Here is a 72,089-nt window from a genome sequence, read left to right on the forward strand (position 1 = left end):
AACATCTCTAGTAGGATAAGCCAACTTCATGATATCACACGGACGGCTCCGCTGCAGGTTCTGCCTCTCTGGACTAAAATACTGATGACCCATCTGCAAAATACTTAACAGTATCAGATCTGTGGCACGCGCTGACCAGTCACCCCGCTGATCAGCTCTGAAGAGGCCGAGGTGCCCGGGTGGCTGCTGCCATCACATTTATCACATGGTCTATGTGAAGCGCAGTCCTATTCAAGCATGGAGCTGCTATACCAGACACAGCAACTACGTAGTGAACAGCATTGTGCTAGCAGGCAGTGAGGCGGTCGCACCGTTTCATATGGTAGACCCCCTAACTGATCCGATATCGGTGATCTATCCTAAGGCTGCATCATCAAAATCCTAGTTCCGCAAAGTCATAAATCCGCCGCGGTGACCTGAATATCCATTGTTTACCTTGTTGGCTGCATTTGGAGAAGTAAAGAGCAATGTACAAAAGGGAAGGAAGTTTTTGCTACAAACTTTTTCCATTACATAGTAACTTTATTAAAAAACAAAAACAAAAGTTCCTCTAATCTTCTCGCTATACAACTCCACCCCACGATGAATGGCTAGTGTCTTGTAGAGGTCAGGCACACGGTGGAACAATTCCCCAAAACATTTGTAAATTGGCATGTGAGATTTAAAAGGAGGCGGCGACTGGAGCACGCACCTACTAGCCTGCAGGTAATGGTGATACATAGAATAAATTACCATCTTTACATCACAGTACATAGAACGTCAAGCTCGCCACCAAGTGCTAGAAGATACCAGAGCTGGCTGTAGGGCACCTCGCACTTTCTTGTAAGCTGCCATTTAGGCTCAGTGGCTCCAAAACAACCTCAAGCGCCGTCATCCGGTTGTCTTATGGCCATGTCGGAATTCATGTGATCATTGCAACTTGCCAAGAACTGTAAACACTGAGCCTGCTATTTGCAATCACATCCCCGCTGCGTCCTGGCCATAACGTTACAGAAACCTATCAGACCCCATTGGTCTCTTAGAGCTTCATATCACTAAAAGGACACCTAGGAGAAAGCCACCAACCAACCGCTTGTGCTTCCTCCACACGCAGAGGCGATGTGCTGCCATGCTCTGCAGCGAGTGCACTGACACCTGGTTATATACACAGGACCGGGCCGATATATTACAGGTCGTCCAACGTATGTCCACTGGTACGATAAAAACACTTTATACAGCTTCAGAGTTTTTACAGGCTATGTACAAAGCAGACGGGCCGGGGAAGAGGAGCAGGTGCTTTATTTCCCATCTGACGGAGCCTTGATGTCCTTCACGTTGTAGTCGTTTGCAACAGACATGGCGTTTTCTAGGGCGTGGATACTTGCAAGCAATTTCACTATCTGTCGGATTTGGTCTCTGGGAAGCAAAAAGACGAAAATCAATTTTTTTTAAAGAGGAGAACAGGACACTAGAAAATGTAGGACGTGAGATTAAATGGTTTCCCGATTGTAAATTATAGTTTGCCTCTCCTCAGGATAAGTCATCAATAGATTGGTGGGGCCTGTTGCCTGGGACCCCCACAGATCAGCTATTTGCCAGGCCAGTGTGGTTTTGCACTGAGTTGATTTTTGCAGGAAGCGGACAGCTCCATTCCCACTACAGTGGCCAGGCATGGTATTGTAGGCAAATTCCCCATTCATTTCAATAGGAACTTGGTCTGCAATACCAAGCCTGGCCAATACAGTTAGAACGGAGCTGTCTGCTTCCTGCAGAATTCAGCTGAGTACATGAGTGCACCAACCCGGTGAACATCTAATCGGCAGGGATCCCAGGCAATGGACCACCACCAACCTACTATTAATGACCTATCCCTTAGGATAGGCAAACATTTTACAACTTAAACCCTTTAAAAGGGGTTTCCCAGCACTAAACTATTGGTGCTCTATCCTCAGGATCAGCATGGTCCACCACTTGGGATCCCTGCTGATTAGGTGTTTTTCTCTGAATGCCCTCAGTATTGTTTGTGGTATTCAAAGGCGTTGAAGAACAAAAACTGTAATTTCCTAGAATCTCTGTTAAAGGGGTGGTCTCGCGAAACCAAGTGGGGTTATACACTTCCGTATGGCCATATTAATGCACTTTGTAATGTACATCGTGCATTAAATATGAGCCATACAGAAGTTATTCCACTTACCTGCTCCGTTGCTAGCGTCCTCGTCTCCATGGTTCCGTCTAAAATCGCTGGCGGCTTGCTTTTTTAGACGCGCTTGCGCAGTCCGGTCTTCTGCTCAGCACGAGCCGCTTCAGTGTGTTAGCCGCTACAGCTCTTCTGCGCATGCGCAGAAGAGCTGTAACCTCTCGGGAGCGCGCTGGAGCGGCCATTCTGCTACCATCCTGTTAGAGGAAGGTGCAGAGCCGCCCAGCCGAGAAGCCCAGCCCAGCCGAGCGGAGCCGAGAAGCCCAGCCGCCCAGCGCCGAGAAGCCCAGCCGCGCGGAGCCGAGAAGCACAGCCGCCCAGCCGAGAAGCCCTGCCTAGAAGCCGCCCATGTAAGTGAGGGGTCGGGGGTGATGTGTTAGCCTACCGCCCTGCCTCCGAGCCTGCCGCCCTGCCCCCCAGCCTGCCGCCGTGCGCCCGAGCCTGCCGCCGTGCGCCCGAGCCTGCCGCCATGCCCCCGAGCCTGCCGCCGTGCGCCCGATGCTGCCGCCGCGCTGCCCCCCGAGCCTGCCGCCGCGCTGCCCCCCGAGCCTGCCGCCGCGCTGCCCCCCCAGCCTGCCGCCGCGCTGCCCCCCCGAGCCTGCCGCCGCGCTGCCCCCCCGAGCCTGCCGCCGCGCTGCCCCCCCGAGCCTGCCGCCGCGCTGCCCCCCCAGCCTGCCGCCGCGCTGCCCCCCCGAGCCTGCCGCCGCGCTGCCCCCCCGAGCCTGCCGCCGCGCTGCCCCCCCGAGCCTGCCGCCGCGCTGCCCCCCGAGCCTGCCGCCGCCATGCCCCCGAGCCTGCCGCAGTGCCCCCGCCGCGCTGCCCCCCGAGCCTGCCGCCGCGCTGCCCCCCGAGCCTGCCGCCGCCATGCCCCCGAGCCTGCCGCAGTGCCCCCGCCGCCGTGCCCCCGGAGCCTGCCGCCGGGGCCTGCACACACACATACATGCATACACACACACACACACACACACACATGCATACACACACACACACACGCATACACACACACACACACACATGCATACACACACACACACATGCATACACACACACACACACATGCATACACACACACACACACATGCATACACACACACACACACATGCATACACACACACACACACATGCATACACACACACACACACATGCATACACACACACACACACACATGCATACACACACACACACATGCATACACACACACACATGCATACATACACACACGCATACATACACACACACATGCATACACACACACACACATGCATACACACACACACATACATACATACACACACACATACATACACACACACATACATACACACACACATACATACACACATGCATACATACACACACGCATACATACACACGCATACATACACACATGCATACATACACACATGCATACATACACACATATATATATATATATATATACACACACACACATATTATATATATATATATATATATATATATATATACACACACACACACACACACATATATACACACACATATATACAAACACGTGTGGGTGGGTGTATATATATATATATATATATATATAATGTGTGTGTATATATACACTCACGAATACGCGTATACTCATACACACGTATACTGTATATATATATATATCTATATATATATATAGATATATATATAAAATGTGTACACGCATATATACACACACATATATTTAGGTGAAAAAACTATTTCATCTAAAACAGTGGAAAGTGAATTGCAGGGAGGCATTACAGTACCTTCTGCTGAGAATTCAGCACTGGACAGCTCCCTGCTATAATGAAGCCTGGGTTACTTGTGCAGGGGGAAAGGATCAGCACTGGACAGCTCCCTGCTAATACGAAGCGTGACCGGCGTCTCGGGAGCGAGCACGTCGGGCTGAAGCAAGCGCAGGGAGAAGAAGCGGCGGCCATCTTTGGGAAACTTTTTATAAGTTCATGAAACGCCAGAACTGTAAGTAGGAACCGGCTTTAAAAGCCATTTACATTGGTACTTAGTAATGTATGCTGAAGAAGGGGGACTGGGCAAAAAAAATATTTCACTGCTGCCTCGAGACATCTCCTTTAAAGCAGAGCTGCAACTGAATGTTACAGTCACTGCCCTGCCCATCATCGTACGGGCACACCAGCAATGCCCACACATCATAATGTGGCATCTGTTTGCCCCTCAGTATCTGAAACACCAACGGGACTGAACTACAGTGTGAGGCAGTGCCACTTATGTGGATGCGCCGCTATGCCAGTCCAAGCACGCTACACATTGGTGGGTGCTCGGAGCCGATCTGAAATATTGAGAGGGATACATGGAAGACCGCCCCATCAACAGCTTAACCCTTTCCAATCCATTTATTTTTTCTCACCCACCCATTCTCCCCAGCTCCAAATAAATTGCAGCTGGGGAGAATGGGTGAGAAAAAATACATTTCCCTGCACCCTCCTGAACTGACAGAGTTCAGGAGGGTGCAGGTGCTCACTGCACCGTGGGGGATCTTGCTTACCTGTCCGGCGTTTTCCACATTCTCCTTCTGCCTCCCGGCTCGGCGATCATGTGACCGCTGGGGTCAGGTGGCATCCAGCGGTCACATGATCGCCGAGCCGGGAGACAGAAGGGAGAATGCGGAAGACACCGGACAGGTAAGCAGGTTTCCCCACGGTGCAGGCTCCCGGTTCGGCGTTCATGTGACCGCTGGGGGTCAGGTAACACCGGCGGTCACATGATCGCCGGCCGGAATCTCTATGCATTGCATAGCGCTAATTGAGCGCTATGTAATGTGTAAAGGAGAAGGCAGAAAGGGTTAAAAACCCTTTCTGCCTTCTCCTCAGGGGTCCTCGATGAGGACCAGTGCAGAAGTGTATCTGTACCTGATGTGTCTGACGATCGGGTGCAGATCCACTCCTGCACTGCAGTGTCGGGCCTGCCCCGACATCGGAGCTGTGGAGGGAAATTATGATGTCGGGGCAGGCCCGACATTGGATTGGAAAGGGTTAAAGGGGTTGTCCAAGTTATAGCTCATCTGTAGGCACCAAAGTAAGCCATGATGTGCTCGCTTCTCCCCACGCTGGAGCTGGGTCCTCTGTGCCTGGTTCACGGGCCATCACAGACTCAGTGATCGATTGCCGAGCTGTTTTTGGTTGTAGCGTCCTATAACCAGGCTGTTAACGTGATGTCACAAGGCAGATGCGGGGAAGTGCCGCGGGAAGAAGTGAGTAGATCACCGTTTGTTATTTTACTGTGTAGGAAAGGAGTTTTGCAGTTAAATTATAAGTTGGACGACCCCTATAATCGCTCCCCCAATACAGATGGTCTTCGACAGACAACTAACACTGGCATTTTTTAACAGAAGCTCAGCTTGATTCCCCTATAGGGGAGGTTCACATGACGGAATCGGTGCTGGATTTTTCTGCATGGATTCACCTCTCAAACCACAGCAGGAAATTGTGGATTTCCCCATTTAAATTAAAGGGATGCATATTTTAGGCTGATTTTGGATCCCTTTACAGACAGCTTACTGACATTTATGTCATATTAAACTCACCTTGCATTTCGCTTCTCCACGTCTGAGCAGCCTGTATGCTGCCTGTAGATGAGGCCGGCCAGATGGCTGAGATACCGGGCAAAGTTTTCTAGTTGTGGAATGGTTTTACCTCCTTTCAGGCCCAAGAACCACTGCTTCGGAAAGCATGCGAGAACCTGAAAAGGCAAACAAAAGAAATGAGATTAAGAGAAAGTGACAAGATATTAAGGCAGAGAAGAAAGGGTCCTGGAACAAGTGTTAAAGGGATTCTCCAAAACGTTTACTATATATCCTCAAGACAGATCATCCTAGTAGATCGGGGGATTTCAACCACTCAGGATGGCCGATGATCAGCCGTTCGCCAGGCCTGCTGTCAGTGTGGATAGTCCTAAGAGCAGATAGCACTGTCCGTAATGCAGTGGCTTGGATTGGTACTGCAGCTCACAATGAATTCAATCCTTCTGTATGCATACAGAGTGGAATACGTTGCGACCTTCCGTGAGAGGTATACATGTCTGATGTATACCTGTGACAGAAGACTGAAAATATCTGAACACAGCCTAAACCCGAACCTTAGCTGGATCACCCGAGCCCTCCCATAAACAGACATGCTCAAATCAGATACGTGCATGTCTACTGCCATAGGCGCTGCTAGCAGCTGCTTATCTTCCAAGAAAGGATATGCCTGACCCTTGCTTCTTCTCATAGCAGATGCCCACCACACACACACATTAAATGACGCCAGCCCTTCCAATAGTACAGTAGGAACGCAACATGAGGGATGGGCTACACGTGCCTCTCCTGCTGATTATACCTCATCAAGAAACCCAAAATCAGCATCAAATGTAAATATAAAGTCATTATTAGAGAGCGGCTCTGACCTTCCTGCATTAGGCGATTCTCAAGCCCCCCTCCGGCCTTTGATTGACAGCTCAAGTATGAAATTAGCAGCCGATCAAGTGTTTGAATGGGTTAATACACCACCCATCAGGCTGTTTTATCACATACAGCGTGCAGCATCATAAGAGGCTGATTTCAGGGTTCCTGCTGACACATGAGCATTGGGGGAGGTACGTATAGGGCAGCCCCCCCATATGTCAGCCTCCTTGCCAAGCTACCAATTTAATAACTGCAGGATCACTGACTGATCCTATAAACGTGAGATCCACTGACAATCGTCTCATATGAACAGTCGTGGACAAAAGTTTTGAGACTGACGAATTTTGGTTTTCACAAAGTTTTCTGCTCCAGTTTTTATAGTGACAATTTGCCGTAACTCTGGATTGTTATGAAGATGAAATGTAAGAAATTGTAACGTCATTCCTCGCGCTGAAAACTAACTTGTTCCCATCAGCGTTAGGGAGTTCCAATTTTCTGCTCTGTTCAGGCACCCCCTGGCCGAATGGGCACCCGTGGACTATAATGGGGTCAGTCGGATTTCCAGCCAGCAATCTTGCATTTTGCCGCAATTTACAGGATGAAATAACACAGAGTGCCGCGTTATTTCAGCCGGTTTTCTAGCAGAAATCAGTCACGGGTTCCAAACGGAACCTCCGATGCCGATGTGGACGAACCTTCAATCACAAAAAAAAAAAAAAAAAAAGAAAAACATTTCTACCGTTGTGAAGGCGGCTTCAGGGCATCCAAGAAAGTCCAGCAAGTGCCAGAACCGTCTGCTAAAGAGGATTCAACTCCGGGACCGGTTCATTAACCGTGCAGAGCTTGCTGAGGAATGACAGCAGGTAGGCGTCAGTGTATTTGCACATACAGTGAGGAGAAGGCCTTTGGGGGACAAGGGCAGCAAAGAAGTCACTTCTCTTCAAGAAAAATGCCAATAGTGAAACATCCAGACATCATTCATGTGAGGGGGTGCTTTTCATCCAAAAGGGTGGGGCTCACTGACAGCACAAGAATACTGCAATGCATAAAGCCCGGGGTCTGAACCTCCCCCAGCCATGCGGGAGCCACCTTATGAGCAATGCTTTTTCCAGCATGATGGAGCTCCATGTCACAAGGCAAAAGTGAGAACAGAGTGGTGAACAAAAAATTGACATTTTGGATCCGTGGCCAGGAAACTCCCCAGATCTCTTCCAATTGAGAACCTGTGGTCAATCCACAAAAAGCAGGCGGACAAACAAAAACACAGAAATGGTCATAAACTCTAAGCACTGATTAGGAGGAACGGGTCATCATCTGTCAGGATTTGGCCCAGAAGTGTAGAAGTCTTGCCTAAACCTGATGCATTTTTCAATAAAAAGTGTAAAGATGTATGCAATGCTTATAATTGTACTTCAGTAACCATAGAAACATCTGACTAAAAGCGCTAAAAACACAAAATCAATAAACTTTGTGAAAACTAAAACTTGTGCCAGTCTGGCAATGACTGTACGGACTGCTCCGGTGTATATAGACGTGCATACACACAGTCTGCGTCCTACTCACGCTCTGCGCTTTCTTAATACTGTCTTCTCCGTTCTCATTATTCTGAAACGCCATTAGAATGTATCTGTTCAGCAGTCCGTCTATAGCCAGCTCCTGCAAGCTCTTGTTGGAAAGAACTCCGTGCCACTTCAGAAAGTTTCCTAATAACTGAAGCAAAAAAAAGAATAAAATACATCGGAGCCGCCGTCAAACGTCATCCCTAAACTAGAAGAAAGGCCTCATACACAAGACAGCGAGAGCTGCTGGCATCGGTGGAGATCATCTTCCCTGAGCGGCTCCTACAGAACATACGGCCACTTACCTTTACAGAAGACCAGAACTGGCGCTGGAAGAAGACGCAGGGCCCCGAGTTCTTGTTTTCGATCACACTAGAAAGAAACCCATAAAATCTCTCATTACTTTGTCAGCCTGCGGGGCGGATAGATACGATATTCCATAACGTGACGGCTCTATGCAGACTCCTATCCTGCCACTAATAAAGGAGGGTCACACTAATATACTGACAAGTGTTACGTATGAGCACGACGCTGGATGCATCACGTGTGATACTACACTTTCCAACCCCAGACCAACACATCACAACCTGCAGCCCACAACGCCGGTTTGTGTTGCCCCCATATGCCGTTCTAGGCCTGGATGTTTCAGAAAGACACGATTGTCCTAAGATAGAGGCGTAACATTATGAACAGGTCCGTTTTCAGCCTTACACACTGTTACCATGCGGATTCTGAATCCTCAACATGTCACTCGATGCTGCGGATTTTGTCAGTGGATTTAAACCTTTGAAATGAAAAGGCTGAAATCTGCGGCATTTAGCTTCTACAGAGAGGGTCTGTTTAGGTGCCATTCTGGCCTTGTGGTTTTGGTAATAAGCAGATTTTTTGCTGCGAAACGTCAGCAACAAATACACCCTAAATGCACAACTTCTGGTAACGCACAATAGAAAGGCAGCTGCTTGCCATTATCAGATTTTGGACGACTAACTAAGTGCCATTTAATGTTCCCCATTGTAAAATCTGCATTTAGATACAGGATGATGAGAAATGAATAAATTAAACACACTTACCTTTTGGGATAAAGAGGCATAAAAACATCATCATCCAGCGTTCTCCTCATTCTCATTAGCAGCGCTTTCAGTAATGCCTGAAAATCCAGAACACAAATATATAATATATGTATACAATGCATAGATAGATAGAATATAAAATGTATCAGGTGGTCCGAGTTGTGGGGGAATCGTTATACTCTGCTATGAGAATGATGAATAGTGGTTACTGAGTACAGCCGGATTCACACTTGCTGCTGACTGCCATTAAAAGCAAGTGATCTGCTTCCTAGCAGGGCTATAAACGTCCACCCGGGAGCCGTCGCTGCGTGCGCCGCACATTCAAGGAGAAACCAGAATGACGGTAAAATGATATATTGCTGTATACCCCCACAGTGGGCGAGCGGAGAGAGTAATGATCCAGATCAGCGAGTTATTTGTACCTCAGTGTTTTTGTTGTCTGAATTTACGACCGTCGGGTATCCGGTTATTAGTTTCTGAAACACGGCTGCCAGCTTGTTCGTCTGCGTCGCGGAAAAAGGGTCCCAAACGTTCTCAGCAATAACTGTGGAAACAAAAGAGAAGACGCACGTACTGTCTTATGGTCCTTTGGTGTTACCCTCAACGTTAATCCGGTCTTATCCAGAAAGCTCCTTTGGAGTCATTATTGTTGGTTAGTTCCTCGGTTTATCAATACCTTGACGGGTTCAGACATTTTCCTTCATGATGATTAGTGTTCGCCAAGCGCTTCTGTATTACATTTATGTCAATACGCAGATCTGACAGAAAAGAACGAAAGACCCTTCTAAACAGGCCAATGATTGGGAACGAGCTTTATTTAAATGCTTGTTCTCCCCATCGCTACCCGGTGAAAACAAGGCAGCAACCAGCCGACCAGCAAGCAAGAGGGATGCAAAAATTAGGGTTTGCGTTGGAGTGGCCCCTTTGGGGGAAAAAAGCCACCCCACCTGAGACGACTGGTGACACATTAAGTCTTGGAGTAGTTCAGGAGGAGTGGGCGCAGGTACCCTGTGTCTACCCTGCTGGGAGAAGGAGACGGCTAACTGGGCAAGCTGCTGAGAGCGAGACAAACACTCAGCAAGACAGCTTTGAGCAGCAGATGTTAGGGGGTTTCAGAGAGGACAGGTCAGCGCTGCCAGAGAGAAAAGAAGCAGCGACACCATAAATCACTTCCTGGAACCCACAAACGCTACAGAGAACACCCATGGTGGTTTTTCAGCAGTTGAACTTTAACAAGTGTAAGCAGAGACCGGTCTCTAGGGTACGACTAGTGTGCAGACTTAAAGCAACCCTCCAGGCCTGGAGAAACAAAGATGGCCACATGGCTTCTCTGACGTCCTGATGCCCATTATACATTAGTATGCATCATTAGTCTAAAACACTACACCTGCTTTGATTTACCAGTAACTGTCCGCATGAACAGCTCTGGCCAGTCAGATCAGCATTCAGTGTCAGACTATTCATGCATACTAGGCACACGGTGCAGGTAGTCAGATAAGCAGTTCGACCACGGAGAAAGGCTACATAAGACACTAAATGCTGAGGGGGCGCTGTTCTTTCCACATTGTTAAATTGACAAGTCTCCTAAATTGCTTAAAAACATGAAAAAAATTTCAAATGTGCTTCCATAATAAACAAGTGGAGATATGTGTCTGATAAAACTTTACAGTATAGATTTGATATACTGCAGTTGAAAAAACACCACATTTTAAACATTTTCCTCAATTTTGCCATTTTTTAAATAAAATATATGCAAATTGTATTGGTCTACTTATACCACCCAAAATAAAGTACAAGATGAGGAAAAACCAGCATCTAGAATACTTGGATGTGAAACATTTGCTACGTTATTCTCTGTTAATGTGACTTGCCAGATTTCTAAGACTTGGCCCGGTCATCCAGGCACAAACGGGCTTGGTCTTGAAGAAGTTAAATGGGTATTCTGGGCTTTAACGGATGACCTCTCTCTATAGGTCAACAGTAGTTGATGAAAAGTGACCACTGCTCATCAGCCGATCGTCTGGCCTGCATGTTGTCATCAGTGGTCAGAGGAAGGAAGGCGAAGCGGAGGCTTCACTCCCATTGAAAGCTGTGCTGCCCCTACGCATTTTGCTCAGGAGGTCATATCCTGTCCTCAGCAGGACGTGTAAGAGCAGCGCGGCGCTCTGACTGAATTCAATGAGAGTGAAGCCAATGCTCCGACTTCCTCCAGCCACTGATGACGACGTCTGACCCACTGCACTGGACAGCAGGCCAATTAGCTGGTGTACAGCGATCCCGAGCGGCGGACCCCTGTCCAACAACTACTGATGACTTAACCAGGTAATACAGCATCAGTTAAAGGCTGGAATACCCCTTTAAATCGCATTGGTTATACTCTTTACATTTCTTTGTTCAGAATTTATCACTAAACAAGAAATACTGCAAACAGTCTTTATGCCTCGGTTTCTCTGTTGCATTCCAAGCTCTGGCGTACTACCACGGTCACACCACAATCGCTGATCTAAGTAGCTGCAAATCAATTAATTGCAGGTACCTTTATTAGAGGGGCGAGTAAGGAGATCAGCTGCACCTACCCGTTAGTCTGGGAAGAACAACTTTTTCCACTATAGAAGGTAAAAGCAGAATGTCCGCATCTTCCTTATCAAATTCTTTCTCTTCACAGCCGTAGAAGAGCAGAGACTCAAACCAGCCCATGGCTTCAAAGTCACAACATTTCGGCTAGAAGAAAGAAAAAATAAAAATACAAATGATGTTTGCAGCAGGCTGGTTTACATGATCAGTTGGGGCTCTACTGACTCGTCTGCTGTAGTAAAATACGACAATACTAAATACAATACAAGGACAACACGGATGTAAGCAATCGTTAACTGGCGCATCATGATAACTACAATGTATCACAATGGTGTAAAGTTATCACAACGTGCTAAACGTCAAGTTAAGGTTTGCTGCATCTGTACCAAGTCTGAAGCATCTTTTCTTAGGGTTTTGCATCATGCAGTCTCAGTTATTCCTCCGCTTTCTAGGTAAAACTCCAGAACTGTTATTTTATGAGGTTCTTTAAAACAAATTAAACCAACTATTTCCCACAAAACTCCAGTCGTCCCTTTATTAGAGACCCTGCCCCCCCTTTTTTTAAAATAGCCCTTGCCCCTCATGATTGGCGCGTCTCTGTATGCTAAATGTGAATGAGCCCTGAAGAGACCAATCATTATTCCAGTACATGTCTTCCATGTGTAATTCCCAATATTCGTAACCTACCTCCAGTGGGTTCCACGTTAAGTGTTGGAGACGTATAAGAGGATTTAACAGTTTTGGTAAACAAAGGCCAATGTACGCATCTTTATACGTATTATAATAAGACGAGCGCCAATTCTCAAACTGAAATTTGATACAATCAATAGAATGAAAATTCTCCAAAGTGTCTTCAAAAACTTTGCTGGATTCTTTCAAAATCCGGTCTGAAAGAAAAAAGTAAATTCTGTTTGCATTCCAGCTTAGAGAACGTCCCACAACACAACGGTGGTGCCAGGCCGTAACTATAGCGTACAGTACGGCATACTCGCCTTTCTCCATGTTAAAATTGGTGATGTCTGTAGAGGTTTCCTCATCATCGCTAGAAAGACCTTCAAGATGTTCGGCCATCTTACCAGAAACTTCACGAGCTTGTCGTCGCCGTGCTCTGGGAGAAGGAGGAATCGCTTACCATTACACAAAGGATTTCATAAACGTTTGTACTCTGCAGATACTTTATGGTCCTATATTTATATTGCATAAGACAGAATCACACATGCAGTTTTTTGAGCCAAACAAGACTAGAAACAGAAGAGTAGACGTCAGTCTTCCCTTAAGGGGGTTGTCCAGTTCTAAAGTACTGATTGTCTATCCTTAGGATAGGCCACCAATATTAGCTCAGAGGAGACACATCAGGATTGCTGCAGGTGGCTCTGTTCCCACTGCAGTGACCAGGCTCGGTTTAACAGGCCATTCATTTCAATGAGAACTTCACCTGTAATACTAAACATGACCACTATAGTAGGAATGGAGCCGCTTGCCTTCTGTAGAAGTTAGTTCAGTGCACAAACACAAGGTCCCAGAGAACAACTGATCAGCAGGAATCAGCTACTCGTGACCCCGTGCCGATTTCCTATTGATGATCCCTTCTGCGGATAGGCCATCAATAGTTTACGAGTGGACAATCCCTTCACTACTTGTCATTTATCGATTTACTTCTAGCTTTGGCTTAAAAAAAGCCCCCAAAACTGCACAGTTCGAGCCGAAAACTAGACAGGCAGACACTGCCACAAAATAGAACAGTGACACACAATGTACAATAAATGTGGCGCATCTTACTAGACGTCTTAGACACTTCCTTAAAGGGAATTTGTCAGCTCGAAAGTGCTGTCCAAACTGCAGGCATCATGTTGCAGAGCAGGAGGGGCGGAGTAGTCCGATATATAGCTTTATAGGAAAAGACGCAGTATTCATTTATATCTCTGCACAGTTTGAGCTGAACAGTCCAGTGGGTGGAGCTATCAGTGATGGTCAGCCTTCCCTGTATATACAGTCCTACATAGATAGCTGTCCGTTACTGATAGCTCCGCCCAATGGACTGTTTAGCTCAGAATGAGCAGAGATCTAAATGAACAAACAAGTTACACTGAATCTTTTCCCATAAAATCTGCTCCATAACCTGACGCCTGCAGCTTGGACAGCATTTTCGGGCTGACTGATTCCCTTTAAGGCCTCATGCCCACTGCTAAAATAAAATTAAGAATCCGCAGCGTTTTCCCTGCAGTGTGATCTGCGCCCCATAGGGATGCCTTGGACACCCGCAGGTAGTTAAATACCTGTGGATGTCATTTTCCCCTGAGGTGCGGATTGCGTCTGCGGGAAAACACCCGCGGCATGCTCCACGTTTAGTGCGGGTCTCCCGCAGGCTTCTCTTGAAGCCCATGGAAGCCGCCCGAATCCGCGGCACACCCGCAGCTGAATTTATACTCTCCGGCGAGTTAGCGCGGGAGAACAGGAGTTAAAAAAAACCAATGAAGTGCCCGGCGCCCGCGTGCCGAGCACATCCCCCGAGCCGAAGAAAGAGGATCCAGCCGCGATGGAGGGAAGATCCGCAGCGTCCGGACAGGTACGTTTAATCTTTTTAGCCTCATGTCCGCGGGAAAGGAGACCCGCTGTGGGATTCTGCATGAAGAATCCGCAGTGGGCCTGATTTTCCCCGTGGACATGAGGCCCAAGTTCCCTATCGGCTCTCCTGATAAGTCTGTCACATTGCTTAATATGGCAAATCATTGACTATCAAAAGGTTGAGTTCTAGTTCATCAAGACAGCGCAGCTGAGAGTGTGCCTGTAATATATATATATTATACACACACACATATATATATATATGCATACATATACACACACACACACACACACACACACACAATTATTATTTTTTGTGCCTGCAGTGATTTTAGGCGCCCCTTCCCATTTAAGGTCCACCATATTGTGACTTAGAGAGCCTGTCAGATGCCTTAAAGGAAACCTGTCCTGCCATTAATGCTTTCCTCAATGAGGGCAGCATGATGCAGTGACGGACATGCCGATTCCAGCAGATCATCACTTATGGGAGAAGAACTTACAGCTCGTTTCTGCAATTCTCAGTAAGAGACTGGTCCAGTTTATTCATGAGGTGCTGATAGCTCTGCTTATCAGTCATCACCGTCTTCTAACATTACAAGGCTTACCTAAAATACTGCCTATGAAGGTGGATGGCCGCTGCTACGAGGTCTCAATGGATAAACTGGACTCGTCTATTGCTGGGAGCTGCAGAAACATATAGAAATGACCTGCAAGTTCTAAAACACCCCTGTACATTACCCCGTGAGACCACTGGAAACAGCATGCCTGTCATTACTTCATGCTGTCCTTAGTGAGGACAACAAAGTACATGACAGGTTCCCTTTATTGGGGCCCACACTGCGGGCACTATAGTATGGGGACATGCTGATTTCTGGGGTCTGTCACCTATACTGATGGCTTCAGGCTGCAGAGATACGGCTGATGTAGGTCATTAATAGTGATACTTTAATTGCTCAGCCTACCTATCTTGCCGCTCATTAACAGGTCTCTACATATACTTAGCATTACAGGTTGACCCGTCAGTCAGCGGGGAAGATGAGCACAAACTACATCAGTATTAATGAGCTGCATTGGACTAGGTTTTCAAAACCTCCTGAAGCGATTAATATAAGTGACAGACCGCTGAAATCCATGTGCCTGTGACCATACTGTAGTAGCCACAGCCTAGGCACCATTAAAGGACCTGATAGGCTCCCTTTAAGCACCGCTGTAACATTCTTGGTATTCTGGTCTCCAAATTATGGCTGGAAGTTGTAATTTCACAACACTTGGGGAGTCACAGATTAAAAAAAAATCTGAATATCCATAATTTGGACCCGATCCCATACCTTCTGGCTTCTCTCTCCGCTATCCTCCGCTGCTTCGCATGCTCTTGATAAGCTGCTCGATCTCGCCCAAATGAGTCCAGATTTGGTGCCATTAAAGCTTTACCTGAGAATTCATACAACAGGAAGGTTATTCAGACTGTCTAAAACAAGTCTTCACATTCTTCATATATAACTTCTAAGTCAACCATATGACACCCTAAGTTAAAGAGCCTATTCCAATTAATGGGGTATCTCCACCTTGCAAAGGGGCGGCAGATTGTGAGGACATGCTGTTACTCTACGATCAGCGAGAGACTAATCCGGGGAATGAAGGAGACGCACTGCTGATTTAGTGCTGAGTTTCATACTAAGTTTCCCCTAAACGGCGGCGCCCTCGGCCACCCTGAGTCACCTGGATGGGCTGTTCTGCAGTCATAGAGGGTGTCGTGCAGGAAAACCACTGGAGAGGACAAAGCACTAGATAAGCATTGCAGCCCCCTCATTCTCAGGATTGGTGTGAGCCTGCCGATCATAAGATGATGGAATATCCTAGTGATATTATATCACTACTTTAATAGATGAGACTTTAATAGGAGCCAGCATGATACCCATGTCTCCCAGTCAGAAAATGCAAATAGGCACCATTCATGCCACAGTTTTGCATCCTGTTGAAAAATACCATTACTTTTCCCTTTAACATTGGAAAAAAAAATGCCTTTAAAAATGTGCTGTGAACCGAAGAACTAGGACCGCTGCTACAAGCAGCCCGCCTGTCCCCGGAGCAACACAGTCTGGCAGAACATTTCTATACAGGGTAATAGTGGCAAACAGTGCAATAAATGAGATTAAAGAGCCCCGACAATCAGGAAGGTGATATACAGAATAATGCATTACATGTAGGAAGAGCTCACACAACACCTGAACCCGAGAGAAACTCCACAGCGGTCCAGACAGCCGAGCTGCAAGCATTAACCTCAAAGTGTGAACCTGGCCCAAGTCCGCAGTTTCACGAGTTTCCTACATCTCCGGGTCCATTCTTAGTTCACACTTTGTAATTTGCAGATTCTTTTTCTACCGCATGTTTTTTCCGCCTAAACTAAGTGTAATGGAGACCGTTAGACCCCAACTGATCGCCTCTGTAAGGGTGTGATCACACGCAGAGAACCTCCAGTGGATTCTGATGCGGAATCTCGGTGCATTTCCTGCAGTTTTTACCTTCGGCCTGCACAGGGTGAAATCTGCACTGAAATCTGCAGCATAAATGGACATGTTGCAAATTTAAAGACTCGCACTGAAGGTCAAGTTACACACGGATTTCGTCCGCAGCGCATGGATATCACAGCCTTTTTGCTGCTACTTGTTTCCCCTGCAGAATCTGTAGCAAATCGGCCCCGTGTGAATGCAGCCTTAAGAGCCGTTTCACAGAGTTTTCTGAAAAACACTTCAATTTTTGTCAAAACGAGAAGTGGATTCAACAGGAATGGGAAACGTGAAACAACTTCTCCTTCCTGCTGGATGCACTTCTTGTTTTTGCTCAAAATAACTGCATACAAAGTGGTAGTTGTAGAGGAAAAAAAAAAAAAAAAACACCCAAAAGGGATTTTATGTAGAGTAACAAAAAGCCACTTTCTCGTCACATTCATTGGGGGCCACAGAAGACCTTTGGGTATAGCTTCTGCTACTAGGAGGCGGACATTGAGCACACCCCTCCTGCAGGCACTGCGCTCAGTTTGTACATAAGCCGTAGGAAAGAAGAATATAAACACGTGAAGTTGAACCATAAAGACCATAACAAGACAGACAGTTCTTCGTAAAAAGCGGCCCAGATTGGGGATCACTTTTTATGAAAGCTCCACCAGCAAAGAACCACCAACTGGAGGAGGTGCCGTGTCCCCCAACGAACGGGATAGGAAAGGGATGTTATAGTAACACAAATCCTATTTTCCCATCCGTGTCATTGGAGGACAAAGAAGACGACCGTGGGACATTCTAGGGCAGAACCCAAAGGGGTGGAAAAAAGAAAAGCTGATGTGGCCTGTTCACAGTGGGTACAAGTAAGCGACAGGTCCACCGGCAGCTGCCCAGTAGTATTTTCTGCAGGACTTAAGGCAAACGATGCCCAACACTCGTCCTTGTGTATCCTCGCTCTTGTGCTGTTAAACAGGAGCGAGTGTCGCTGGATCGGTCACAGCACGGCCGCCAGTGAGGCGGGGAAGCTGGAGGAGAGTTCTCTCCCCACTACTTTAAGCAGCGGCCGTTCAGTACTGAACAGCTGCTGTTTACACTGAACGATGGTCGTTCGGGATTTTAAGCATGCTTAAATCTGAACGGGACGATAATCAAAACCCTGCGGGAGCGCCGGGCTTTAAACGACCAGAACGATAATCTTTCCGTGTAAAAGGGTATTTAGAGATCAAGAAGACTTAATCACTAGGAAGGAAGAAGAAGTTGCTGATTGACTGGAAGCCCAGCTGAAAACAGACATGGAAGTCAAGCCAGCGGTAGGTACAGTCAGAGCCATGCTTGCCGAGGACAACTGATTTCTGTAGATGAGGGAAGACAGACTCAATCTTCAAAAGGGCTGAAGAACTGGTGGGGAAGGCAAAAGAGAGGAAAGTACTGTGTTACCCGGTTCGCTACTGGTAAAAAAAGCAAGCCGGATTATGGTTGAACCAACACTGAAAGAAGATCCCATCCTGACCTTCTCCAGAAGAGCGGGACCCAAGCTCCGAAGCGCTCTGTTCCCAACAGTTGATGCCAGTGCTCCACTATTGGAGGTAGGAGATCAGGCGAGATGAAACGTTGCACTTAGTTTGCCACAGTATGCTGGATGCCACTGATATGGCCGTAGCGGTGTTTTTTTGCGTGTGCGCGCCCAGTTGGTTAGGTAAGCAATTGCTGCCAATTGAGGCCCACAGCAAAGAAGGAACTTCGTAGATCTGGTGCCCGAAGGACAGAAGAGTAACAAGAAGAACCTACATGATCCCAAGGCAGGATTCTTGTGGAATCTGTCCCGGAACGATAGAAGGGAATGACCGGAATCCCCTTTGAGGAGAAATAGTCCCAGTGGAGAGCGATGAGCGCTGAAGAACAAGGCTCCGAATGTTTCAAGTCTGTTCTATTGTTCCATCCAGGCGGGACGGCTCCCAGAAGAGGAGACACAGGTATTGGGAGGAGGATCTGGGTTATTTGAGGCTTGGATGTTCACGGCTCATAGACCACAAGGATTTTTTTTAAATTTTCAGAGTAGATCTCAAGGGAAGAGGGTATCTAACGAGTGCACCCGTCCAGTAGACATTTCAATTTGCAAGGGGAAACCAAGTAATGATTTCCTATCATGCGCTGAGGACAAGTCATCCCAGATAGGTCCTACGTAAAACAGTGCGCCCGACGCCCTGACCTTGGGTACGAAGGCAGTAGAAACGACAGAATTAACCTACAGTCAAGATATTATGTAGAGTATTTTCTATACCTAAGATAGCGGAGATTAGTGCATTATCACTCAGCACACTGTGAAGCTTGGCAATCGTACAGGTGAAGAGTGCGACCCAATGCTAAAGATGAATACAGGGGAATGTACCTGTCCGATGTACCCCAGCAATGTACAGGCTTCACGAATACTCAGGATACTGAAATGTGATTGTTCTCAGTGAGAGAAACCAAGTGATCTTGTAGACATGATACCTTTTAATAGCCAACAAAAATAAATGATCTTGTAGTGAACTGTCGGACTTAAATCAACGTCATAACAGGATGAAAAAGCACAGACATGAAGTGATTAATTTGCACTTCAAATAATACCAGTACAAGATGGGTAAAGGAGTAAATGCGTCAATAGGCTGCTGATAAGGGATGTGAAGGTTTTATGGTCTCTAAATTTGTGTTAGGGGGTCACCAGGCCAGCGTGTTATCTCTACTACAGGTTTTTCCATATTCTCCACTGGTGTAGATCGCCCCCTCAGATATTCAATATGTTCTGAAGAGGAACAAAGGTAGTAATAAATTTGTACTCTTAAATTCTTCTGTGACACAGAGATTTGAAATTGCCTTTTAATATGGTAACTTGCATATGTTTTATGTTGTGTCCGACAGGAAGTCCCCACCCCCCCTACAGCGCGCGGACAGGAGGTCCCACCACCCCTCCAATGCGCCGACAGCAAGTCCCACTCCCCATTGCAGCCTGTGTAGGCCTACAAGCCAGGAACTCAATTACAGGAGTCTGCCGGGTCAGAGAGAGTCCTAGCCGGCCAGAGGGTGCTTTGCCTCTGCAATAGCATCCATTGGAGGCACGCCACCGTGAGCATCAGTGTCCCATTTCCCAATCACAGCTCGCTAGGGCCTGTCTGGCTCAGCACTAAGGCACACAAGAGTCCCGGGAGTGTAGAGCCAGAGAGGAGCCCTCCACCCAGCACGAGTGCATGCGAGCGGAGTACTTCAGAAGCCGCAGAGAAATGGCATCCGCGACTGGCGACAGAGCTGGTAGGGTTGGTAGACCATAATGGCAGGCCAGAGACTGCTGGAGGGAAACGACAGTTGAGGGAAGCCATGAAGGGAGAGGCGAGACCACCGCAGAAAACTACCTGACTGGGTGTGAAAAGACAGGGTTGAGAGGAGAGAAAGGTGATGGCAATGATGCCATACTCACCTAATCCACTGTACTCATCTTCATCCTCTTTGCTTCGGCTCCCCCCAAGGTCACCATTCAACGACTCTCGGTGATGAGAGATCACTAGATATGGTGGAGCAGGCAGGAAGCTCCGGTGACCCCATGGCTGGCAACAAGCAGAGGGGTTTGTGCTGCTCTGTTACCCTTTGTCTGCTTGGAGGAGGGAGTAACAGCATGTCTGATGCAGCTCTGTTAGCCTCCCCCACTTAGGGATAAATGGGGAAGTTAGCTCATCCCTGATTACCAGAGGGAAAAGGGTAAAAATAAAAGCAGAAAAGACGTGCAGAGCAGGAGGTCTGCCTCCTATGGACACTAAGCTAAACCTGATATAGATCAGTGCCTGCAGGAGGGGCATAGCTGGTAGGAGGTACTAACTCTTTGCTTAGTGTCGGTTCCCAATTGCTAGAGCTATACCCAAAGGTCTTGCTGTGTCCCCCAATGACATGGACGAGAAAATGCTGTACGTCAAACCACTCTTTTACACCAAGCGGAAATGGTGCTGATTTTTGTGTGGACCCATAAAACAGAATTTGGCTACTGGTGGCCATATACAGCAAAATACGTGGATATCCCTTTAAAGAGCTTGCGATGGGGCACCCCTGAAAGGGTTTCTACATTCTTGCTGCAGCTTCCCAAGGCCGGAGTGCAGAGTATTAGGCATTTTTAACCTGTGCAGTGTGGGAGACAATACCGGTCAACTGTTTTCTGTAAGCAGGATGTTGCTTATTTGCTAATACAATGTTAACCCAGTCACAATAGATCTCCACCTTACAGCCTGCAGAACTACCGCAGAGGTAAACTGGCTGTAAAAAGGCACCAAACTGCAAAACGGTTTACTGCAAAGTCCATTAGCACTCAGACTGAGGTGCTTTTCACACAGGGGTTCCGGATGAGTCTGCGGCCCACAGTGTGAAATACATTTGCATTGGTCAGGCATGTAATATACATTTCAGGAGATCTACCAACAAGGTTGTTTAATGAATAATAAAAACCTTCAAGATGGACTGACTTGAATGGCTCGAAAACTCCGAAGATTCATCTTTTATATCATCTTGTCGTCTTTGGACAAGGCGGGCAGCTCGCTGTTTGTACAGCTGGTGCATTGCAGATTCAAGATCATTTATCAGAGGAACCTGAAAAAATACAACAACATTCGTAATACCATATCTGGGGCAGAAGGCAAGGGGGTAGCTTATTCCACGCACAATGAAGAACGTTTCTGAGAAGCGTAATGGATTAACAAAAAAAAAAGAAAACTTTCTGCCAACTAAAACAAAGCAGAAGATGGAGCAATTTTAGGAAATGGGAGATGTCAGTGGTAGCTGGAATCTAAGATTACAGGGAACACTCAATATCCCACTTAGGCTTTTCCTTGATGGCAGATCCATCAGAAGACAGGCAGTCTAAGGCTACATTCACATCACCTTTACATTCAAGGGTCCCATGCTGGCTTACATCCAAAATCCCCCGAAAAAGAGAATCAGGACAGGATCCCTGGACAAACTATATCGGCCATTACAGAAAGCTGCTGAAATGGAGATCAAGGTCTTTGTTACGGCAGCTTTACATTGGATTCAGAAATGCTGTGCCGGAAAGAACATGCTGAATCTATTGATCTTTATTTTAACAGTGGTCTATAATGGCCAATATAGCCCTTATCCAGGGGTCCCATCCTGATCCAGTTTTTTGGGTCCTCGGACATAAGTTACAATCACATCACGTTTTCCTTCTAACTCTTGGATCCTGCAGTATTCAAAGCAGTGTAGACTTTGTTCATGTGGCTGTGCCTGGTTCTGCAGCTCAGTCCCATTTATCCTAGTAGTAGCAGGCATCATAGGGACAGCACTATCAGTTACTGTGATCCAACGATTCAGATACCCACTGATCACATTTTGCTAGGCCATCAGTGCCAAAACCTAGAGAACCCATCTATACTTTGGGTGCTATTGCCTTCTATCCATCAGCTATGACTTACCTGGTGTAAGAATGGGAATCATTGCATAAGCAGATTTCTAATGACTTGCTGCTTCCAAACATCTTTATTAGACGTCTCAGAAGGAGGAAGTCACAGAATGTCATTACTGAATGCAGATGGTATAGTAGAGGATATTTCAAAATAATGCGAATAGCTTCCTACCACTCATTCTGCATTAAAACTACTACAAGTCAGATAATGCAGCATGCGCGGTTTGTGATGGAGCTAGATCAAAACTACCAATTAGAATTTCTTAAAGCATGCTTTTATAGACTAATGGCAACCCTCGGCAGCAATCGATCGGGTCTAACTGAATACTCTTTATGATGACATAAGGCCATGAGATCCATGGTCATCGGTAAACAATTACCATCAATATACATAAATATCTATGTAAACCTGTGTCAGGACCTACATTACTGCCATAGGTCTCTTTTAGGCAGAAGGGAATGACCAGGTCATCCCAACATGCATATTGCCACGTCATGCCACGTGATCTATGGTGGTATTGCGGGTCCTGGCAATGGACCCAACATTGACCATATGGGTTCCAGTAGCAATCACCGCCTCAAACGGTAAGAGGAGGCATTCTCAAGCAAACAACTTTCGATAGGAAAGGCAAACATTGATGAAGAGAACAAATATATACAATTCCATGTGCTGCATGAGCATCCATTAAAAAGATGGATTATGGGCGAAGAACATTATAGCATTTTTTGGTTTAGGCATACAAAGCAAACGATTGCATTCTTACCTTTTCACGAAAACACTCAAGCAAGTCTTGGACATACCCACGCATTTCTTGCAGAAACTGATACCGTTCCCCGTTACTGCCCGAGCACCCTTCCAATCGAACAATGGAATTAGTGGAGTCTTCAAGGCTTTTCTCGTGCTGCTCGTAAAGTTCTAGATTTGCTTTGTGCACGTCCTCCATGGCGCTGAGCCTGTATGTGGCACAAAATTACAAGTGGGTACACGGCATGGTGTCTTACAAGCACACACTCACATAGGGTAGGTGACATTCAATAGCAGCACATTAGGCATTAGCACCAGAAATAAGGTGCAAACATGACAGTCGTTTGCAAAAAAATATAAATGCTGCAGGATGTACGAGGATCCCTGGGACCTACACCCACAGCGATGGAGCAATGGACTACAAAGGGAGAGGGATTGCACTTGGTATCCTCATCCTGCTTATCCACAATGAATACCCCTTGATAAGGGAATCTAACTTCTTGTTACTATAAAGCTAAATGGATGAAGATGCAGAAGAAAAGGAAAACAAGGAAAGTCCTCAGAACTATATAGACAATATATCCCATCAACTTGGCCCTTATAAGTCATTTGGCCCTTAATCCCCAGAATCCCGCTGCAGTAACAGCTGACTGTGATGGATGCCAGCAGCACGACGATCAGCTCATTGTCATGGGACTAGTTACACAGGAAGGGGTTACCTTAAGTGGGCAACCACTTTTAAATGGAACCCATTAGGTCCCCTTAAGTCCCCTGGCTGTAAGCATTACAGTCTCATCGATTTTAGCGGTTTGTCACTTTTACTAATTTTTGTGTTCCCCTCAATAACATTGGCAAGAAACTTCCATTTCAAATTTTGCAGTGAGCAGCAGAGATTAGTCCGATTAATATTCATATATTTACTGCTCACCTGCCGTTGATTGACAGGTCTCTCTATATGCACAGTAGTACTGAGAAACATGTCAATCAGCAGCAGGCTGGGGGAAGGAGGGTATGGGTTATATATGGATATTAATGAGCCCCAGACTCCTCTCCGCAGCTTGTAAACTTTGAAACAAAGTTTTCTAAAATTCCTGAAGCTATCAGTATAAATGACAGACCCCGAATTCGGTGTGCCTGTCACTCTACTGTAATGCAAGCAGCCAGGGCACCATTAAGGACCTGACAGGTTCCCTTTAAGTTAGTTATAATTCAGGACTTACGGAAAGCTAAATGACCATTACAGAATTCATCTAGCATTTAGGCAAGTTAAACATCAGATTAGTTAACCTGCATCAAATAACATATACAGCGTCTCTCTCTCTGCAGGGGGAGGAGGCTGGAAGAGCCGGGAGCAGTGCTCTGAGCTCCCACCCCCTCTCCACTATTTGCAATGAGAGGAGGCTGAACGGGGGCAGGGCTAAGTTCTGGGAATTAGCTCCGCCCCATCCCACCTCTCCTCATTGAAAATAGTGCAGGGGGGAGGAGAGGAGGCAGGAGCTCAGAGCACTGCTCCCGGCACTTCCAGCCTCCCCCCCCTCCAGAGAGAGACGCTGTATATCGGCTGGGCGTGAAAACCCAGCCGATATACGGTCGTCTGAATGCACCCTAAAGGTCATTTATTGGCAAAATCCCTTTGAGTTTAACAACCACATCATTGTGCAATATAAAAAAAACAACAATACAGAAAAAAAATCATTTTTATAAGTCCAATCCATTATACCGGTTGGATGTACAATGAAAGTTTTGTGCAATTGGAGCTTATGAACCTGTATACCTTCTGTGAACTCAGCCATCTCTCTCCTTCTTACATACAGGGTTTCAATGTGCAACTGTCCTCAAAGTCACACTGACACAGCCCTGAGTATCTGGCACATAAGGCAATATCACTTCACTAGGCTTTAATGGTTTTCCAAGGTATTTGCTCAAATTCTTGCTTCCATCCACGTTCTTCGAAGCCGTTCATGCTTGTAACACAAGAAGCTCAGCGTCCCTGGCCCCCGTGCAACAGGAGTCAGGGACACTGAGGTAGTTCCCAAAATGGAAGGATAGTCTGCCCTACCTGTCTTTAAGCTGTTTCTTTACCAAATCAATAGTAACAGGAGTCATCTCATTACTGGGAGTTTTGTAAGTGACAGAATTATCTGGTTTCTGAGATTTAGTCTCAGTAGCTCCATAGGCGGCGTAAGTATAAGGCATGTTGTAAGCTGAACCGTAGGGTATTCCTTGGTAAGTGGTGTGGTAGAACAAATTATTTGCTTCTGCAGGCTGCGGCGCTTGAACCTGAAGATGAAGCACAAATGAAGATCCATCATATCTCAAAACAGACATCCAAATGCTTTCATGTATAGGAAAATATACTGATTTATCAAGATTATGAATACACATTATAACATGTCATGGAGCCCCAGTGAAGGCAACAGCTCATGATGCCCGGAGCTTTATTTGCAAGCCAAATGCAATTATCGGCGTTTGCAAGAGGCTGCTGCAGCATCCCCTTCATTGTTTGGTTATGTCAGTGCTCGCCATCACAGCCCATCTCATTCACTTGAGTGGGATTGCAATGTTCTGACTTGTAATAACAGGTACAGCCACAACCAAAAGTGCAGTCATGCCTGGTGACAAATGAAGGGAACTCGGTGCTCACTGGAGTGCTGCGACACCTTCAGTCAGCTGAACGGTAGAATGCCGAGGCGTCTGACCCCCACTGAACAGATATTGAGGGTACAGAGATATAGACTCAGTTACAAATACATGCCTGTGGTATGCTGATTCCCTTCCTTATCTGTTCCTGTTCCCAACGGCAGAGCTCTTCATCCTGCTCCCCTGTTGCCAGAGCGTCGTCGTCACTGCCCTCAATACCTGGCAGGAAACACAGAAACTGAGTGAAACGGGCGAGGGCGTGCGTTGTATGGCACTTAATATTCTGTGCTGTTTGAGTGAGAAGTCATGGATGTAATATTCTTCATCCTTGCTGGCTCAGTGCGCTACGTAATTATACAGCACCTACGCTATTTGTATAGCCAGACTACAACGGGCTATGCAAATAGTGTAAGGTGACGAAATGTTTGGCCCGTCAAACATCTGTCTTCATTTGGCACTGGATACATCCGTGTAGGACATACCGATTTCCTCAGCAATCTTCTGCCTTTGTGATTTCTCTCGGACTGAGAAGACAATACGACGCTTTTCGTCGTCATCATCGTCATCGCTGGCATCGTTCTCATCCTCGCGGACCAGGCGGCTTTTACCGCCATCCACGTCAATAGATGGGGCGTCTCCAAGTTCACGAGCCATTTGCCTCTTCTTCCGAGCGGCGTGGATAAAAGCTGCATCTGGAATCTCTCCTTAAAAAGTTATAAAAAGGTAGATGAGTATACAGACGTACGAGATTTGTGCAGCATATAATGTGTGTTCATGTAAAGGAGCAACAGCTCAATCACAGGAGAAGCTGTACATGACAAGTCGACAATAGTGCCGGCTAGACAGTTGATCTTGTAGTACATGGCTGCTCTTTGCCCTGACTCATATGGCAGAGACCCACATCTGTGACACCTATATGAGCCATATAGAAAGGTGCTGCCCAGAAGGCACAACGCCTTTATCAAAGGGGTTGTCCAGGAACTGAGCAAAACCACCTGTGGAAACCAGTCCTAGGATGACAGAAAGCATCTCTGACCATAATGGGAGGGGCGGAGCTGCAGGCGGAGTCTAACGTCACATTGTTCATTCTCATCAGGCTTTCCAATCAGCATAACGGGACCGAACAAAGTGGCATTAGGCTCCGCCCCTGGCTGCATTCTGCTGCCCCAAGATAGGTTTCCACAGACTGTGCGGACGGCAGCCATTTAGTTGAATTCCTGGAAATCCCTTTAATTGTATCTTTGGAATAGGAATTTGCAAATAAACACAAAATACATGGAAGGCAAATTATAAGGAGCACAAGGAAAGAGGGGAGAGCGCCCCCTCTAAGCATCACATTTTTAGTAGCTGGCTTCTGAAGCTTTTATAGAAAACCACACAAAATGTTTGATGCCAGTGGCCAATTTCTTGCCTTCAGACATTTGTATAAGTTGCTGTAGGTAAACGACTGCTGTGTTTGTACTTCTGCTTTACGTACCTGGACGTAAAACATTCAAGGAGGACAGAGAGTTGGCGAAAGAGCCGGCTTTGGGCTTCTCGTCTTCTTTTTCGCTTTCTACCTCCATCTCCTCCTCGCCCAGCTCGCTGCCAGCAGTCGCCTCTTCGTGGTTATCATCTTTAGAGGCGGCATTCCTGCCCGATTGCAGATCCCCCACTGAGGAGAAAGCAGAAACCGAGATGAAGGAAGAATAGCAGACAGATTAAGGCAAAATGCACACCCGACTTTGGGGTTCTAGGAAAGACTGGGATCTGAATAACCAAAAACCAGCAAGTCCTGGACCTGCTACATGCTGGACCCTGTTCACTAGAATGGGGTCTGTCCGACTTCCAGCACTTTACCGGACAACACAAAGCAGTGCGCTGTGCACGGGCCTCTGGCGCACATGTGAACAAAGCCGAAGGATCGTCCACATGGCAGATTTTGGTGTGGATCCACCCCAACATCCGCACCATTTCATCTGGATTTTGAAGCAGATCCGCAGATTTAACCCTTTGAATTGAAGGGACGAAGTCCACTGCCGATCCGTGTCAAAACCCGCTGTGTGTAAAAACCCCCTTACAGCAATAAACTTGGGATGGGGGATGAAAAGGGACAACTATGTCTGAGCTATAAAAGCGTACAGAGCGGTCACACCCCTTCCCCCGCTGCTCTCCTACGGATGGCAGAAGTGTGAACAGGATAGAAGCGTCTAGTTAGAATTGCAAGAATTTAAAGTGATCCTCCGGCTTTAGGGCAAAACTCTGTCCCAGAACAGGAGGTGTTGGGGTATCTTACCTGCGCTTGTTCTTCTCTGTGCGATTTCCTGGCTCTGGTTCATGTTGCCCTCCGTCCAAGATGGTTGCTGCAATTTTCTAGCTAGCTAATACACACTGTACACTGCTCTCTTGATTGGCCAGCGCTGATCATGTGAGCGGCAGTAGCCAATAAGGACGCAGGTAGAGTGCATTGGAAGTCTAACACTACCAATGCCCAATGGGGATTAGTAGTCTGAAGACTGCGTCAACCACCTTGGATGACTGATAACGGGACCTGGAGAGGGCAGATCACAACAGATGCAGGAAATATACCCCCAAGGAAAGAATTGTCCCCGAACTAGAGGGTCACTGATCAAATCCATCTTGCAGGGTCCAACATCAGCACACAGCCCTCAGCTAAATCCCACTGGTATTAGTGCATTAAGCCTCCGCGCGCCGCGGGAGAGCCACACACTGACGCTGCAGACTACTTGAGGGGACGATAGACATGGAAGACAATGTAACCATTATATCAGATCACATCAGTGATCGCCCCGCCCCCAGCACCGACACAGAATGCGAGCGGCATCTCTGGCACAGCTTGTGTGTTAATAGGAGGCCGTAGTTTGCGCTCCAGCAGCTCTGTAATCCCATAATGCCATCACTGTACTGAGGGGATATTATGGAACTGTTATGTATGCTGGACTCCAATATACTCCGCTTTTATTTTGATGGCGACTTACCAAGCATTTTTTTAAACTATAGGACCAAATGTTAAATCACTAGAAGCAGGCGGTCCTCAGCCCGGCGGTCCGGCCCTGCAGCCCGGCGGTCCGGCCCTGCAGCCCGGCGGTCCGGCCCTGCAGCCCGGCGGTCCGGCCCTGCAGCCCGGCGGTCCGGCCCTGCAGCCCAGCGGTCCGGCCCTGCAGCCCAGCGGTCCGGCCCTGCAGCCCAGCGGTCCTCTTAGTCTTTGTTGCAGAATGGATACAGCGAGCCGTTCTCCTGGAATCATGGCTGCAGGCATCTGAGCGGTAACGCCAGGAGAGCATGTGACTGCCGCGGCGATCGGGTAACATCAGTTCTACAACAGTGACCAAAAGGACAACGGGGCTGCGGCGCAGGTTCACTGATGCGGACAGGGAACTACCCCTCTACCCCTGCTTGTTATTTTAACACACTTGGATCTAAAAAATTTTTTTTTAAATCGTCCGGCAATCAGACAACCCCTTTAACCATTTCAGGACCAGAGATTTTTTTTTATCCCCGCCTTCCAAGGGCGAACTTTTTCATTTTCCATTGACATGGCTTTATGAGGGTTTATTTTTTATGGTACCATTTAAAAAGTGTTAGGTTTTTCCTTCCATTAAGTTAGGAGTAATTTTAAAAAAATGCAATTGCGCCATTTTTCGTGGGTTTAGTCCTGGGAACCTTAAGTAGGCTCTGGGCTGCCATACTGGCCTATCAGCACCTCTTGAGTCAGTTTCGGAGGGGTGCTAGAAAGAGTCCCCCCCTCCTGCTGACTGTTTAGACACGAGGGTCAGCTTTGACTGCGGCATCCAAACAGCGGCAGCCAACTCTGACCAGCGGCAGCCAACTCTGACCAGCGGCAGCCAACTCTGACCAGCGGCAGCCAACTCTGACCAGCGGCAGCCAACTCTGACCAGCGGCAGCCAACTCTGACCAGCGGCAGCCAACTCTGACCAGCGGCAGCCAACTCTGACCAGCGGCAGCCAACTCTGACCAGCGGCAGCCAACTCTGACCAGCGGCAGCCAACTCTGACCAGCGGCAGCCAACTCTGACCAGCGGCAGTCAACAGCCGCCAAATATGCAGTGGGCTCGGCGCCCCCCCCCCCCCCCCCACACACACTTCCCAACCGCAGGACGTTTATAAGGATTTGGCGGGACTGAAGTCGTACATAATGAATTTCTTTATGGATATATAAACACATCAGTAAACAACCCCCCCCCCCCCCACACACACACACCCTCCCCTCCCCCGCTCGCTCCCCTCACCATCTATTGTGAAGTTCATGTCAGATCTGGGCCGGAACTTTTCCAGGTCTTCTTTATATTCCTTCTTAAGTAGTTTCACAATTTTCTTGCTGTGATTTGATTTCTTCACTTTAAACACCTCGGTATCTACTGAAAGAGAGAATATATATATATATATACACACATGACATTCCTGTGACCAGTCAGTAGAGCAGCCTCCGCTGACCCCATGGAGCCACAATGGCAACCGGAAACGCTGCGGCCGGACAACGGGGATCCTTACGGTATCTGCCCAACGCAGGCGAGGGGGTTATAATCACATTCACTCATGTGGGAAAGCCACGGATTGTCACAGCGCTTCATTCATCGCGCTTCATTCATCGCCTTCATTCATCGCCTTCATTCAAACATTTTAAAACGTTGGTTAAACAAAAACAAACAAACCTGCGCAGGACCGTGGGAGTCGCGGGCAGCCAGCAGAGCGTATGGCTGCAAAATGCTGCAGAGAGACCGCGGCGCTGTGCGCCTGCGGCCGCGAGCCCCGGAGCGGCCGGCGGGGAAAAGGACGCCACAAAAAGGAAGAAACCAAACAACTAGAACAAGGCAGACTGCGGCCGCCCGCACACCGGCGCTTCGTACCGCAGTCGTTGGGGTCGGGGTTCATCATACAGGTCTTTAAAAAAATATTTCCAAAGTTTTAGGGCTCCTCAACCCTCTTGTGAAAATCGCGGCAAAATCGTGACTTTTCCCCCCGTGATTTTTTAGCGTCAGATTTGCCGTTTCCATCGCTGCCACTTGCGGTTTTCTGACGTGATTTTGCCACAATTTTTTAGCGCAAGTTCCCGCGATGCGATAAAAAGGAGGCTCCATAGGGAAACGGGGGAGGTGAAAAAGACGCAGAAAGATCGGGCGTGCTGCGATTTTTTTTCTTGCAACATCACATTAGTGAAAATGTCGCAAATGTGAAGGAAACCATTGAAAATCGCTGGTTTTATAATTCTGCGCTTTCACTCCGTCTCGCAGCGCTCAAAGGTCATGTGATTTTATGTGAAGGCGCCCTTATTGTTTTATATAGACATGCTGAGTCGCGCCATTTCCGGCAGAGAACGTCAATACACTTCAGAATCTGAAACATGTTTGTGTTTAAGGCCCAGCGCACACGGGCAGAAACTCCACGGATTTCCTATTTCTGCGCGAGCCTCGCAGAGCCGCCCGTCAGCGGTGACGTTTCTGTGGGGGTCTCTGCGAGGTTCGCACACAAATAGGACATAGCGCCATGTAAACACCGCGCCAGCTTTCACGCGGTTAAATCGCGGCTGTTGGCATAGGATCACATTAACTAATACAACCCTCCGACAGCGGGCACGGGCGCAAACTCTGCAGGGAATCCCTCCGTGGGCATTAAAAATCCACGACAAGTCAGAACATTCCGTGTGAACCCGCTGATAGAAGCTGCCATTGGTTTAAACGAGATTTTCACGCTCTATTTTGCTGCGTTTTCAAGCTTTTTAGCGCGTCACAATGACGGGGAGCGTCAAACACCGCAGCTGGGGGCAGGAACCTGCGTCCGAAAACGGCGGCAAAATCGTGGCATTTTGCCGACAATGTGTGTGAGAGCGGCCTAATGTGTTCCAGAACTCCTCCTGCCCGGCAGCAGGGGGCGCTCTCTCACCGGCGGTTTTCCCCACACAATACGCCGTAATAAACGTTACATTATTTGGCGCCTCTCGCACACAACGTGCGCAAAACAACACGGTTTAACTTGGCGCATATTAGACACGCCAGGACTGTGTTTGGGAATTGGCAGCACACGATGCACGGCGTACCGCTGCCCGCGATGGAGATACGCCGCAGAAACCGCTCGTGTGACAGCGGCCGACATCTGGGAGCGCAAAACATGCCGCATCAAAACCACAAATGCTGCATTTCTGAAAAAAGGGGGTGAAACAACCCCAAAACATCCCGATCCCCACAATGAGGGTCCCGCGGCCCCCCAGGCAGAGAGGATTGTGCGTATACTGGGCCGGAGTAGAACTAATCCACGGGATGATGTGTGGGGGTCCAACCGCCAATCTGCAGCGGGCTCAGGACCCTCCCCCGGTCGCCGCGGCCGGCGGCTCAGGACCCTCCCCCGGTCGCCGCGGCCGGCGGCTCAGGACCCTCCCCCGGTCGCCGCGGCCGGCGGCTCAGGACCCTCCCCCGGTCGCCGTGGCCGGCGGCTCAGGACCCTCCCCCGGTTGCCGTGGCCAGCGGCTCAGGACCCTCCCCCGGTCACTATGGCTGACAGCTCTGCAATCCTTTTGGTTGCTATGGGCGACCGCTGACTTCCCGGTTGCTAGGGGTAACGGCTCCCTCACGGCGGTTACATTTCTATGCCGCTCACCTTCCTCCTCGTCCTGGAAGCTGAGCAGGCTGGCCGCCTTGGGGGCCCCGGGCTCTCTGGCCACCCTCCGCGCCTTGTTGCCCTGAAGGCCGCCATCCTGCAGGAAGAGGCCGGGGATGGCGGGCGGCTCGGCGGAGACGCTCTCCGGCGGCTCCACCACCATGGGCAGCTCATGTTCCCGCTGCTCCTCCTCCTCGGAGTCGTTTCTTTTCCTCACATTCACTCTCCGCACCTTCCGGAACATGGCGGACACCGAGCGGCGCTCAGCAGCACTGCGGCCGGGATCTGCCCGCCCAAAGCGCTACCGCCGCAGCGCCGAGGAACAGTCACAGCGACCCCTGCCGCCAGGCGGTGTCAGCAGCACTGCGGCCCAGGAGCTGCCCACCTAAACCGCCACAGCGACCCCTGCCGCCCGGCGGTGTCAGCAGCAGGAAGATGGCCGAGAGAGAAGGGGACACCTAGCGGTCAGGAGAGGGGATGGACGAGACACCAGGCTGGGAGGTAATAGCGGCATCTAGCGAGAGGTGCTGGTATTACAGCGGTCTCAATCAGACAGAGGAGCTAATTGATGCTTCGCTATTAGCTGCTTTTGGTGTTGCGTCTGGTATTTCTGTGTATTCCGTGCTTATCACTGTCCGGTCAGTTCTGTGTGTTTGTGTGACTATGGGATATTTGTAATGACAAAGATGTTATTCGGCGCTCCATTGGTCATGTGACCCATTCTTAGCTGCTCTCTGCGGCTCGTTACACGCTAAGAGCAAAATGTGATCGTCCCCAGCAAGAGAAACCAAGTAATCCTGTAGATATGAGACCTTGTAATGGCTAACAAAAATACATGATGTTATAGCGAGATTTCCAACCAACGGAGGGTTCTTCTTTAGGCTTAAATGAAGTAGACCTGAAAAGGTATATATATATATACACACATACTGATGACAAGGCACAGACACGATGTGATTGGTTCATACTTAAAATAATAGTCACCAATAAGGGAGTGAAGGTTTTATGGTCCCTGAATTAGTGTTGGGGGGTCACCAGGCCAGAAGTCGTATCTGTGCTATAGATGTCCCACACCTCCCACTCACGCATGAATCCTCATGAAGAATTTAACCCTGTATTGAAAGTGTTAAAAGTTGTTATAAATGTATATTCCCAAATTCTTCTATGGCTTTGTGACTTGAAACCGCTCTTCAGTATCATAACTCTCATATCTTCTATGTTGTGTCCGTGACTAGAGCAATGCTCGGCCGCAGGTAATTCTGTCTTTCTCTAATCGTGTGGCGATGAGATCTCATCCTCGCTTTCAATTTCTGTCCTGTTTCTCCGACATAAAGGCCAACAGGACATTTACTACACAGGACCAGGTACACAACTTCGGACATTGAACAATAATGGGATCTTATAGTCCTGCTGTGTGTTGTGGTTATGTATCCTGTCTGCGGTCCGTACATGTCAGCAGGTCTTACAGCTCCTTACATTACAGGGATCTTATAGTTCTGCTGTGTGTTGAGGTTATGTATCCTGTCGGCGGTCCGTACATGTCAGCAGGTCTTACAGCTCCTTACATTACAGGGATCTTATAGTCCTGCTGTGTGTTGAGGTTATGTATCCTGTCTGCGGTCCGTACATGTCAGCAGGTCTTACAGCTCCTTACATTACAGGGATCTTATAGTCCTGCTGTGTGTTGGGGTTATGTATCCTGTCCGCGGTCCGTACATGTCAGCAGGTCTTACAGCTCCTTACATTACAGGGATCTTATAGTCCTGCTGTGTGTTGGGGATTTGTATCCTGTCCGCGGTCCGTACATGTCAGCAGGTCTTACAGCTCCTTACATTACAGGGATCTTATAGTCCTGCTGTGTGTTGGGGTTATGTATCCTGTCTGCGGTCCGTACATGTCAGCAGGTCTTACAGCTCCTTACATTACAGGGATCTTATAGTCCTGCTGTGTGTTGGGGTTATGTATCCTGTCCGCGGTCCGTATATGTCAGCAGGTCTTACAGCTCCTTACATTACAGGGATCTTATAGTCCTGCTGTGTATTGGGGTTATGTATCCTGTCGGCGGTCCGTACATGTCAGCAGGTCTTACAGCTCCTTACATTACAGGGATCTTATAGTCCTGCTGTGTATTGGGGATCCGTATCCTGTCTGCGGTCCGTACATGTCAGCAGGTCTTACAGCTCCTTACATTACAGGGATCTTATAGTCCTGCTGTGTATTGGGGTTATGTATCCTGTCGGCGGTCCGTACATGCCAGCAGGTCTTACAGCTCCTTACATTACAGGGATCTTATAGTCCTGCTGTGTGTTGGGGTTATGTATCCTGTCTGCGGTCCGTACATGTCAGCAGGTCTTACAGCTCCTTACATTACAGGGATCTTATAGTCCTGCTGTGTGTTGGGGTTATGTATCCTGTCTGCGGTCCGTACATGTCAGCAGGTCTTACAGCTCCTTACATTACAGGGATCTTATAGTCCTGCTGTGTGTATATATGTATCCTGTCCGCGGTCCATACATGTCAGCAAGTCTTACAGCTCCCTACATTACAGGGATCTTATAGTCCTGCTGTGTGTTGGGGATCTGTATCCTGTCCGCGGTCCGTACATGTCAGCAGGGCTTCCAGCTCCTTACATTACAGGGATCTTATAGTCCTGCTGTGTGTTGGGGTTATGTATCCTGTCTGTGGTCCGTACATGTCAACAGGTCTTACAGCTCCTTACATTACAGGATCTTATAGTCCCATTATGTGTTGGGGATCCGTATCCTGTCTGCGGTCCGTACATGTCAGCAGGTCTTACAGCTCCTTACATTACAGGGATCTTATAGTCCTGCTGTGTGTTGGGGTTATGTATCCTGTCTGTGGTCCGTACATGTCAGCAGGTCTTACAGCTCCTTACATTACAGGGATAAGTTCCTTTTTGTGTGTCGGAGGACAATGCACTCCTGATTATAAAGCTCCTCAGACTTGGAGGTTGCCTGTAACACAGAAGCGGAGGGTCCGGGAATAGGGTGGTCAGACGGTCATCCTTGTGTATCAGTGTCTATTTAAAGATGCTTGTGTTTCTGTTGCAGTATTCCTTTAAGTGTAAACCAATCACATCATGTCTGTGCCTTGTCATCAGTATGTGTGTATATATATATATATATATGCATGCCTCTTTGGATCTACTTCATTTAATCCTGAAGAAGAGCCCTGCGTTGGTTCGGAAGCTGCTATAACATCATGTATTTTTGTTGGCCATTAAAAGCTATCATATCTACAAGATTACTTGGTTTCTCTCACTGAGAACAATCACACTTTGCTCTACTGGAGACACCCCACCAAACCTTTTTCATTTTAACTAATGGAGGATACAGAATGTTCTGTACACAAATGGAACTGAAAAATCGTCTGAAGATATCGGCACAACTGGACAGCGTCATTTTCTTTTTACCCAGATGCAAGAAGGAACATTTAATTCCCCAGGGACTTTGCCTGAAGAATCCCATTCTGCACACCTATAATGCCCCTTATGTACAATGTCTTTGTTACAGGACTTCTGAGAGATTGCGGGACCACCTTATCCACATCTTCTACAGCAGGCCTATACCTAAACACGATCAGGAACACCCAACTTCAACACCTTGAGGCCAATGGGGTTGCCTCTGACGCAGTGCTACAACTCACAAGATTCATCCTCACACACAATTATTTCTCCTTTGGCAAAGAGATATTCCTGCAACTCACCAGAACTGCCATGGGCAGTAAAATGGCACCACAATATGCCAACCTCTTCATGGCAAAACTGGAGAGTGACTTTCTGGCCTCCTGCCCCAACAAACCATTGGCCTACTTCTGCTACACTGATGACATCATAATCATCTGGACTAACACCGAACAAAAACTAGTAAAATTTCATGAGAGATTCAATGCATTCCACTCAACCATAAACCTGACATTAAACTACTCGTATACAGAGATTAACTTTTTGAACACCACCATAAAAATTTCAAAAAACTCAATATAGACATCCCTATACCGAAAACTGATTGATCGGCCCACATACCTCAGATGGAACAGTTACCATCCTAAACACATCAACAAGTCCATCGTCTACAGCCAGGCCATCAGATACAACCGGATCTGCTCCAACCCAACAGACAGAGAGGAACATTTACACAATCTCAAAAAGACATTTTTAAATCAGGGCTACCATCCCACCTCAATGGATGACCAAATCACCAGAGCCACCAGGATACCCAGGAATCACCAGAGCCACCAGGGTACCCAGGAATCACCAAAGCCACCAGGATACCCAGGAATCACCAGAGCCACCAGGATACCCAGGAATCACCAGAGCCACCAGGATACCCAGGAATCACCAGAGCCACCAGGGTACCCAGAAATCACCAGAGCCACCAGGGTACTCAGAAATCACCGGAGCCACCAGGATACCCAGAAATCACCAGAGCCACCACAGTACCCCGAAATCACCAGCTTTCACGCACGATTCATTCCTCGCTTGATTCTAGTTTTCTAGAATTGAGCGATGAACTCTTATCAGCGGTGCAGGCTGTTATCACAGTCGACAGCGCTGTAAGCGCGGAGAACAATGCAGTTGTTTGCTTATGCAGAACAGCTGTATTGTTCGCTGAGTGATAGTGGCGGTATCCCTGTTACGTGTGCTGTTGGGATCTGTAGTTCTAAGCTTCCTACCAGCACAGCCCTCACAGGGTTAATTGATTGAGCTGGCTGGGTGTGGTACTTCCTGCTAGCCAATCTCCTGGGTCTGTGCTCGCATATGGGCCTAGCTCCTGGTCGGTCTCTGTCTGGTGTTCAGGGTGAGCAGTTATGAATCCTTGTCTGTTGAAGCTTTGTGTGTGATCTGTGTCTTGCTTTTTAATGTTCGTTTGTTCATTTATATTCTGTCAGTTTTGTGTCAGCTTGCTGTGTGACCTGCTATCTGTGTCCTGTCCTGTTGCAGCGTTCTGTGTGAACTCTTCTCCGGTTCTGCTGGACTCCTGGTTAGTGTAGGGACTAGCAGTATAACCAGGAGCTGTGAAGTGGCCCGCTAGCTTCCACGTTTTGTACAAAATGTCAACTAATACCTGGTATTTATATTCAGCTTATCATCTGCTACTAGTGTTTGCAATATGGCTGCTGTATGCTGTGTATTCTGGCTCTGTGTGTCCTGTTGTTCAGTCCCTGTCATGTGGCATGTGAATGCATCCTGTTCTGGTGTGTGGCTCCTAGGATCAGCTAGGGCCAGATCAGAAGACCGCTGGGCTGCCCTTATTGGGGCAATGTCCCCGCTTAGGTAGGACCATGTCATCCTCCCGGTAGCACAGGGTCAGTTTCCCAGAAACCCGTGTGTGTACCCAGTCCTCTTTGGTCGCAATCGTATGGGCCCCGTGCTTAGTTTGCCCACACGATCGTAACAGTCCCGCTCTACCCGCATAGCTCTTTAGTAGCTACTTAGCTACTATAGAGTATGCAAAGATGATCTCTCAAAACTGTCACTCAAACTGTCGTTTGAGCGATTTTTGAGTGATCATCTGTCAGTGTAAATGGGGTCTTAGTCTACTGTAAGTCCTGGGGGTATCAGAGTATTGGGTGACACTGTTAGCGCCCAGGAAAGGTACCTGCTAAAGGTAAAACTGAGTCCTGCCATTTAGTGAACAGCTGGAGTTACATGAAGGTGGAGGGGGTCATACACATGTGGGCTTTGTTTTTGACTGAGGAAGGAGTCAGTCCGGGTACAAAACGCGTTGTCACAAGAAATAAAAGGACTTTAAATGGCAACTCTGCTTGATAACCATTAATGACAGAATCATAAAGGCTCTACTTTTTACTGTATTACAAATAATTGCAAAAAACGTCCCAAGCAAACTGCTAACTTGGCAAGAGCATCTTAAGTAGACGCAGTAAATGAAAAATGCTGAAAAATGTTGTGCCTTCAGCATAACCATCATAGACGAGTACAAAATGTGAAGCATCCACTATATTGCACTTTGTGTAGAACAATCCTGAACAGGAACCGCTTCTTTTACTTGCATGCTGTCCGCCTGTACGTCACTGCGCAAATGTGTCTATGGATGCTACGGCCTGACAGTCTTGTAGATGTGCTGGTGCATGTGATGGGCACTGGTGCATCTTGTCTCCACCAGAAAAATGGCTGGAGACCTGGAAGGTATAGGGTACGCCCACAGCTTCTAATTGGCTGGACTCCTGTCTCAGCTGGCTGCTTTCTCTGCTGTCGTCCTTATGGCATGTAAGCTCCCTGATGCCCTCCTTTCTCTGCTGCAAGTGGCATTGTCGGCCTTCTGCCATGTAAGCTCCCCGTGGGGCTCCTTTGGCCGCTGCTAACCCCATTTTTGCTAACATCGTGGTCATCGGGGCCACGCGCCGGGCTGCCATCTCAGCTCCACTACAAAGCCTATCCGCACGGAAGAGGCAGCACAGCAGGGTCCTGACCAGCGGCGTTATGAGCCAGGAGGCAGCAGAGCGCCGCACGGAGGAGTGACAGCAACCGGCGGCTCCATCCATGCAGCCATGTGAGAGGATGGCCGGCTTCAGCTGGGACGGAAGACGGCATTACAGATTGCAGCACACATGGGAGGCTGCCGCCGGGGAGGGTCACAGCACCGGAGGCAACAGGGGAGAAGGGAGACCTCCGGGGAGAGTTGCAGCCGGCAAGGGAATAATGGGAGACCGTCAGGGCAGGTCCCAGGGGGGTGGTGAGCGGAGATGGTACCCTGGCATGGGGAAGAGGAAAGGGTCGCCAGGAACGGAGATGGGATGCCGCAGCTGGAAACTGTGAAACAGCAGGCACTAGGAGCGGAGATTGTAGTCCGGTGGGGGAGCGTACATGCCAGAGGGGTGTGTACAGCTGTCAGCCTGGACCTTCCCTACTACTGTCCGCGGCCAACCCATGTCTACACCCCTAGTTCCGGTGGAAACAAGTTGCACCAGTACCCATATATATATGTCGTTGTGCCCTCCACTGTCTTAATGTAAGAGGTGCACAGTGCAGATGGGTTTGTAAGTAATGGGCACTCATTGTAGTTTGCAGTGTTATGCACAATGTCTGTTATGTTCTGGCATTTTTGCTGTTTACAGGTACGTTCACACGTAGCAAAATTGGTGCAGATTTTCTGCAGCAAAATCCATGTCAAATTCCACACCAACAAAGCAGCATCAGAATCTGCACCACGGGGGTTTATTTTGACATGGTTTTTGGTGTGGATCTGCAGCAGAATTTATCCCATCAATTGAAAGGGTGAAATCTTCTGCAGATTCACATAAAAAACTGCATCAAAATCCACACCAAAATTAGCATTGTGTGAACGTACCTTACAATTGTATTACTATTTGTTGTATTACTGCATCCTCTAGTGCTCTTGTAATGTAACTGTTTTAAGTCTCCCCATAGAGTGTAATGGTCTAGGCTGTAATTGGCTGCAATGAGTCACATGGGTTTTGAGGACGTCTGGGGTACTCAGGCACCATAGAGAGCTGCACTGGCTCTAGGTGTGGCGTAGATCCCGCCAGAAGTTGTTGAAGTATAAGGTTCACATTATGGATTTGAAATCATCTCCCATTACATTATGAGCAATTCCAAAGTCGGCAGCCAGCCAATAGCAACCATTACAGGATGATTTGGGCTTGGTGAAAGAAATGAAGCTGGTGATCGCCTGGTACAGTTCTGCCAAGAAAATCGGCTCAGGATAACAAACACATGGTTTATGCAACCCAAACGCCGACTGTACACGTGGACACCTCCAATAGCCTCCATTGAAATCAGATTGATTACATTCTGTGTCATCATTGTTGGTGAAGTTCAGTCATTGCAATGAAAACCTTTCCTGGCGCCGGCTGCGACTCTGATCACGAACTCCTTGCAGCTAAGATCACATTCCGTAGTATTAAGAGGCGCTCCACTGAGAAAATCCAACACCTCTAAAATCCCCCAATTATACACTATTGGGGTCGCAAACTGATTCTAACTGCTTGACACATCAGAGACGCATCCAGAGGAACTATGGCGCGATATACAGTCCAGAGTTATGGAAACAGCCAGTAAGCATCTCGCCTATAAGAAGCAGGAAAAACTGCGCTATTGGTTGTCCGAGCAAACCCTCAGAATAGCCGATAACAGAAGAGCAGCAAGGTGGCCGGCAACAAAGACGAAGTTCGGCAACTAGATGCTGATTTTACACGAGCGGCAAGGAAAGACCAGGAAATGGACTGGAATGAGAATTGCAAACAACTCAAAGTGAAAGCCATGGAAGGCCATATCCAAGGCCATGATAGCCCGAAAACCTTTCATGGCACGGCAATAGCACAATCAAAGGCAAAAATGGGAAGGAACTGAATGGCCAAATAAGGATCAAGGATAGCTGTGGGAAATACTCAGAGGAACTATATGCCTGTAACCACATACCTGGACCATTGCACAAGGTCGAGCCGGTGGACTTGGAGCCTCCATTATGGAGTCAGAAGTCGTGTGGCAATGAAACAACTAGCCAAAAATAAAGCACCAGGCATAGATAACATACCGGCAGAGCTAGTGCTGCCAGTACCAGTGAAAACCATCACAGCGCTGTGCCAGGCAGTCTGGGCATCCACACAATGGCCACAGGACTGCAAAGATCTGTCTTCATCCCAATACCAAAGAAGGGTGACTCTAACTACCAAACCATAGCCCTGATTCCGCATGCAAGCAAGATCCTTTTCAAAATCATACAGGAAAGACTAAGATCAGTAGTCAAAGCGGCGCTCCTTGATGTGCAGGCAGAATTCCGGCGAGGACGCGGCACATGCGACCATATTGCAAACCTGTGTTGGACTATAGATAAAGCTCAAGAATATCAAAAGACTCTCTACATGTGCTTTATCGACTACATCAAGGCCTTTGATTGCGTCGACCATGACAAGAGCTGGGTCTAGCTAAGCTGATAAAATCACATTATACCAATCAGAAAGCCCCTGTGAGAATGCAGTATGGGGACACAGATTGGTTTGGGATCGGCAAAGGCACCCGATAGGCCTGCATCCTCTCACCCTTCTTGTTTAACCTAGATGTGGAAGTCATCATGAGGAAAATGGACCTAGACGAATTGGAAATCGGGGGGGGGGGGGGAAATAGGTGGAAGAAACATCAACAATCTCCGTTTTGCGAATGGCACAACTCTGCTGGCAGAAACAGAAGCCGATCTGAAGCCGCTGAAATGGGCCTCTACCTGAATTTAAGAAAGACTAAAATTATGATGACTGCAAAAAATGGCCAAGCACAATGCTAAACATGGACAAAATCTAGAAAAGTAGGGATATCCGCATAGAAACTAAATGCAGGATAGTGCAAACCGCGGTTCTCCCCAGAGCCATGTATGGATGTGAAAGCTAGACTGCAAGAGAAGCTGATAGAAGGAGGTCTGGTGCGTTGGAGCTGCAGTGCTGGTGAAAGCTACTGTGCATACTCTGGACAGCAAGAGTAACAGATAAGTCCTGAATCATATAAGAGACGATATATCACTGGAGGGCAAAATGTCTGGGCTCAGGCTCACGGAGACCAAGATGACTGGGCTCAGGCTCACGGAGAGTAGGATGACTGCGCTCAGGCTCACAGAGGACAAGATGACCCAGCTCAAGCTCACAGAGGACAAGATGACTGGGCTCAGGTTCACGGAGGACAAGATGACCGGGCTCAAGCTCACAGAAAACAAGTGACCAGGCTCAAGCTCACGAAGACCAAGATGACTGGGCTCAGGCTCATGGAGGACAAGATGACCGGGCTCAAGCTCACGTTCATGGAGAACAAGATGACTGGGCTCAAGCTCACAGAGAACAAGTGACCAGGCTCAAGTTCACGGAGACCAAGATGACCGGGCTTAAGTTCATGGAAGACAAGATGACTGGGCTCAGGTTCATGGAGAACATGATGACCAGGCTCAAGCTCACAGAGAACAAGTGACCAGGCTCAAGCTCACGGAGACCAAGATGACCGGGCTCAGGCTCAGGGAAGACAAGATGACCGGGCTTAAGCTCACAGAGGACAAGATGACTAGGGTCAGGCTCACGGCGGACAAGATGACTAGAGTCAGGCTCACGGCGGACAAGATGACTGGGCTCAAGCTCACAGAGAACAAGTGACCAGGCTCAAGCTCACGTAGACCAAAATGACTGGGCTCAGGCTCACGGCGACCAAGATGACTGGGCTCAGGCTCACGGAGACCAAGATGACTGGGCTCAGGCTCACGGAGACCAAGATGACTGGGCTCAGGCTCACGGAGACCAAGATGACTGGGCTCAGGCTCACGGAGACCAAGATGACTGGGCTCAGGCTCACAGAGACCAAGATGACTGGGCTCAGGCTCACGGAGACCAAGATGACTGGGCTCAGGCTCACGGAGACCAAGATGACTGGGCTCAGGCTCACGGGGACCAAGATGACTGGGCTCAGGCTCACGGAGGTCAAGATGACCGGGCTCAAGTTCACGGAGGACAAGATGACTGGGTTCAAGCTCACGGAGGACAAGATGACTGGGCTTAGGTTCACAGAGAACAAGATGACCGGTCTTAAGCTTACGGAGGACAAGATGACTGGGCTCAGGCTCACGAAGAACAAGATGACAGGGCTCAAGCTCACGGAGAACAAGATGACCGGGTTCAGGCTCACAGAGGATAAGATGACCAGGCTCAGGCTTACGGAAGACAAGATGACTGGGCTCAGGCTCATGGATTTTTGCCATGTAATACGAGCAGAGTTGCTGGAAAAATCTATAATACTTGGACAGATCAGCAGCAAAACAAGACCTGGAGCCAAAGGACATGATGGCTGATACTGGCAGAGTTGATACTGTTATGGAAATCAGACAACTGAAAGAAGCAAAACCGAAAAACATGTAGGAAGCTCGCCGACGGTCATGAACGACTAAACAGCTAAGAGCAACCAGACAAATGTGCAGAATTGGCTGATAAAACCTTCTGCAGAAATGTTTAGAATCACCTATTCTGTACATTACAAAAGTGCTGAATAGTGAAACATTTAGCATTTTTGCCTGTGATGACTAGGAAGGAAGGAGGGGGGGGGGGGGGGCAGCCATCTTTCCTGAACTGCAGTTAACAGCATTTGCAGATATACTTTGCAGCAGCCTCATAGGTCATTCACAGGAGGGAACCCATAGACTTGTTTGGAAGACTGTTCTAGACATGTTCTGTGACCTGTGTAGGGAGTGGGAGGAGGTGAGCTGTGACATCACCTAGTGTGAATGGTGGATCCTGTGTTATCTATGATCTACATCTCACAGCTAGAGGTACTAAGGAAAACGGTAAAGAAACTCCATCATACCCTACACATGGATGACCATCCGAACACCATATTCCCGGACCCTCACTTCTTACAGGCAACCTCCAAATTTGAGGAACTTTATAATCAGGAGTGCATTACCCTCTGACACACAAAATGAACTTATCCCTGTAATGTAAGGAGCTGCAAGACCTGCTGACATGTATGGACCGCGGACAGGATACAAATCCCCAACACACAGCAGGACTATATGATCCCGGCACATTCACATGTTCTACGTCTCATGCTGTGTACCTGATCCAATGCAGTGAATGTTCTGTTGGGGGGGCTTTATGTTGGAGAAACAGGACAAAAGCTGAAAGCGAGGATGAAGTCTCATCACCACACAATTAAAGAGAGAAAGACAGAATTACCTGCGGCCGAGCATTGTTCTAGTCAGACACAACACAGAACAAGTTATTTAAAGGCAATTTTAAGTCCCAACGTCACAGAAGAATTTGGGAATATCTTTGATACTATCAGAAACGGTATGAATCTCTGAGTTGTTTTTTTACATCAGTGGAGAATATGAAATATGATAAACCCAGAGCAGAGGTAACACGCTGGCCTGGTGGTGACCCCCTAACATCAATCTATAGACTATAAACTCTCCCATTCTTTGTCACTGGACTAATTATTTACTGTTATGCTCATCCCTCCCTGATATTTATCTAAGTGCTATTAATCACAACATGTCTGTGCCCTCTTATCCAGTCGCTGGTATTTCTCTATGTGCAAATTAAGTTGTAACCATGTTTATATGTTTTTATATAAATACGTCTATAGCTTCTGTAACATCATGTATTTTTGTTAGCCAATAAAAAGTATCATATCTACAAGATTACTTGGTTTCTCTTACTGAAAATAATCACACTTTGCTCTACTGGCTTACACTGTACTCAACTTTTTTTTCTATATATAGGTGTCACCTCTTAGTGTAATCCTGCCTGTGATGATAATGAGATGACAGCTGAGAAGTTTTCTCTACAGAACAAGCAGTATCAGACCATTATTAGGCTGAGTGGCCAGTGTGCCAGGAGGGTAGGAGGGGAGCTGTGGCATTACTTATTGTAAATGGTGGATCATATGTTATCTATATATGTGTGTCACCTCTCAGTGTAATCCTGCCTGTGATGATAATGAGATGGCGAAAGAGAAGTTTTCTCTACAAAAGAGAAAAGTTAGATTATAATTAAGCTTACTGCTCAGTGGGAGAACTGCAGTGTTTTAGGGTTTTAAAAAACATATCAATTGGAACCGAACAGCATTGACACCTGTTGTTGTGTGGTGGAGGTAGTTGGAGCGCTGACACCTGTTTTTGTGTGCGGGAGGTGAGTGGGGAGCTGACACCTGTTTTTGTGTGTGGGAGGTGAGTGGGGAGCTGACACCTGTTGTGTGCTGGAGGTGAGTGCAGTACCCTAGTAGTTAAGCAGGTAGCAAGGAGATAGCTATTCTGTGATTGGAGAATAAGCAATCCGCATGGGTTGGTTTAGAGAAATTAGTTAAAAGAAGAGATGGGAGTGGCAGTAGGAAAAAAGATCAGTTGAGAGTTGGAGTTGAATCCTTGAGGAAGCAATAAGCCTGTGCAGTGAGAAGGAAGAGGTATAAGTATTAAGATAAGAAAGATACAATATAAAGGCAAGGATTATATATACAGAAGGTTAGATACTGAAGATTACAGAAAGAAGGATGGAGAAAGATGAACTGCTAAAGAAAGAAGAAACAGTAAAGGCAACAGCTTCAGTAACAGAAGTAAAAGAGAGAAAGAAATGTATGTGTATAGCTAGGGTTCGACTCTTCATCATTAAGACCCCCTACGTTGTACTCCCTGCATCGGTGCTGGATGAGATCGGTATCAGATCTGCCGGACGAGCTGTAACAAACACATCAGGGCTCATTTACTAATACTGTATAAAAGGTACACAGTGCAAACTTAGACAAGACAGTGTAAGGCCCCCTGTCCATGGGCGTTGCGAAGTCCCGCGGTGAATCTCAGCCGCGGAAGCTGCCACCCAGGAGCTGGAGCCGCTGCCGAATCTCCGCCGGTCAGGCCTATCTGATAGATAGGCTGGCCGCAGAGAATGGGGGCAATTTGCAGCATGCTGCGAATTGCCTGCCGTGAGCGGAGAATCGCAACGATTCTCCGCTCGTGGACAGGGGCCGGCGCTTTCCATAGCAATGCTATGGAAAGTGTCAGCCAGCGTGATTCGCCTAAGGCCCCCTGTCAACAGGAGAGGTGGAATATTGCTAGCGATATTCCGCCGCCGGGGAGCAGGGGAGAGAACTGACAATTCTCTGCAGTGAGCCTATCTGACAGATAGGTTCAGCACAGAGAATCACGGCAAATTACAGCATACCGCGATTTGAGTCCCGTAAGCGGAGAATCGGTATGGTTCTCTGCTCGTGGACAGGGGACTGCGCTTTCCATAGCAACGCTATTATTGCCGTGAGTAATGCACTATCGTCCTTGAAGAGGAGCCCTTAGGCCTCCTGCCCACGGCCGTGGCGGATTCCGCCATCGGAATATCTCAGCGGAGTTCGACACAGCGCCCCACAAAGACCCCATACCCACCTCTCCAGATCCGCTGCGCAAGTCCCATCCAGAGAGTCGCAGAACATGACGTACCGTCGGTGAGCGATGATGCGGTGGGCGATGATGCGTAATCACGCGATACTTCCGCTGTGCTCACAGCGGAAGTATCGCATGACGGACGGCTTCCATTGACTACAATGGAAGCCGGCTGCGCGTTTTTCTACCGTGGCAATTAGAACATGCCGTGATTTCTTTTAGACTGCGGAATTCCGTCCGTGGGAATTAGACTTTAGGCCCAATGCCCATGGAGGGATTATCACTGCGGAATTGGCCACCAGATGCTCGCCGCAAGTTCCGCAGCAATGTCCGTCCACAGACATGCGATGTTAAAAGATTCTTCCCAGCCCATGAGTGGAAAACAACTGTGATTTTCTGCTTGCGGGGAAGAATCGCAGCATGTTCTATTCTGTACGAAAAAAATCGCAATGGAAGCCAACCATCCCGTGGTGACTCGCTGCACATCCGCGTCATCACTGATCGCCGCGGATCCACGTCCACCTGCACTGCACATGCGCTCTGACGCGCCAGCTGAGACACTCGCTGTGGATCTGGACGGGTGAGTATAGGGTCTCTGGCCGGCACCAGGTCTGATGCCGCTGTGACATTTTGCAGTCGGAAGCTGACCAGGCCGTGGGCAGGAGTCCTTAGGCCACTCTCCCACGAGCGGATTCCAATTGCGGAATCCGCGATTGAATTTCACTCGTAAAACACTTGCATTGCAAAGCATGCGGATTCGCTTTTTGCTCACACGAGCGGATACAAATTGTGTATTCCGCGAGTGGAGGAAAAATCGCAGCATGAACGGCTCCGTTGAAGTCAATGGAGGCGGTTTGACTTGCAGCCCATACGCAATGGTCTCTCACCGGACCCAAACCATCCAGAGACCGCAGCATGGGCATTGCGTAAGGGCCGCGGGTACTTGCGTCATCGCCTAGCGACGGTGTGGGAAATACAAATATTGAAAAAAAAGTCTGTCCAATGCATGACCAATGGCGAGCCTCCGCGGTCATCCGCATTACAGATTTTGCAGGTACGTGGGGTCGCCAGCTGGATTCCGCTGCGGATTCCCGCATGCACAATCCGGTTCGGCCGTGTTCAGCCGGCCTTAGGGTCTGTTCACACAGCTGAATCGCCATGGAATTTTCCGTAGCGAATTCCGCCTGAAAAAACGTGTCAAAATCCACAGCTTCCTGCTGCAGTTTTGGTGTGAATCCAACCATCACAGACAGCAGACACAGTCTAATATTGGCAGCACTATTTGGACAGAAGACACACCCTATTGACAGGCAGTGGCTCAGCTGTCAACTCATTCATGCATTTCCAGGAGGAATAACAGAGGAACAGAATACAAATGTCTAAGATAATCCAGAACAGTTATTTCATGGGGAGTTCAAGTATTTACTAAAATAGACATATCGGGAGATCTGACAGGTGCCCTTTAAAGTCCTAGAAGAGTGGGGAAGGGGCGTACTTTAAAATGAAGAAAGCCACCAAGTTGATCCCCTCCATCAGGTTTATTATTATTAACCCTTTCCAATCCACTGTCTGATCTCTGAAGACATTATGATTTAAGGCTGTACAGCTCCGATGTTGGAAGACGTCCATCGGGGTTCTCTTACTGTATATTGCCAGCCTCTCTGCTGTCGGAGCCTATCCAACGTGTCACCTCATGCAGTACTGGCTTTAGCCAGCATACAGCGCTGTTGTATAACAGCAGAAAAAGAGTAAGCCCCCTAGGAAAACCAGGATACAAATTGGATTGGAAAGGGTTAAGGTTTATTGATGTAGCACCAACATATTCCACAGCGCTCTACGGAGAATACATCCGTTCACTCCCTTCTCATTCTCCCACCACATGATCCCTAAGGCCAAGTTATCGGGAATGCCGGTCCCCACATAGTCATATATTGGACTGTCTCAGTCTGCGCTGGAAGCCCCGATCCCCATCCGATCGTCAGTATATTAACGTCACAATGTAGCTCCTATTGGTGGCAAATATCCAGCTGGAAAACGGCAGATTCGGAAACTGCTCCGCCATGCTGGAAACGTTCTCCACGCTGTATGACTTTAACAAGGGGAGTCCATTAAACAGGGACGTGTCCAAGTAGGAGATGTGAAACGGGGGGCTGGTATCCTCGGGGCACAGTCCGTCCTTGACATCGCAGTGGGTTATGGTCAGACTTTGTTCTTGGATGGTCTCGGATTCGACGCGGAGGTAGCGGAGCCCCGGGATGGCCAGATACTCTGTTGGGAGAGTAGTGGCGCCACACAAGGACAGTTTTAGGTTATGTACAAAGGTAAAGTTAAGCAACCTTCCCAGGGTGTTGGTGTCGGAGAACCAGATGGTCAGGTCACTGTTGTAGCTCAGCCTGGTCTTGTTTTTCGGCAGGGTGATGGTTTTACAGTTACACATCAGGTTGGCGCTACTGTAGCAGCAGCTCGGGACGTGGGAGGAGCAGCTGCAGTTCCGGATGTTGCCGTCCTTGGAGAATATCAGCGTGTGATTCTGGCCGTGGACGAGGTGCTTCATTATGTAGAGGTTCAGGAAGCTGAGCAAGAAGAGCTGGTATTTAGAGAAGGACATTGATATCCCGATGTCATCGGAGTCAGGCTTCAAAACGCGTAACTCCATCCATCGGGGGATTGTAGAGGCCGGTCGGAATCTAGAGGGGTAAAAAATAAAGAGTCATCAGTATCTACAGTCGTCACCTGTAAACCCGCAGCCCAGCCAGTAGTTTACCTCTAGAGGGCGCTGCTGGTATTTATGTGTATTACTGGCCGGTAAAAAATAATGAGCTGGTGTGAGCACCAGCGGCCGGGCAGCAACCCTGTCACCAAGGGCTATCACTCGCTGTGGAGCTCCCGTTGGGTGCTGCTGCAGCTCGCAGAGATCCTCACTCCCCCCTGGCGATTGCGTTCCTGCATGTACTATATGTGGTGCATTCAATGGAAAGATAGTGATTAATGATGTCCTTGCTGCGTGGCTGGAGGTTCAGAGCTGGGGTGGGGACTTTGAGGGAGCCACTAAGGGAGGCATTATTACTACTGGGGCCACTGAAAGAGGCATTATTACTATTGAGGCCTCCGAAAGGGGATGCCATTACTACTGGGGCAACTGAGAGGGCACTATCACTTCTTGAGTCACTGAGAGGGGGCACTAGTACTAATAGGGTCACTGAGAGGGGACGCTATTACTACTGGAGGCATTAAGATGGGGTGCTATTACTACTGGAGCCAGTGAGAAGGGGCGCTATTACTACCGGGGTCACTGACTAGGGGTAATATTACTATAAGGGCCACTGGAATAACTGGTAAATCATACGTTGCACTAAGCTACGCCCCAAACTAACCACACTCATAAACCACTCCCCCTTTTATCTTGGCCAGTATTTATCAGTATGCTAACGGGACAGAATATGTTAAGGAGTCTCCAGTGTTTATAATGCTGAGCAGCTTCATGTGGGCGGAGCTACAATGTGATTGACAGCTCTGCAGTGCAGCTACAGGTCCTGTAGGGTCACAAAATGTATGGGTGATTATATACTGCAATGCTAATTACCGTGTGTCAGTCCCTTGGCATCATGGGGCATACATTTATGGCACACGGTGAGTATGGAGCTGAGCCGGCTCCGTACCCGGGGGATGTCAGCTGTTCATATAGCTTAAAACTAGCTGCGATTATGCAAAGAGTGTTAAATATATCCATTGCCCTGTAGAAGGCGCGTCGGGGTTCTGGTCCCCACATTATGGGGGTCCTCTGGGAGCCTTAGACTATTAGTTGGTATTTACAACCCTTTGCATTATCGCACACTTTGCTTTTTCCTGCTGGATGGGGGTTGTACAGGGGATGCATTGACGGCTGCTGCCCTGGGCATATATAGGGGTGTACAACCATTTGGATTATACTCTCAGGGACTCACATCATTGTGTGGGGATTATTTTGTATTTAATGTGTTTTTATATTTCTGTGTATTACTAAGTGTTTTGTTTTTGGATGTATGACTTTCTATATTTAATAAATATAAATATATATATATATATAGTCCTGCACTCCAGTTTGCTTTTTTTCTGTTTGATAAGAATTATCTATCTATCTATCTATCTATCTATCTATCTATCTATCTATCTATCTATCTATCTATCTATCTATCTATCTATCTATCTCCTATCTATCTATCTATCTATCTATCTCCTATCTATCTATCTATCTATCTATCTATCTCCTATCTATCTATCTATCTATCTATCAATCTATCTATCTATCTATCATCTCATATCTATCTATCTATCTATCTATCTATCTATCTCCTATCTATCTATCATCTCATATCTATCTATTATCTATCTCATATCTATCTATCTATCTATCTATCTATCTATCTATCTATCTCCTATCTATCTATCTCATATCTATCCATCTCCTATCTATCTATCTCATATCTATCCATCTCCTATCTATCTCCTATCTATCTATCTATCTATCTATCTATCTATCTATCTATCTATCTATCTATCTATCTATCTATCTATCTCCTATCTATCTCATATCTATCTATCTCCTATCTATCTCATATCTATCTATCGCATATCTATCTCATATCTATCTATCTATCTATCTATCTATCTATCTATCTATCTATCTATCTATCTATCATCTATCTATCTATCTCATATCTATCTATCGCATATCTATCTCATATCTATCTATCTATCTATCTATCTCATATCTATCTATCTCCTATCTATCTATCTATCTCATATCTATCTATCTATCTCATATCTATCTATCTATCTATCTCATATCTATCTATCTATCTATCTATCTCATATCTATCTATCTCATATCTATCTATCATCTCATATCTATCTATTATCTATCTCATATCTATCTATCTATCTATCTATCTATCTATCTATCTATCTCCTATCTATCTATCTCATATCTATCCATCTCCTATCTATCTATCTCATATCTATCCATCTCCTATCTATCTCCTATCTATCTATCTATCTATCTCCTATCTATCTCATATCTATCTATCTCCTATCTATCTCATATCTATCTATCGCATATCTATCTCATATCTATCTATCTATCTATCTATCTATCTATCTATCTATCTATCTATCATCTATCTATCTATCTCATATCTATCTATCGCATATCTATCTCATATCTATCTATCTATCTATCTCATATCTATCTATCATCTCATATCTATCTATTATCTATCTCATATCTATCTATCTATCTATCTATCTATCTCCTATCTATCTATCATCTCATATCTATCTATTATCTATCTCATATCTATCTATCTATCTATCTATCTATCTATCTATCTATCTCCTATCTATCTATCTCATATCTATCCATCTCCTATCTATCTATCTCATATCTATCCATCTCCTATCTATCTCCTATCTATCTATCTATCTATCTATCTATCTATCTATCTATCTATCTATCTATCTATCTATCTATCTCCTATCTATCTCATATCTATCTATCTCCTATCTATCTCATATCTATCTATCGCATATCTATCTCATATCTATCTATCTATCTATCTATCTATCATCTATCTATCTATCTCATATCTATCTATCGCATATCTATCTCATATCTATCTATCTATCTATCTCATATCTATCTATCTCCTATCTATCTATCTATCTCATATCTATCTATCTATCTCATATCTATCTATCTATCTATCTATCTCATATCTATCTATCTATCTCATATCTATCTATCTATCTATCTATCTATCTATCTATCTCCTATCTATCTATCTCCTATCTATCTATCTATCTATCTCCTATCTATCTATCTCCTATCTATCTATCTTTCTATCTATCTATCTCATATCTATCTATCTATCTCATATCTATCTATCTATCTATCTATCTATCTATCTATCTCAGATCTATCTATCTATCTCCTATCTATCTATCTATCTATCTATCTATCTATCTATCTATCTATCTCATATCTACCTTCTATCTATCTATCTATCTATCTATCTCCTATCTATCTATCTATCTATCTATCTATCTATCTATCTATCTCATATCTACCTTCTATCTATCTATCTATCTATCTATCTATCTATCTATCTATCTATCTATCTATCTATCTATCTATCTATCTATCTATCTCCTATCTATCTATCTCCTATCTATCTATCTCATATCTATCTATCTATCTATCTATCTATCTATCTATCTATCTATCTATCTATCTATCTATCCTATGTGATATTGTGTCCTCAGTAGGCGATATTGTGGTATTGTGGGCCTGCCTGGCACAGTATGGAAGGTTTGGTATGGCAGCTGAGGAATTAGTTTCAGCCGCTTGGAATATCCCATAGATAATTCCTTACCGGCTCTGCTCCTCTGTCCTCGGCTCAGGTGACCCTGTGGCTGTGGCTGCGGGTCACTCTCCTCCGCTGAGCCCTGCAGCATTATAAGGGCTTTATTCTCCCTTGCTCCCCTGCTCTGTCTTGGCTCCTCTGCCACGCAGCAGCCGCAGCACCAGTAGCAGGAAATGAAGCTCACAAGTTTCTGGCTAACTATCATAAGTCAGTTCAAGGAGCGCCGGCTGCGGTAACGCTGTTATATGGGCTGCTAGTAAATGACAGTAAACACTTGGAGATGCGATGAGTCACGCAGGACGCCGCGAATCGGCAGCCGCAATACTCTGTTACTTCTTATAGGAGTTCTGCAGCTTCAGCCTCTCCTGTCCGCATGTCTAGGGGTGTAGCTATAGGGGATGCAGAAGTATCATTCAGAACTGAGCACTGTTACGGGGAACTCTAATGGCACTGATGGGGGAATTCTCATAAAGGGACTATTTTTAGGGACACTCAAAGCACTGTTTAGGTGGGCACACTGATGATGGTATTATTTATGGGGGCACTTATAACAGTTTATGAGGACACTCTGATGAGGGGACTATTTATAGGGACACTCATAGCACTGTTAATGGGGGCACTCATAGCATTGTTTTTAGGGGTACTCTGATGGTACTGTTTATGGGGGCACTCATAGCATTGTTTTTAGGGGTACTCTGATGGTACTGTTTATGGGGGCACTCTTATGGAAGATTTTGTGGTGCACAAAGCATGTCACAGCTCACCTCTCTCTGAACACGACTCTTAAAGTGACTCTCATAGATAGATAGATATGAGATAGATAGATAGATAGATAGATAGATATGAGATAGATAGATATGAGATAGATAGATATGAAATAGATAGATAGATAGATAGATAGATAGATAGATAGATAGATAGATAGATAGGAGATAGATAGATAGATAGATAGATAGATAGATAGGAGATAGATAGATAGATAGATAGATAGATAGATAGGAGATAGATATGAAATAGATAGATAGATAGATAGGAGATAGATAGATAGATAGGAGATAGATAGATAAATAGGAGATAGATAGATAGGTAGGTAGGTAGGTAGGTAGGTAGGAGATAGATATGAATGTCTGATCAGCCCCAGCTTGGCATTGTACACCCGCGCAGCTGCAGTTTGGAGTATACATCCTCTCACAGTCACATAATACAGGTGATGGTTATTTAATGCCACAGATCAGCAGCTCGGGGTCGGTGGAGTCCATAGTGGGCCTCTCAGGGCTTACTAGATCTCACTCCACACTTGCCCCCATGTACTCGGCCAGCCGGGTTGCGCCGCAGTTCGGTCTCACATTTGTTCTTTACTTGCATCCTTGCTCCTCTCACTGTATATTTTGGGCCTCCATACAAGTTGCGTCGGGTTCTGCCTATTTATGGGAGAGAGTGACGGAGGGAAGCTTTCTTGGGCTTTAGTGCCCAAACATAAGAAGGATTAAAGATTAATCGCCTTAGTTACTAAGAAAGCAAATCTCAGCAGGGAATGAAAACATAAAGGTAATTAACAACTTAATTGAGCTTCAGGCGCCTGAATCGGAGCTGAGAGCCCCCTCTGTGTGCCGCCATTGTTATTTCCCGGTCTTACTTTCAGTTCTTAACTCCGTACTTATAGATATCACTAAGTAATGGCCATAGAATGACATTAATATTCATAGTGACTTGTTGGAAATCATTCAGGCAGATCATGGAAAATAACAGCCGAGCGCGCTGTTAGGAAGGAGGAGGGGCTCATTCACACTGCGTATTCGACGTGGCTTTAAAGGGCTTTTCCACGACACGAAAAAAATTGGCTACAGGAAAAGGCTGTGATAACATAGCAAAGGAAACATTCCTCAGCTGATATACTCTGCGCCATTTCACCCTAACTCAGTGCTCTTCATGATGCGGAAAATATCTGCACTAAATCTGCGCTGACATTAACAGGCGGTGAGGAATTTTAATCCGCAGCATGGCAATTTTATCGCCATTTATGCTGCAGAATTCACCTCTTCTCAATGGGGGGTGGGTGAATTTTTACACCAAAATCCACGTTAAAAACAGTGTCAAAATACGCACCAAATGCTGCGGGTTTTGTTCCAGACTTCCAGCTGCGGATCTGCTGCAAATATTCTGCATCAAATCCGCACTATGTGAGCATGCCCTAAAGCAACCCCCCATTTCAGGATAGAATTCTGTCTCAGGACCGAAGGGGGTCCTGTAGATTACCTGCAGTTCTTCTCTACCATCCCTTTAGGGCGAAAACACACAGCCGTGAGCGCAACTGCGCTCGGCCGTACGGAGTGTAGCTGCACCGAGAAATCCAAGCAGTGAAAATAAAAGCACTGAACTCCTATCAATATCAGTGGTTTCGGTTTGTCCTGTTATACCCACTCATGTTTAAGCCCTGAACTGCAGACTGATACATTGTAGCAAATTAGCAGAGAGCAGCTGCTGTTGTGTTTAGGTGACAGAGCCTTGTGTAGACTGGATACAATTGTATCCACTTCCCAGCTGAGAGTGGGAGGAGCTAGATACAATGTAGCAGAACACAAGAAAGAGAAGAAAGCAACATAAAATAATATGTGTGCCTCCAACAAATTGTATAAATGTATTGATGGGCCCAAAGAAACAGCAAAACGGCCCACACATTAAAAGCACTTAAAACAGCCCAAACTATGTGAAGCCTCTATGCATGAGGGTTTAGGGCTTATTCAGACAACCGTATATCGGCCGCGTATTCACGCCGGCCGATATGCGACGTTCTCTCTCTGCAGGGGGAGGAGGCTGGAAGAGTCGGGAGCAGTGCACTGAGCTCCTCCCCCCTCACCGCCTCCTCTCCACCCCCTCTCCGCCCCTCTGCACCATTTGCAATGAGAGGAGGTGGGACAGGGGTGGGGCTAAATTTCGGGAATTAGCTTCGCCATGTCCTGCCTCCTCTCATTGCAAATAGTGCAGAGGGGCGGAGAGGGGGTAGAGAGGAGGCGGAGAGGGGGCGGGAGCTTAGTGCACTGCTCCTGGCTCTTCCAGCCTCCTCCCTCTGCAGAGAGACGCCGTATAATGGCTGGGCGTGAAAACCCAGCCGATATACGATCGTCGGAATGCACCCTCACCGTGTATTACGCCGCAATGCACGACTACCTGACATATGGTAAATGGAGTAAATACAAGTAAATGGACTTTCAACGATCCATTGACACTAGCGTGTAAATACTGCATGTAGATACACGTGAGAAAAAGATGGCAGCATGCTCTATTTTACAACATATCATGCAGCGTGAGCCCTCTTCTTTTGTTTGGGCAGAGTATGCAATGCTTTCCATATGCAATACATTGTGTAAGGGCGATGAATGATACATATGCAACCCCGCTGTGAAACAGAGCAGGGAATTAGGAAAGAAAGACAAAGTCACACAGTGCGGGCGAGAGATATGCGGTCATGCGCAGTACACTTGTTGCCATACACAGTCTCTGCTGGCATCGCACAGACCTGTAAAGCGTCGCCGGACACTCACATCATTTTACACATACCGCCGTGTGAATGAGCCCTAACAAGAGGCTCCATGGCAATGAATAAATAAAAACATTTCATCCCCCAAAAATCAGAAATACCTGGATAGAGCCATCATTAACATAGAAATAGTAGGTCCACGAAGTGTGTTCTAGGTATCCACATTAAGGGCTTAAACAGACGGGCGGGCTTTAGGATCATTATGTGATCGTGAAAATCATGGCTGAATAATGGGATGAAACGAGACCATGGATCGGGATTCTGGTGTATTAATACTACATGCAAGCTAGACAGGGCAGGAGCCGTCTTTCTGCTCTCCTTCCCAAACCTGCGCACGCTAGCATGTAGTGTGAATAGTCCCCCCAAAAAAGACCCCGATTCATGCGCTAATACGCCCGTAGCAGCGAGCATATTAGCGCATGCGCCCTGGGTTTTTGCCCTGAGATACAGGAATGAAATAAATATAGAGTGCAGCACACAATCTGCTCCGGACCGGCTGGAGTGTAGTAGACATGATAATTAATTAGTATAAAATGTCTATCGATTTGCACTAGACGTATTATGTGTGTTTTGTGACTTCAGCCTAATGTGAAACTCTGCTGCATAAGGAAAGAGTTAAATCACAGTGTTATATGTTATTGCTTGAGTGTTCTCCCAGTCCTCCCCATCCCCCACACAGAATCTTCTTGAACAAAGAGATATCTACTTTCAGTTTCAGATTCGAGCACATGTTTGTGAGACAAAGACTTGCTTATACATTGGACTTGAGAGAAGGTGGGCAGGAAGGAGGGGGGATTCTATATGATCCGACAAATGAGAATCCTATATGTTATTGATGTAATCTGTTGCCCGCCCATGTTATGCTGTACAATAAAAGGCCCTGTCTGGCTGTTTCTGGGCAGAGAGCCATTTTGGATATGAGGCTGATAGCTTGTGTCTAATTTGCTCCACGATGTGTGCACACGATACAATTCGGAAGCGACAAAATACCCCGAAGCCTGCTGGAGAAAATCATAATCCAGATCAGTGTCGTCCTTGGGTGCGCGAGTGGATCTGTGAGGTCACAGCCTGGAATGTACAGAGATCGGCAGATGGCACGCAGAACTCAGGGGCCCGAAAATCTACAGAACACGGTAAGATTGCTTTATGTAAATCTACCGATGTGATCTGGGTTCTGACTGCTAAATCTGCCTGTATCTGATCCAGACTGGACCTTCACTGAAAGACAGGTCTGTCCACTCGAAAAATCACCATGTTACCTGTCTAGGGGTATTTTGTATGCTGTGGCTGCTATGTCTGAGACGGTTAAAAATTGAGTATACAAGACCAAGAGATAAATTCTGTGAGGGTTAATGTGTCAGAAGGGCGGACTCGGCTGTTTAAGTCTGAGGGAGCACGCCGAGAGACACTTACTCCTAGGAATCTAGTGTGAGGTTAGGAAGATTTATGATACGCATATTTACCTTATGATTGAGCGTGTTATGTTCTCATATGTGAAAAGGTATATACGCGGGAATATAGCCGTGCTTTGTGACGGCTGACTCCAGAAACTCTTGGTCATTGAAAATAATCGTCAGTCTCTGTGTATAGCTAAAATGTCCTGTCCAGACGGATTACTAGTAGAGGTTGGTTGATATAAAGGTAGATGAGATATATACCTTGAGCCGTTGTGGGTATTCTCCAGTAATCCCGTCTGTTTGGTATTATAGAAAGAATGCGCAGTGTTTATTATCAGGGGGGAGGGGTGCTGATAAGAGAGTGGACTGAAGTTAAGCCACTGAGAGCATTTCTCAATTAACCCTTTCTGTTTCCTTTGTCTTTCCCTGTGTTTTGTAGAATTAATGTGCATTGTAATCTGAGTGGGAAAGAGAGGTTATATTGGAAGGATTTGAAGAAAGCAGATTTTACAAGAGAAACACTACTGTGTCCAGAAACTTCGGATAGAATAGAATGAGAAGGTTAGGCATAGACGCAGGTTGTTTAGAGAACAGAGTTGAGCAGAGTGAGCAAGGACAAAGGTCATAGAGCTTGTGATTTGGTTGCTGAAGGGAAGGGAGCAGAATTTACTGAACAATGGGAAAGGACCAGGAAAAGTTGCAGAAAGAAATGTCAGGTCATGGACAGATAAGCAGAAATGAATATGGTAAGATAGACTGTAGAAAGTTTTCAGAAGATGAGCAGGAAGCCTAGCAGGAAAAAAAGGCGTTTTTAGCTAGTTTTTTGGTATAACGTAGTTAAGAGATTCAAGAGGGGAAAGCATGTAGGGGGGGTATGTGTATTGCTTATGAACAATGTCATGCCTTTGTGTTGACTACAGCCCCTCCCTATAATGGCGGCCGTGCTTGCAATGTTTACAATCCAACATAGTGTGACTCTGCAGTAAATGTAGTGAGGCCTGCCCCCACCCTGAAGTTACTTCCCCCCCATGTGCTCACTTTCAGGGTGTGTGATGTTACTTTCGGTCCCTCCCCATCCGGGACAGGACCTGGCCCCGCCCCTTCCTCCTCCAGCGGCCATCTTGCCTCACCTGGAAGTGCTGCTACTCCTGGGCCCGCCCATTCCTCCAGCGGCCATTTTGCCTCACCTGGGAGATCTGTAGCCCCGCCCCTTTCTGCCTCTGGCGGCCATTTTGCTGCATTTGGGAGGCCTATATTCCCCAATGCCACTGTATTCAGTGCTAACATCATGATTGTCTGAAGTAAGGTCTTGTTTGACCGGACTTTGTTACGCTCCAAGATGTGGCCACTTTGGATGTGTGATAAGTTCAGGGAAACAAACCTTTGTGAAGATGCAGCTTGGGACATAGTAGATGACTAAGCTGGTTTATAGTGCATGGAAGATTGGAGTTGATGCATGGGGGGCAGAGACCGGGAATACATGACAGGGGACGCTCTCTCATGTTCCCAGGGGCTCTGTTTTCCCCTGCCTGCTTCTCCAATGGATACTCAGACCGATGATGTTATGGAAGGCTCCTACAGATGGAATAATTTCCCTATAGTCACCCAGCAAACTTTTTCACGCAATTCGATGAAGTAATTTTACTTTTTTATGTGAAGAAAGAGGGACTGAATTGCCCAGAGTAGGATGTTAATTCATCCGTATTCTTTAGTTTTTCTTTAAGTCTTTTGTATATTCTAGTGTCAGTCTACACTGAAGCTATAATTATATTCCGACAGGAGAGTAAAAGCTAAACGCTGGCCATACCCTGAAATACTATTACACTGGGTGACGTAAAATTTGACTTGTGTTGCGCCCCCTTGTGTTAAAAAAATGCTAACTGCAACCTGAAGGAAAAAATTTTTTTTAAGGAGATTTTCGCTCAGACTTCGCTGCATACAATGTCACCTTGACCTACAAAGTGCTTGTTTTTGTGCCTCTTGGTTTACTAGTTTGAACGCAATTACTCTTTTTTTTCCATTGAGTATTCCGGTTCAAAAGGGGGGAGGCAGAGGTGATCTGGGCCATAGATGATCTAGGTGTTGTAGATCAGCTATTGGGTTTGAAAAAAAATAAATAAATGGAATAAGATAACAAGATTCCGAGCCATGTGAAATAGAATATCAGCACGATTATTTAGTACTAATACAGTAAGAAACTGCAGATATGCAAACAGTTACCAGAACCTCTGTTGATAATGCATATGTTGAGCTTTTTGCAGATGGTACCAGGGTGAGGATTGATGACTCCACATCGGATATGCAGTGGTCACACAAGATGTCCTAGAAGCAGAAGCTCTGCCTCCGCATGTCTCAGCACAAGAAGCGGAATTGAAGGCCCTCACTGAGGCGAGTAGAATGGCGAGAGGTAAGACGGCAACCCTTTACACTGACTCCTGGTATGCATTTGGCATAGCTCATGATTACGGCCCAATATGGAAGGCCAGACAGTTTTTTTTACCTTAACAGGACAACCAATTGAGAATGGTGCAGCGGTACAGAGTCGCATGGAGGCCCTGCTTCTACCTGACAAAGTTGAGAGTTCGCACCGATTCCTACACTGGAGAGGTGAGAGACGACACCCTCGCTGACAGCATAGCAAAGGCAGCGGCCCTCAAGCCGTGGAAGAAAGAAGAAAAGATACTGACAGCATGAGTCAGTGGTAAAAACTTTGGACATTGACAAAAATTTGGACTTTGATATGCTAAAGACTTTTACAGTTACAAGCCAGCAAGGAAGGAAAGAATAAATGGACTAATATGGGAGCAGCAGAAACAGGACAGCGTGTGGTGAACAGTCAACAGCACTTGCCCACCACAGTTCCTGTATCCCATGATGGCCCAGCTGATGGACGGAAAGACCCACCTAGTATAGCAGCAATGACGACAACACTTGAAAGAAGATGGGCGACTTCTGGGTTCTCTGTAGCTGCTGCATCATTTGTCCAGTTTAGCATGATCTATGCCATGGGTAAGTCAGGGCAGAAGTAAATTTGCCACACCACACTTGCCTGGACCACTCTACCCATTTCAGGGATTGCAAATTGACTACGTTCAGCTCCCACTTGTTGGGAAGTATGAATACGTGCTTGTTGTTGTTGATGTCTTTGCAGGTTGGAGGCTGACCCTGTTACCAAGGCAAACAAGTAGGTAACCGCAAAGAAGCTCATGAACGAGGTAAACTGTGAATATGGGGTACCAGAAGTGATTCAGAGTCAGACAGAGGTATAAACTTCGCAGGTGAATGTAACATGTCATGTCTGCTCTGGGTGTATCCCAGGCCTTTTACATACTGTACCACCTTTAGAGTAGTGGAAAGGTGGAGAGACGTAGTGGCACGCTAAAAAGTAAGATACTTAAAAATGACGCCACTTTGGAAAGACTGTCATCCAATAGCCTTATACAGTGTTAGATATGAACCCAGGGGGGATTATACATTATCTCCCTACGAGATTGTTTGGGCTAGCCCCAAGGCTAGGTCGTTACTATCCTCAGTAGTTACAATTACAATCTGATGTGTTGACTGAGTATGTGATTTCCGTTGTTAAAGAACTAACCAAAGCCTATGCACAGGTGTTCTCTTCCAGACTCAGAGGCAGACACTGGGACACATATCTTGCAGCCTGGGGATTGGGTGTGCATCAAGAAGTTCCTCAGGAAGCACCCTCTTGAACCCCGATTTGATGGCCCCTACCAGGTGCTTCTGACTACTGCCACCGCTGTGAAACTAGCCAAAAGACTTACATGGATCCATGCTTCATACTGTAAGAAAGCTTCAGATCCGGGAGACCAGTCTTAGTTGTGCCGAGGACATTACTCTGGTTAGGGCTAGTGAGAGAGGAGGGTGGCAACTGGAATCCTTAGTCGGAAGAATATGAGGGTATGGTTACCTTCTAGTATAACTCGTCCAATGCTCAAGTAGCCGCATATTCCTTCGACTATTGTACTGTGGTCCCATGTCTAGGCGCAAGATCCCACCGCAGGCCAGAATTTAGCTCAGTCCAGCTGGTTATATGACTTATATACCCGGGGAATACAATATGTTTGCGCCACTGATAACGTCTGGGGAGAAGACTGCCGTTATTGGGGATTAGTGGGATGTAACATAGGAATAGACTGGTCCTATAAATCGCAAAGTGCCTTAAATAAGAAAGATAGGAGCGGGAAATCCCTAATTAGTCGTATAACCCTCCTTGAAAATAATAAGGACAGCGGGTATTGAAAGGCTGAACTTAGTATGTTGCTTGGTTTTAATGCGGTTTTTACACTAACCATGGGAGATCCAAGCCCGGAGGACGGAGGGACTTATAGTCTGGGGACATACCGGTACGGGAGGACAGATCCCTTAGGGAAGTTTAAAATAAGGGATATGGTAGATGCACCCGAATGGAAGCCTTCACTTAGTCCCGTGCCCATAATTAACCCCCTCCGCCGTAAGATAAAGACCTTGACGAACATGATGATCATAGCCGACCCTACCTTTTGTGGACACCTTGACAGTAGCGACTGGCTACTCTAACCAGCATCTCTGGTTGGAGTTGATGAAGTATAATGCTAACAGGAGCAACAAGTCTAACTGTTGCGTGTGCGGTAGTGCCCGACTACACTCGGGGATGGTCCCCCTAAATCTCCCTGTAGATGCTGAAGAGTGGTTTATTAGTCTCTTCACGAACATTTCCGCTAATTGCACTGTCCGTGAGAAGTGGAAGAAGGAATACTCTATAACTACTTAAGTGTTTTGCATCGGAGAGAGTATTACTGACTACCCTGGAAACTACACCTGCCAGGCAAATAGGCAGGGTGGAGGGAGATTTTTGGGGAACTCACCAACAGGTATTGCTCCTCCTACGGTACGATAGGAGGGGAATGGACACAGAATCAGGTTCAGTACTTAGGAGACGTTTACTGGCTTTGTGGAGACATGAGGTAGAGGACCCGCCTGGAGGGTAATTGGGCAGGGGAGTGTGCCTTAGTAAAGCCCTTATGCTCCTCCACATCCTGTCAGACAGCATTGAGCATAATGAGGTTACCCCCAATAGTTACTTTATCTCGATCCATCTCAGTCTGTGTTTTGTGGTTATCCTGTCATGTTGGTCTATCCTTGTTTTCCGCATAGGTACGGCGGTTCCTTCCAGTCTTGTCACTAGGTAGTGTAGGGTCAGGGTGAGGCGGCCTGGACGTGTTCACCATTAGGACTATCTCCAGGAGGGACATTGGTGTGGGTGAAGATTAGGGAGTCCCACGCCGTGCGTACCTGTGCACGCTACTAGTATTGTAACATTATACTAGAGCGAGAAGAGAGACCCCTGGTGGTAGTTTTGATCTACACGTATACATTGACGTCATAGGATAGCCAAGGGGGGTACCTGACAAGTTTTAGAAAAAATTAGAGACCAAGCTAAAACTAGATTCGAGTCCATTTTCCTGGTCATTATGGTAAATAAACGTTGACTGGATTAATTATGTTTATTATAATTAGCAGCGGTTTATAAATTATACTAGAGACGCCTTATAGGGACTAGTCGACCAATAGGACCTACCTCGACTGACTTTTCAAAATAGAATGGCCTTAGATATGACTTTAGCTAAAAAGGGGAGTGTCTGTAAGATGATAGGGGAGACTTGTTGTACCTACATCCTAGACGACACGTGACCCGCGGGTAAAGACGCAGTTGCCATTAAGAAGCTGACCGCACTAACTAAAAAGAGCTAACTTTTGGGACCAGCACTCGCCTTGGATGAGCAGGTGGTAAAGGATCCTGGCACAGACGGGCGTCGCTGTTGTATGTGAACTGATGGTTATCTTTTCTGTTCTAGTCTGCTGTGTTATCCCCTGTGTCAGAGAGACCTGTGAAACTGATGCTGGAAAAGCCGCTCCCACCATGAGTTCGCTGAATGCATCCCCAGAAGGAGTGGACAAGTCCTACACCCCCTTGAAGACTCTAAAACAAACCTTCAACGCGCTCCAGTTATAGGCTCACGCGCAGAGAACTGTGAAAATTAGATAGAGTTAAAGGATAGACATTTAAGGGGGGATTGTAGTAGACATGATAATTAATTAGTATAAAATGTCTATCGATTTGCACTAGACGTATTATGTGTGTTTTGTGACTTCAGCCTAATGTGAAACTCTGCTGCATAAGGAAAGAGTTAAATCACAGTGTTATATGTTATTGCTTGAGTGTTCTCCCAGTCCTCCCCATCCCCCACACAGAATCTTCTTGAACAAAGAGATATCTACTTTCAGTTTCAGATTCGAGCACATGTTTGTGAGACAAAGACTTGCTTATACATTGGACTTGAGAGAAGGTGGGCAGGAAGGAGGGGGGATTCTATATGATCCGACAAATGAGAATCCTATATGTTATTGATGTAATCTGTTGCCCGCCCATGTTATGCTGTACAATAAAAGGCCCTGTCTGGCTGTTTCTGGGCAGAGAGCCATTTTGGATATGAGGCTGATAGCTTGTGTCTAATTTGCTCCACGATGTGTGCACACGATACAATTCGGAAGCGACAAAATACCCCGAAGCCTGCTGGAGAAAATCATAATCCAGATCAGGAGCTCCAACTGTCCTTTATCATATGGACGCTTTATATGTTTTTGTCTGTTTTTGGCCGCCTGCAGACGGCCGGGTTGGATCCGGCTGCGAGAATTCTCGTAGCAGGACCCGACCCGAGTGCCTGCAGAGAGCAGCGCAGAACTCACCCGCTCTCATAGCTCCGGCTCTTTCTTGTGCTGGCTGCCGGGCAGCCGGCACATGCGCAGAGCGGAGCCGGTGGCCGGGGAGTGACGTTTCTGGGCGCGGCTCTGCGAGCCCCACACAGAATTAGAGCATGCCGCGGTTTGTTTGCTGTGCATGATTTCGCGCAGACAAACCGCGGCTGTCTGCATAGGATTGCGTATTGTAATGCAATCCTATGCAGCCGTGTACGGGCGTAAATTCTGCGGGGAATCCCGCCGCAGAATTTCCGCCCCTCTGCAGGCGGCCTTTGAGTGGTTTTCATTATGTGCTGTTTCTTTGTGCCCATTAATACATTTACATATTTATACAGATTGGTGGGTGGGCACAGAGTATTTTTCTCTACTATTTCGGTTGTCTGGTTATATTGACACATTAGTAGCACCCCAAATGTTCTCACTGATCCCTGCTGTTAACCCCTTACATGTCTTGATTAATGTTGATCACCCTATGTAAGGTGTTCACAGAGGGTGGGCACTCCCTCTGTTATGTCATCAGTCCTCCCCCATGTAATGGCAGAGGGCCGATGCCATTGCCTGTGATCGCTGTGAGAAGCAATCATACATTGCAGTGTAGAAGTATTGCAATGTATTATCAATGCAATCATAGCATCTCAGGTTAAAGTTCCCTACAGGGACATGAAAAAAAAAAAGTTGTGAAAAAAAACTTTTTTGCACACTTTACTCTCTTAGCTTAAAAATAAATAAATACACCACGTTTGATATTGTTGCTTCTGTAACAACCTATAGAAGACAACTGCCGGAGACCGGGGAGAAGACGGAGCGGAGCCGACAGCGCTTCTAAGGTGATGGATGTTTTTTAGGGGTTTTTTTGTGCAGCTATTTTAGGGCTTCAACAGTAGGATTTCCTAATGTTAAAGTTGCATTGCACCGCATGAAAATCGTGTTTTCGTCTGATGCGGTGCAACAGAAGGGTCCATTGGGAAGCATGGGCTACGAACCATCGTAAGTCGCGATCATCACTAGCAACCAGCTATGTCTTTGTCTCGCAATGTCGCAGGCTACAAAACATGGCTAATGTGATGGAACCCATAGGAAAGCGCGGGCTTCACAGACATGCGTAACACTGCCGCAACGCGAGAAAATTGTGCGATTTTGTCGCCCGTGTAAAACAGGCCTAGAAGATCTCAGTTTGTTCTTCAGCGGAATTGTACAGATAACCTTCTTATATCTGCAGTAGATAACGGCTCGCTACTTGTGATCCGTCACGCCAGCGGCGGAGTAAGAAAGAGAACCGTTCAATGATCGTTCAGGGTGGTGAAGTAAGATTCTTGAGGCACATTGCTCATTTATCACCGATGCTTTGATGTCAGCACAGAAGACATTAATGGGAGTGGCGGAGCGCCAACTAGTGGAGATGCCCGGAGGGCGACGCTTCTCTCTGTTTATGTTGTGAGTCCTGTTCGCACTCCAGATAACTCAGGAAAGTTTCTAGGAAAATTAGAAGATTCTGAAGAAGTTTTCTACTGGAACTAAACTAACAGAAACTGCGTCAGACGGCAGAATATTCCATCGGATTGTAGAATCGTTTAACCCCTTCTGCTGCAGAAACTTTTGTTTCGATTCTTCATTTGTTTTTTCCCTACTTTCAAAAAATCCTAACTTTTTTATTTTTCGTGTACCGTGACGACATGAGGGCTTGTTTTTAGCAGGACGAGTTGTGTTTTCAGTGGTACCATTTCACGTACTATATAATGCATAGGGAGACTCTAAAAATCTCTAAGTACAGTGAAAAGACATTGCGCCATTGTATTGTGGGTGAGGGGCTGATTTCACAGAGTTCGGGGTGCAGTAAGCATAATGTTATCTTTATTCCCTGCGTTGGAATGATTAAGTTGACGCCAAATTTCTAGTGTTTCTTTTAATTTTTGTACAGTTTGAAATAATAAAAGAACTTATATTCTGTGGCCGTTCTTGATCCCCATTACTCTCTCTTTTCTCCATTGGTGGCGCTGTTTGCGGGCTCATTTTTTGTAGTTTGTGATGATATTATTTTGGCGCACATCCAACTTTTTTTTTCAATTTGCTGGAGGCGGGGTGCACTTCTGGCGTTGTGTGTTTTTTTCAGACAGCGTTCGCTGTGCGGGACGAATAATGGGATATTAGACTTTTACAGACGGAGTAATGCGAAGGTTTCTTTGTTTTATTCTTTGATTTGATGACTGGGAAAAAACCCTTTTTCACCTTTGAATATTGAGGCTTTCTGGTAACTAAAACATTTTTATTTTTACTTTTGTTTCATCGCTCATACAGTATAACGCAATCATTCAAGGTCCCGGAAACCCCCGTTAATAGTAGTAGTATGATGTCCCAGGGGTTAGCACTATTAGCTCGCAGCACTGGGATCCTGGGTTCAAATCCCACCAAAGACAACATCTGCATGGAGATTGGATGATTCCCTGTGTTTGTAGGGGTTTCCTTCCACTCTCCAGAAACATACAGATAGGTGAGTATAGACTGTGAGCCCCAATAGGGACAGAACATACGGTAGTACGAACCAGTTGTGAAGTACAGTGTAATATGCATGCGCTATATGAAGAAGGCGATTATTATGTACACCAGGATGCATTACATAAAACATAAGGCTGTAATAGGGACCCCACATATCATGTGCTCCATGCTGGTGTCTTCATATGTGGCAGAGAGATCTTTTAAGGCCCTTTATGCACCACGAATGTGTACTACACCTTTAAGCCCACTAGTAGGAGCCCTTGCTGTTACTTCTCTTATAGGATAGAAGTTGTCTGAACCCCAAAGGCGAAAAACTCTCTGAAAGTTCACTGTAGACCTGGACAGCAGCTGAAAAGATAGACAGATAGGAGATAGATAGATACTAGATAGATAGATAGATAGATAGATAGATAGATGGATGGATGGATGGATGGATGGCTGCATGGAAGGATGGATGGATGGATAGATAGATAGATAGATAGATAGATAGATAGATAGATAGATAGATAGATAGGAGATAGATAGATAGGGGATAGATAGGGGATAGATAGATAGATAGATAGATAGATAGATAGATAGATAGATAGATAGATAGATAGATATGGGATAGATAGATAGATATGAGATAGATAGATAGATAGATAGATAGCTAGATAGATATGGGATAGATAGATAGATAGATAGATAGATATGGGATAGATAGATAGATAGATAGATAGTTAGATAGATATGAGATAGATAGATATGGGATAGATAGATAGATAGATAGATAGATAGATAGATAGATAGGAGATAGATAGATAGATAGATAGATAGATAGATATGAGAGATAGATAGATAGGGGATAGATAGTAGATAGATAGATAGATAGATAGATATGAGATAGTAGATAGATAGATAGATAGATAGATATGAGATAGATAGATAGATACGAGATAGATAGATATGAGAGAGAGAGATAGATAGATAGATAGATATGGGATAGATAGATAGATATGGGATAGATAGATAGATAGATAGGAGATAGATAGATAGTTAGATAGATATGAGAGATAGATAGATATGGGATAGATAGATAGATGGATAGATAGATAGATAGATAGGGGATAGATAGATAGATAGATAGATAGATAGATAGATAGATAGATAGATAGATAGATAGATAGGGGATAGATAGATAGAGAGATAGATAGGGGATAGATAGATAGATATGAGAGATAGATAGGGGATAGATAGATAGATAGATAGATAGATAGGGGATAGATAGATAGATAGATAGATAGATAGATAGATAGATAGATAGATAGATAGATAGGGGATAGATAGATAGATAGATAGGAGATAGATAGATAGGAGATAGATAGATAGATAGATAGGAGATAGATAGATATGAGAGAGAGAGAGAGATAGATAGACAGATAGATAGATAGGAGATGGATAGATAGATAGATAGATAGATAGATAGATAGGAGATAGATAGATAGATAGATAGATAGGAGATAGATAGATATGAGAGAGAGAGAGATAGATAGACAGATAGATAGATAGGAGATGGATAGATAGATAGATAGATAGATAGGAGATAGATGATAGATAGATAGATAGGAGATAGATAGGAGATAGATAGATAGATAGATAGATAGATAGATATGAGATAGATAGGAGAGATAGATAGATATAAGATGCCTGTCCATGGGCATTGCGATATCCCGCGCAGATCTCCGCCACAGGAGCCGCCGACAGGGAGCAGGAGCTAGCTGACAGATCTTCGCGGTGAGCTTATCTGACAGATAGGCTCACCACGGAGAATCGCGGCAATTCGCAGAATGCTGCGACTTGCCGCCTGCGAGCGGAGAAGCGCTATGATTCTCCGGTCATGGACAGGGGAGCTGCGCTTTCCATAGCAACGCCGAATTATTGCAGCGGCGAACGCAGTGAAAATTCGCCCGTGGACAGGATCCCACAGATAGATAGATAGATATGAGATAGACTGAAAGCACAGAAGACTATAGCAGATGTTACATCACACTGGTCTTCATGATATAATATAGTTAGCAGAAATATGCAGTGTTTTCATGGCTTGAGGCGGTGCACATTTCCTGCATATTGGCTTCTTTTGCGCTCATATTCATTGTATTTCGCTTGTGCGAAAAAAATGCAAGAAGGCTCCATTGATTTTCTGCATGCGTTATACCGAGCTGAAAGCCCATTGATTTGCATTGGACCATTCAGATGTGCGTGGAAAAAACACAACATTAAAATCAACGAGCTTGCGTAAATACGTATAGTTTCGGTCCGTGAAAACGCTGTGTATTTAAAGGACCAACACAGGATACGTCTATGTGAATAAGCCCACAGCCTTATGCGTATAGCATGTAGGACGGATGTAAGGGCCCTTTATGCAGAACGGCCGGTCAGGCACAGATGTCCGACAAGTCGTCTCAGCAATACTTATTCCTCTGCTTTTACGTTCACGGTAAGGTGGGGTTCACACGGACGGATTCCCACGGAAATTCCGCGACATTTACAGTAGCAGCAAAGTGGATGAGATTTTGAAAATCTCATATACAAGCTGAAGAAATAACCCGCATAAAACCCGTAGGAAATCGACACGCTGTGCGGAATTCAGTTCCGCAGAATGTCAGTTTATCGCCGTTTCCGCTGCGGAATCCATCTCTTCTCAATGAGGGGGTGAATTCCGCACAGGAATTCACGATAAAACCTTCTTCAAAACCTGCACCAAATACTGCAAGTTTGGAGGCGGCTTTCCGCGGCTGCGGACACTCCGCTGCAGATCAGCCCCCCCGTAGACCCACCAGCTTTGTTCATAGATGAATGATGGCTGAATGTGGGAATCTGAACGATTTATTCTGTACAAGGGCCCTTAGAAAACTACAACTCCCAGCAGTCTGCAGCGGCACAGCATGCTGGGAGTTGTAGTTTTGCAGCACACAGGTTGCAGGTCTCTGCTGCTGTCCGTCATATGTTCTAGTAAGAGATCATATTGGAAGTCGGAGTTCGGTACCTGGGAGCAGCCGGATCAGCTTCAGGTGTCAGTCAGGGCCTCTCTCAGCTGGGAATGCCTTCCTACCCGCAGGCTGCAGACTGGCACATGGAGAATGGGCAGCGCCCGCCACCCGGGAGAACCTTCCAAGGTTTTCACTGATAAATGGCTGTTTAGCTTTGATTTGCGCTTTGCATTCCTGGGAAACACTCCCTGTAGGGAAAGTTTACCAATCTCTGAAATGCCTGTCTGACTAATGACTTAGGGATTAATTATTACACATGCTGGATTGTAGGCAGCGCTGTCTGTGGGTTCACTTACTTGTGTTAGCCTAATAGTCTGATATGAGAGTAGAAGGGAGACTAATTATAATATTTAGATATGGGGATGCATGGTTAGATAGATAGATAGATATGAGAGATAGATAGATAAATATGAGATAGATAGATAGATAGATAAATATGAGAGATAGATAGATAGATAGGAGATAGATAGATAGGAGATAGATAGATGGATAGATAGATAGATACATAGATAGATAGGAGATAGATAGATAGATAGATATGAGATAGATAGATAGATAGATAGATAGATAGATAGATAGATAGATAGATAGATAGATATGAGGTAGATAGATAGATAGATATGGGATAGATAGATAGATAGATAGATAGATAGGAGATAGATAGATAGATAGGAGATAGATAGATGGATGGATAGATAAATATGAGATAGATAGAGGATAGATAGATAGATAGATAAGAGATAGATAGATGGATAGATAGATAGATAGATAGATAGATATGAGATAGATAGATAGATATTAGATAGATAGATGGGAGATAGATAGATACATGGATAGATAGATAGATAGATATGAGATAGATAGATAGATAGATAGATATGAGATAGATAGATAGATAGATAAATATGAGATAGATAGGAGATAGATAGATAGTAGAGATGAGCGAGCGTACTCGGAAAAGCACTACTCGCTCGAGTAATTTGCTTTATCCGAGTATCGCTGTGCTCGTCCCTGAAGATTCGGGTGCCGGCACGGAGCGGGGAGCTGCAGGGGAGAGCGGGGAGGAACGGAGGGGAGATCTTTCTCTCCCTTTCTCCCGCCCACTCTCCCCTGCTCCCCGCTGCGACTCACTTGTCAGCCGCAGCGGCACCCGAATCTTCAGGGACGAGCACAGCGATACTCGGATAAAGCACATTACTCGAGCGAGTAGTGCTTTTCCGAGTACGCTCGCTCATCTCTAATAGATAGATATGAGATAGATATGAGATAGATAGATAGATAGATAGATAGATAGATACATAAATAGATACATAGATAATAGATAGATAGATAGATAGATAGATAGATAGATAGATAGATAGATAGATAGATAGATAGATATGAGATAGATATGGGATAGATAGAGATATGAGAGATAGATAGATGGATGGATAGATATGAGATAGATAGATAGATATGAGATAGATAGATAGATATGAGGTAGATAGATAGATAGATAGATAGATAGATAGATAGATAGATAGATATGAGATAGATAGATATGAGATAGATAGATAGATAGATAGATAGATATGAGATAGATAGATAGATAGATATGAGATAGATAGATAGATATGAGATAGATAGATAGATAGATAGATATTAGATAGATAGATAGATAGATAGATATGAGATAGATGGATGAATAGATAGATAAATATGAGATAGATAGATGGATATGAGATAGATAGATGGATATGAGATAGATAGATGGATATGAGATAGATATGATAGATAGGAGATAGATAGATAGATATTAGATAGATAAATAGATATATATGAGATAGATAGATGGATATGAGATAGATAGATAGATAGATAGATAGATAGGAGATAGATAGATATGAGATAGATAGATGGATATGAGATAGATAGATAGATAGGAGATAGATATGAGATAGATAGATGGATATGAGATAGATGGATATTATGGTCTGTGGAGTTGTTTCATGGTGTTCTCTGGTCCGCTCATCCATGTGGAAGGCACTGTAAACTGAATTGGTTATGAATCCAAATCCATCCTTGCAGATCACCTACACCCATACATACTGTTTGGTTTCCCTGGAGCAGATGGGATCTTCCAGCAAGACAATGTGATATGTCACACGGCTAGAAATGTCGACAGCGTATGGAAGAGCACAACCATGACTTCCAAGTACTTCCCTGGCCCTCTAATTCCCCTGACTGGAACCCAATTGAACATCTGTGGGACCAACTTGATCACCGTGTTCGCT

At 46.2% G+C, this 72,089-nt stretch overlaps 2 protein-coding genes across 3 annotated transcripts; both read right to left on the bottom strand.

Annotated features, from left to right (window-relative positions):
- Positions 1-501: 501 nt before the first annotated feature.
- Positions 502-32,614, bottom strand: PAXBP1 (PAX3 and PAX7 binding protein 1). Of its 2 annotated transcripts, none has more exons than XM_066599082.1 (18): positions 32,305-32,614; positions 29,943-30,068; positions 27,171-27,347; positions 26,176-26,397; positions 25,809-25,912; positions 25,113-25,333; positions 23,073-23,262; positions 21,353-21,476; positions 15,699-15,801; positions 12,798-12,913; positions 12,493-12,692; positions 11,808-11,952; positions 9,654-9,775; positions 9,232-9,308; positions 8,467-8,533; positions 8,166-8,312; positions 5,745-5,899; positions 502-1,395 (listed from the first exon to the last, which is right to left on the bottom strand). In XM_066599082.1, the coding sequence occupies exons 1-18, from the start codon at positions 32,546-32,548 to the stop codon at positions 1,278-1,280; spliced, it is 2,658 nt and encodes an 885-aa protein (XP_066455179.1). In that variant the 5' UTR covers positions 32,549-32,614; the 3' UTR covers positions 502-1,277. The 2 variants fall into 2 exon arrangements, with proteins under 2 accessions (XP_066455179.1, XP_066455178.1); XM_066599081.1 differs by having other exon boundaries at positions 29,943-30,071.
- A 15,006-nt stretch (positions 32,615-47,620) lies between these two features.
- On the bottom strand, positions 47,621-52,731 carry EPCIP (exosomal polycystin 1 interacting protein). The gene is made up of 2 exons (XM_066598524.1): positions 52,610-52,731; positions 47,621-48,886 (listed from the first exon to the last, which is right to left on the bottom strand). The coding sequence occupies exon 2, from the start codon at positions 48,853-48,855 to the stop codon at positions 48,178-48,180; it is 678 nt and encodes a 225-aa protein (XP_066454621.1). The 5' UTR covers positions 48,856-48,886; positions 52,610-52,731; the 3' UTR covers positions 47,621-48,177.
- Positions 52,732-72,089: the final 19,358 nt, after the last annotated feature.

Source organism: Eleutherodactylus coqui, chromosome 4 (assembly GCF_035609145.1).
Source record: "Eleutherodactylus coqui strain aEleCoq1 chromosome 4, aEleCoq1.hap1, whole genome shotgun sequence".
Classification (NCBI taxonomy): domain Eukaryota; kingdom Metazoa; phylum Chordata; class Amphibia; order Anura; family Eleutherodactylidae; genus Eleutherodactylus; species Eleutherodactylus coqui.

Coding starts and splice junctions, on each gene's coding strand:
- PAXBP1 (XM_066599081.1), bottom strand. CDS start 32,548: ATGTTCCGGAAGGTGCGGAGAGTGAATGTGAGGAAAAGAAACGACTCC. Junction 11,953..12,492: donor TAACGTGGAACCCACTGGAG/GTAGGTTACGAA, acceptor TCTTTCTTCTAG/CCGAAATGTTGTGACTTTGA. Junction 8,534..9,231: donor ATGCCTCTTTATCCCAAAAG/GTAAGTGTGTTT, acceptor GTTTCTTTCTAG/TGTGATCGAAAACAAGAACT.
- EPCIP (XM_066598524.1), bottom strand. CDS start 48,855: ATGGAGTTACGCGTTTTGAAGCCTGACTCCGATGACATCGGGATATCA.